Here is a 72,089-nt window from a genome sequence, read left to right as displayed (position 1 = left end):
CTTACCATACCCACACGCAGCTCCAGCTCCAGACGATGGAGCCATGTTTATGGTGCTCGTGGTGGTGTTGGCGCCAAAACCAAGCCCCCAGGGTGTACTTGTGTAGGAGGATTGTGCCTTATTTGTTCCACAAATACCAACGTTTGATGGTACCGATGTTAATGTGACACTATTATTCCCATATACAGGTGAGGATATGGCTGAAATAGGCTATTTCCTGGCGTATTTTGATAACGAATTCATGATTCATCTTATGACTGAGACAAACAGATACGCTCACAACCTCATAGACACCGGAATTTTACCTGCCTCTCGCCTGACACGATAGAAGGACACCACAATTGACGAAATGTACGTGTTGCTTGCATTGAGCATGATGATGAAACACTCCGAGAAACACGTCATCCAGGATTGTTGGAGTAAAGACAGCCTTGTTCCATCCCCCGTGTTCAACAGGTACATGTCACGTGATAGGTTCCTGTTGCTTCTCAGGTGCCTGCACTTTGAAAATAATAAGGACAGACACGACAGACTTTGGAAGGTACGGAAAGTTTTCAGTGACATGAGAGGCAAGTTCCATGACTTTTTTGCACCTGGACAGAATGTGGATCAGCCTCAGCGACGAATCACTCGTACTGTTCAAGGGGCGACTTGCATTCAAGCAGAACATTCCATCAAAGCACCACCGATTTAAACTATCTCTAGTTTTTGGTGCACCACAAAAGTTTTTAGTGCTGTGTGACTGTGAAACTGATATCTTCATGGACATGATACTGTATTCAGGTACAGATGTTGACATACCAGCTCAGGATGAACATGGGTTTTCTGGCAGAGTCGTCAAAACCTTGATGGAACCGTTGCTGAACAACGGGCATTTATTGTTCACCGACAACTTCTATACCAGCCCCTTGTTGACCAGATACCTCTTTGCCCACAACACCGACGTATGTGGCACTGTGAAGGCCCACAGGAAGGAAATGCCAGTGTTTGGGATAGATATTGCTGTGGGTGATTGCCAGATGCCCAAGTGTGACAAGATGTTATCAGTGCAGTGGAGGGACAGACGCGGGGTGTATATGCTAACAACAATTCACACCGGTGCCATGGTGGACAGTGGCAAAGTCCCCTTTCAAACGCCCTTCCCCGTATATAAACCAGATTGTGTCCTAGGCTATAACGTGAACATGCGCCTAGGAGATAAATGTGACATGATGCTCGGTGCCGCCGTGCGCGTGCTGAAGTCAGTGAAGTGGACAAAAAAGTTTTTTTTCCACCTAATAGATGTTGCAGTGCTCAACTGTTTCAATATGTTTTTGGTAAGATACAAATTGAAACCGCATGAGGAGACCGCCAATACGGACATTCAGTGTTACTGTTGTGTCACAACTGCTCGTAAAGTATGGCAAGGAGGGCTCTGTTGCACTGCGCGGGATGCCAGCAACAATGCCACAGGCAGTTCCAGAAAGGCTGAGGGGGTAACTAGATGTTCGGTGTCCACATGCTCGAGTATATGTCAGGCACAGCATCACGGGAAAAGGGTAACTATGCCTGTATAGTATGCAAGAACTCTACCCGAAAAGAACAAAAGCGATGATGCATCAGCACCTGGTGCGTTGAGTGCAACGTTCCACTATGTCCCGTTGGCCGTTTTGCAGCACATCACACACTCGCAGAATTCTGAGTGTGTTGATGGTGTGTGTATATAGTGTGTGATAATGTAAATTTATTGTAAATATACATAAATGAGCATGATACATTGGAAATATTTGCAAGATACGTGAACATATTTGGGATGCACGTAACACAGTGTCTTCAGACAGTACGGATGTTCTACTGCCATAATATAGTGTACATGTTCATTACACACAGGACTGGCAAGAAAAAACAAAACAAATGTATTTGGAACTGTGCCCCCAAAAATTAACAAAAATATATTTGTGGCAACTTGCACATCGTGAACATGGAGCGTGACTGCTCCTGGGAGCCAACGCTACGGGCGACCAGAAAATTCTGCAACCAATCTTCTGAATTGACAGTACATTTTAATACTAAGTGCAATAATTACATTTCCTTACTGTCATTCATAGTACATATTTGCATTTACGGGGCAGTTACATTTACCTCCCCATTTATTCTCCTCGTTTTCTCATACACATCTCTAACAAATATTCCTTGAACTGCACAAAAATGACAATAAAAAGCAATTCCTTTGAAATGCTTAAAAACCCTATCTCTAACAAATACCCCTTGAAATGTATAAACACCTGTTTGAGAAATTGACAATACATATATATATATATATATATTAGTATATTTTGGTAGCAGTCTTTCCTGTAGACATATATTATTAAATATGACCGAAAAAGTAAGATTAATAATTCTAACACGAATTTTCTCAATCTTTCGTACATTACGCTTCACTGTTGGAGGAAAATCAAAAATCACTTCTCCAAAATTCATTTTTATTTCTAGTCTGACGCGACACGGGCGCGTTTCGTAAAACTTATTACATTTTCAAAGACTTCACAAATACACAACTGATTAGAACTTATGTATCTCTGATTTTATATCTACATTTGAGTGAGGTGGGAGGGGTGATGTGGCATTAACACAAGACAGAACAAGAGGGGATATTAATAGGGTATTAAAAGTATCAACACAAGACAGAACAGAAACAATGGGTATTGAATAGAAGTGTTTGTAGAAAGCCTATTGGTCCATATTTCTTGATGCTTCTATATTGGAGCGGAGTCTTGAGGTGGGTAGAATATAGTTGTGCAATAATTGGCTGTTGATTGCTGGTGTTGACTTCTTGATGTGTAGTGCCTCGCAAACGTCAAGCCGCCTGCTATCGCTGTATCTATCGATGATTTCTGTGTTGTTTACTAGGATTTCTCTGGCGATGGTTTGGTTATGGGAAGAGATTATATGTTCCTTAATGGAGCCCTGTTGCTTATGCATCGTTAAACGCCTAGAAAGAGATGTTGTTGTCTTGCCTATATACTGGGTTTTTTGGAGCTTACAGTCCCCAAGTGGGCATTTGAAGGCATAGACGACGTTAGTCTCTTTTAAAGCGTTCTGTTTTGTGTCTGGAGAGTTTCTCATGAGTAGGCTGGCCGTTTTTCTGGTTTTATAGTAAATCGTCAGTTGTATCCTCTGATTTTTGTCTGTAGGGATAACGTTTCTATTAACAATATCTTTCAGGACCCTTTCCTCCGTTTTATGAGCTGTGGAAAAGAAGTTCCTGTAAAATAGTCTAATAGGGGGTATAGGTGTTGTGTTAGTTGTCTCTTCAGAGGTTGCATGGCTTTTCACTTTCCTTCTTATGATGTCTTCGATGAAACCATTGGAGAAGCCGTTATTGACTAGGACCTGCCTTACCCTACAGAGTTCTTCGTCGACTTGCTTCCATTCTGAGCTGTGGCTGAGAGCACGGTCGACGTATGCGTTAACAACACTCCTTTTGTACCTGTCAGGGCAGTCGCTGTTGGCATTTAGGCACATTCCTATGTTTGTTTCCTTAGTGTAGACTGCAGTGTGGAAACCTCCGCCCTTTTCCATGACTGTTACATCTAGAAAAGGCAGCTTCCCATCCTTTTCCGTCTCGTAAGTGAAACGCAGCACGGAACTCTGCTCAAATGCCTCCTTCAGCTCCTGCAGATGTCTGACATCAGGTACCTGTGTAAAAATGTCGTCAACATACCTGCAGTATATGGCCGGTTTCAAGTTCATGTCGACTAAGACTTTTTGCTCGATGGTACCCATGTAGAAGTTTGCAAATAGGACACCTAGGGGAGAACCCATGGCGACCCCATCTACTTGCTTATACATGTGCCCATCCGGGCACAAGAAGGGTGCCTCTTTGGTACAAGCTTGGAGTAGTTTCCTCAGAATACTTTCTGGCATGTCAAGAGGAGTACAGGCTGGATCACGATACACTCTGTCGGCTATCATTCCGATTGTCTCGTCCACAGGTACGTTGGTAAACAGCGATTCTACGTCCAACGAGGCTCTTATCCCTGTGGCCCGTGTGCCCCGCAGTAAGTCCACAAATTCCTTTGGAGACTTCAGGCTGAAGGCGCAAGGAACATAAGGAGTCAGCAGGCTGTTGAGTCGCTTCGCCAGTCTGTACGTGGGTGTGGGTATCTGGCTAATGATTGGCCGAAGTGGGTTTCCAGGCTTGTGCGTCTTGACATTTCCATACGCATATCCAGGTTTATATTCCCCAATGATCTTTGGCAGGTGGAGTCCGGATTTCTTGGCGTTCACAGTTTCGATCAGTTTGTTGACCTTTGCTTTTAATTCGGCTGTAGTGTCCTTCGTTACGCTTTGGAACTTAGTTTGGTCAGAGAGTATGATGTTCATTTTCGCCAGATATTCGTCTTTTTTAAGAATGACATATATTGGCGACTTGTCACCTCTCCTGACAACTATCTCCTTGTTCTCACGAAGGCTTTTAGCTGCCGCTTTAAGCTCGGGGGACAGTATGGTGCTTCTGTAGTTGCCTCGATTCTTTCCTCCTTCTGCAATAAGTTCTGCTTGTAAGGTATCTTTGGTAGTGACCTTCTTTTGTGTCTCGAGGTCGAATATGTCGTCCAACAGAATTTCCAACTCTACTTTCCGGGCCATTTCACTCGGTCTGGACATAACATGACAGTTTATGCCCAGATTTAGGAGAGTGACTTGGTCCTCAGTGAGGTTAATTCCTGCAAGGTTCAGGAAGCCATCTCTTGGTCGTGGAATTGCCATAGGTCCTCCATATAATGTTGTTAGTTTCTTGATAATCCTTGTTTCAGTGCTGAGGTGATGTTGGTCTGTGAGGATGTCGAGGTGTTGTTCATATCCCCTATTAATATCCCCTCTTGTTCTGTCTTGTGTTAATGCCACATCACCCCTCCCACCTCACTCAAATGTAGATATAAAATCAGAGATACGTAAGTTCTAATCAGTTGTGTATTTGTGAAGTCTTTGAAAATGTAATAAGTTTTATGAAACGCGCCTGTGTCGCGTCAGACTAGAAATAAAAATGAATTTTGGGGAAGTGATTTTTGATTTACCTCCAACAGTGAAGCGTAATGTACGAAAGATTGAGAAAATTCACGTTAGAATTATTAATCTTACTTTTTCGGTCATATTTAATAATATATATATATATATATATATATATATATATATATATATATATATATATATATATATATATATATATATATATATATATATATATATATATATATATATATATATATATATATATATATATATATGTATATATATATGACAATACATATATATATAAATTGACAATATATATATATATATTTATATATATATATATATATATACATATATATATATATATATATATATATATATTTATATATATATATATATATATATATATATATATATATATATATATATATATATATAAATATATATATATATATATAAATGGAAATATTCGTTTGTTCAAAATCGCTAATCTCCGAAAGTTCTTCACCGATTGCTCTGAAATTTTCACAAAATGTTCCCTTCGCATCTGAACGGGTTTTTTATACATACTTTATAGACGTCACGTCTGTATCGGGGAAAAAAAAACAATTTTTTTTTGGTTTACGGTGTTTTTCCTGTGTTTTTCGTGTGAAGGAAATCTTCGAAACCTCTTTACCGATTGCTCTGAAATTTTTACACATTGTTGCATTCAATAGGCGCGTGGTATTATATACCTACTATATACATAACTCACCTGTGACAGGAAAAAAAATGTTCTTTTTGAAAAGCAGCGCTATCTGTTAGACATAAGAGAAACACACGCTGTAATCTCTGAATGTTTTTCACTAATTTCTTTGAAATTTTGTCACAACGTTCCACTCGAATGCGCGCATCTTTTTTAATACATACTATATAGATGCAATACCTGTGACAGATAAAAACATGCTTCTTTTGAAAAACCGAGCCATCTGTTGCACGTAAGAGCAAGACACACTATGCTAATTATGGTACGATTCCATGTCAATGTTTCCAATTGCATTGATAAATTCAATTGTCATACATTTCGATTTATTTTCATTTAGATTTATATATATTGTTTGAAATAGCGTTAAAATTCAGGTGTTTTGTTTACCATACTGTTCATTTCGTAGGTATTGGCTATTTTTAATTTTAAAATTTTTCCATTTCGCCTTTTTAACTGTTCTTATTTTTTCAGTACAATTTACGGTACAATTGAGCTGTGTCGATTGATCTGCGTTTGAATTGAAATATTTCGTTAGTACTTTTTATTTCGTTTTGAAAACAAGAAAATGGACAAAGAGTTTATTTCATAGCTGCAAATGTGCAACAAATAGGCATGAATCCACCGGCTAAAATGTTAACTGTTTCCTTCACGTTATGTCAGAATCATGCGTTTGCGAAAACACTGCTGTATTCACAAGTGGCTGCGTATTACATATGGAATGCGAGTAGAAAATCATATGAACAACGCAAACGAGGAGAGCGAATCGACGGACAACCTGGCATATTCAAACAAACTAAGATAGGCAGTCTGGACACCCTGCATCCCAATCAAGATGAATGCTTCTTTCTTCGAATGCTGTTGGTAAATGTGCCCGTCCAACATCTTTCCAGCAATTCAGATTTTTCAAACGGCGTTACACATACCACTTTTCGTACTGTATGTCAAGCTCTGAATTTATTGTAGAACGACAGGCTCTGGGATGAATGCATTAATGATGCGTGAAACACAGCACATCCAAATCAGAATCGTGCATTGTTTGAAATCGTATTGACCGCCTGCTCTCCATCTCCAACACAGTTATGGGAGAAATGTAAATTGAACACTGCATTAGATATTGTAAGTAGAATACACAAGGAAAATTCAAATATGAACATGGATTTCACAGCAGAAATCTACAAAGAAACGTTGATAATGATTGAAGATTTGTGCTTAGAAATTGCGAACAATGTTCTCATTCAGTTGGGAATGCCATCACCGAATCCATCTGGTACTGCTTCGTTCGTTTTAGAATTGCGTCGTGAACAAAATTACAAAACGGGTGATCTGTTGTCGTATGTGCAATCAAATATTCCTAAGCTAACGCTTGAGCAACAAAGCATTTACTACCAAATAATTAAAACTGTCAATAATGGGATTGGAGAAATCTTCTTACATGTGCCAAGGAGGAACTGATAAAACGTTTCTAATTATATTGATTCTAGCAGCAATTCGATTCCAAAATGGCATAGTCCTAGCTCTTTCGTTGTCCGGAATAGCTGCGATATTACTTTCAGGTGGAAAAACTGCTCATTCGTCTTTGAAATTGACATTGAACATGCAATTTATTGAAACATCCATGTGCAACATTTCCAAAGCATCTGGCATGGGAAAAAGTATTTCAGAAAAGCAAACTTATTGTTTGGGATGAATGCACAATGGACTGCAAAATATCACGCAAGGCTCTTGATCGATCATTGCAAGATTTGTGTGGAAAAATCAGACCATTTGTGAATCAATTTCAATCACATAAATTTCTGGAAACTGTGAACGGAAACGTGCCGGTTGATCTGACCTCAGGACGAATTTCATTGCCTCATTACTTCTGCAATTTAGTGACGCCAAAAGAAGAATTGGTTGTAAAAGTAGTTTCCAATATTCAAACCAGGTATAAGAATTACGATAGGCTGTGTGAACGATCTATTCCTACGACCATGATCAAAGACGTCTAGGAACTCAAAAATAGTATTCATTCTAACATTCAAAGCGAGTAAGTCACACACAAGACCGTCGACATTATTGTGGAAGCAGATGAAGCGGTTAATGATGCAACAGAATTTTTTTAATTCACTCTTTCTTCCATGGATACCACCACATGTACTGCAAATGAAAATCGGCGTACCAATTATCATGTTGGCACGCCGTTGGCATATTACCCAGACAAAGCTTTGCAACGGCATGCAGCTTGTAATAAAAAATAATCAAGAACCTAGTAAAAGCAACAATCTTGACGGGTCTTTTCTAAGGTGAAGATGTCCTCATTCCTATGATTCCAACAGATATGTCATTTAAATTTAACTGATTGAAATTTCAAATTCGATTGGCGTTTGCAATCACCATCAACAAAACTCAGGGACAATCTTTAAAATTGTGCGGTTTATATCTGACACCGATTGCTTCTCATATGGACAATTATATGTTGTGTTCTAGAGTCGGCATTCAGGAAGTTCTGGGAAAAAATATTCAGGATAAATCCAGAAGAAAATTTAAATTTTTACCCAATTAATGAAAGGGAAATTACAACTCAAGTCGATAACAGAGCTGCAGCACTTCTCCCGACGCAAACAATAGACCTTAACAACATACGCGATGACTGCCACCTTATGAAGCACATAACCATTGCAGAGGTCCATAAAACAATTATGTGTTTCAAGAACAAGGCGCCGGGCAACAGCAAAATAAATAAGATGGTATTATCCAACCTACCAGTGATTGCACTCCATCAATACACATGTATCTTAAATACAGCTCTTGCATCTGGACTATTCCCCACATACTTCAAGAATGCCACAATAAGATTAATCCCCAAGCCAGGTAAACCCCTAACCCAAACTGAAAACTACAGGCCAATTTCCCTCCTCGAAGTACCAGGTAAACTATTCGAAAAAATTATCAATCAGAGACTTGTGAAGTACATGGAAGAGGAAGGGAAGTATAACACCAGGCAGCATGGGCTTAGGAACCGCAGAGGGGCCCATACAGCTATAGCCCTGATCTACGAGCATATAGCGAACGCAGTGTCGAAAAAAGATCAGTGTAATATAGTGCTTAGGGACGTCTCGAAAGCCTTAGACAAAGTGTGGCACACAGGCCTAAAATATAAGATATCTGAACTAGGACTTCCTGAGAGATTTACTACTACTCTCTGCAGCTTTATAGACAATAGAACTGCTAGGCTTAATATCGGCAGCTGCTTGGGTGACGTAATAGAACTGAAAAGTGGAGTACCACAAGGAAGCTGCCTCTCCCCCACTCTACTCAACATATATACAGCTGACCTACCCCAATCCTAACATGGAGAATACATCACATACGCTGACGATGTCACCCAAATAATATGCCAACCAGGCCCATTAAAGCTGCTACTAGCCGACAAGAAAAAGGCGGCAATTGAACTCATAATCAACTTTGAGAAGCAATGGAAAATTAGCACCAACAAACAAAAGTTCCAGATAATACACATTGCGAAAAGAAACCCGGACCCCATCATCCTTGACAATCAGCCGATCCAATATGCGGAGGTAGGCAGAATACTGGGACTTATGATAAATAGAACAGGGATACAAATTCATGTAAGGGACCGACTAAACAAAGCCAAAGCAGCACTAGGAAAACTGAGAAGATTCCGCAGCCTCAGTACTAACATTCAGATTCACCTATATAAGGCTCTAGTTCGGCCGCATATAGAATATCCCCCAGTACCACTACACACCATAAAGAAAACTAACATGCAGAAACTGCAAGCAGTACAAAATAAGGCGCTAAGGAGAGCAGCAAAACACCGTCTACCATATGATCAGACAATCCAGGAGCTCCATGAACTCCTGAACATACAGCCACTAAACATCAAACTGCAGCACCAAGCCCTGCAGGGTCTGAGCAGGTGGTGGAGAGGGTTAAGGCGTACCTGTTATGCCAGTTGCTGGAAGGCTTCTGTGCTGGCTAGGGTTCGAGTCTCCTGGTGGGAAAGTGTTCTAAAGTTGTATACTTGACTCTCGTGTTTAGGAGAGTTGTGCCATATATATATATATATATATATATATATATATATATATATATATATATATATATATATATATATATATATATATATATATATATGTATATATATATATATATATATATATATATATATATATATATATATATGCAAACAAGCCTGAATGGTCCCCAGGACTATATACAACTGAAAACTCACACCCCAGAAGTGACTCGAACCCATACTCCCACAACTGGTATGTACAGGGACGCCTTAATCCGCTTGACCATCACGACCGGACATAAGGAAGTGATAGCCGAGGCTATATGAACCACTTCCCCGCCGGCACTCGGATGGTAATCTTGGGCATAGCATTTTATCAAATCACCTCATTCATTGGGGCACACGTGAGGAACACAAACGTGTTCCTCACGTGTGCCCCAATGAATGAGGTGATTTGATAAAATGCTATGCCCAAGATTACCATCCGAGTGCCGGCGGGGAAGTGGTTCATATAGCCTCGGCTATCACTTCCTTATGTCCGGTCGTGATGGTCAAGCGGATTAAGGCGTCCCTGTACATACCAGTTGTGGGAGTATGGGTTCGAGTCACTTCTGGGGTGTGAGTTTTCAGTTATATATATATATATATATATATATATATATATATATATATATATATATATATATATTGTCGGGGTTCACCATAAGAGGGTGAGCAACAGTATACACAAGGTCACTCACCGTAGCCCTGCGAGTCTTCACTCTATCCTCGCGGCGCCAATGTACGCCAGGAGAGTATCCCAGTCAATCCCAACCGGCCTCTGATCGAGAATGAGTGAGAACACAGCTTGTTCTCTTTACAGCTGTGTGCCCGCCCCAGCAAGGGCTCTACTATTAACCACAAGGTCGCCAACTGGTGTTTCCTGCGTCCAGTAACACATCAGTGGTTTGGTGAAATTGTGGTAACAGCGGCAAGAACACACTCAATAGATCAGATATCAGGCAGGTGTGTATCTATCACTCTATTTCCTTTCATGTATTATTTAGCCACAAGAAATATGGAGGGGATGATACAAACGCCAAGGTATTTTGTGTTTTACTTAAAACTCAAGACATCACATCCATATATCAACAAGTAAACAGCTATTTCATGCGTAAGTCGCTCGTTCCCACATATAATCATGAACTCGATAAGCTGGCAATGCTCCCCCTTACGTCAATGTCAAAATCAGCTGGGCGTTTCCTCCCTTACCCCACTGCGTGACCTCTTACTGCACTTGTTTGTTGGCGAAATATGCCTGTTTCTTTAAATTCTCAAGGATCACTAAATGTTCAAACAACACAATATCTGCGACAATTGCAGTAGAATGTAAATACTTCGCTGCACTGATCTTGAGCTCAATCAAACATTTCTATATTAATGAACACAATAATTCCCTATCATGGTATAACACACTGCACCTCATTTAATGATAACGCATGCAAGTATATATTACTGGAGTTCTCAGTAATTCCTTTCGTGGGCGAATATTCAATTGATCACTGCACACATGAATGGTTATTCAATACACAAGCATAGACTTATATATATATAGATAAGTCATAGATATCAATAATTGTAATAATATAGTTACTGGGCACATAGCCTAACACCAAATACTGGTACATTTATATATATATATTCTCTCACTAAATGATCATATCAAAGTCTCATGAAAGACATTATCAACACAGTAAATTCATCAATTACTCCGGGTGCCTGCACACACCAATAATAATAATAGATACCGTGAGTGCTCTATGTAGCCCCACTCTGCACACTTGTGCCTTACTGTGACATAGGTGAGCCTTGCTCACGACATACAAAATACTCTGGCTAAATAATATAGCTGACTAAAGGGGAATTGGGAGGGAAACTAGAATCACCTACTTCAACCTATCCTCCGGTGAGAGTTGAGTTGTAGCTCCTGGTCCAGGCTCCGACCACGTGTAGGGAACGCCCCCACACACACCCTGTCGTGTCCTCCAGGAACCCAATCAACGTCCCAAATTAAAGCGTCGTCTCCGTGTTCTGTCCTCCGCGGGTCCATGCTCCTCCTCCATGTCTTGTTGGGTTGGAGTTGGTCTCCCAGCCGTCAACTTCTCCTCCCAACTACGGCTGCCAACCTACGTCTCGGCTGCAGTCGCACGGATTCCCAATTAGTATCTTCTTTCACTGCTTCCCAGTGGATTGGCCCAGCCGCTACGTCGTCACTGTGAAGCTATCAGACATCCCAGACGATACTGCCTAGACTTCATCTGCACAGCACCCGACCCTGGAGCACTTCATGCTCAGTATGCCATCAATTTCCTCTTCGGTCCACACATGGAATAAAAGGAGACCTCTCGGCGTACTTACAGACTACGGGTGACACGTAAGATCCACGGGAGTGGCGTATTACTGTCAGATTGACAGGATCAACCTTCACCCATCCGTCCACCTTGACGTGTCGTGTCAGACTGATTCCCTCACGGATAGTTAGCCCAGCCATTACGTCATCACTGTGAAGCTATCAGCCATCGCATACGTTGCTGCCTAGACTCCACTCTTGCACAACACCTGTCCATGGAGCACTTGATGCCCAATATTCTGTCAATTCCTTCTATGGACCAACACATGAACGAAGGAAGACCCCACATGTTCTGGCAGACCACGGGTGATGCGTAAATCCTCCGGAGACGGGGTAAACTGTCCAACTGACAGGACCCCGCAGCGCACGTCCGACCTCCTAGACGTGCTGTCTTAGACTGGTCATGCCACCGCGGCGCGATGACCGGACCCCCCTTCCTTCATGACGTCATACATGCCAAGAGAGGTTTTCATTGGCTCCCTGTGCCACGTCGCTGTCGGTGACCAATCTGGCGCCACTGACGTCACACAGTTTTGGCGGCAAAACGGAGGGGCCAGCGCCATATTGGTTCCCTAAAGGGCCTATACCACAGGCCAAAATATTCTTCTTTTACAAATTTCTCGCCACCTCGAGAACACTACACTCTCCCACATATTCCAAACTGATGCCTGCGACGTAGAGAACGCTCGGGTAAAGTGGACATGACTCTTACAGCAGGCATGGGAGAAATATAAGGGGGGTAACACCGTCACATACCCTTCCCCTTAAAATAAGAGTTATGTCTGGTTAGTGTATACAGGACAGGGCATCTGCTACTACGTTGAATTTCCCTTGGATGAGTTTAATCTCCAACCAGTACTCCTGCCGCCAATGTGAAACGCTCCTTATGTATCCGTTGACCGTTCCCACGGTCACTCCTGGTGTCCATTGTTCCTTCAGCATGGACAGAGGACTTTGCACCTTATGTCCATACACCAGCTGGAAAGGTGAGAAACCTAACGATCCTACCACTGCGTTACGTATGGCAAACAATGCAGGGCATACTGCTTCATCCCACTCAGTTCCCTGCTCTGCGCAGAACACTCTCCTCAGCATGCCGTCCTGTATGTAAAAATTAGTGGCCCTCTCAGGACCAACACGTCCTCCATTGGCCTCATGAATCAATTCGGGGAACTCTATCTGCTGCAACTCTCCAAGACGAGTGCTGTCCACCCCTAGAGAATTGGTGAGGGTTACCTGTAACTCACCATCCGGGCTGCCTTCGCCCTCCACTCGTTCTCCGGGTCCGATGCAGAGGCGATCGATTTCCAGGCTGTCGGACGTCTCCTCGTCAGCCCTATCAGATCCACATCCTCCGTGTCCGTCGCACTGCCTCGGAATCACAGCATAAACCGGGAACGCCACCGTGGTGATTCCTTTCTCGTCCCCACAGGCGTCTAACACTCCGCCTGTCTCCTTATAGTGCTCTATGCACTCCTCGCCCTTCAAGAGATTCGGGAGGACACATCCTCCACATGCGTCATTTCCCAAGATGACTTGTGCCTCCATCTTGGGCATTGATGCACAGACCCCCACCACTAGGGTCTGGCAGCCATAATCAGAATTCAGAGTCACCTGGTGTAGGGGCATCCGCACTGGGCCTCCCACAGTGGTCACACTTGCCACCCCACACTGGTACTCTCGTAACCCTCAGGGAACAGGATTTCGCTCACCAGGGTAAAATCTGCCCCAGTGTCTCTTAATATTCTCACCAGAATGGGATCTGCGTCCCCCATCCTTATGGTTCCCTCACACACGAACGGGTGAACTCTTTTCTCCCCACTCAGTACGGGTTCATCCCGTACCTTCTCGGCCATCTGGTCCTCTACCCTCACGAAAGCCACGTTCCCCCACTGCTCAGGGTGTCTGCATTCCCGCGCGACGTGTCCGAATACTCCACAGTTGTAGCAGGGGATCCTTCTTCTTCTGTGGATCTTCCTCGCGCCATTCGTCGACTCCTCCGTCTCGGCAACAACTCTTGAGCTCTCAGCTTGGGACTTCTTTATCGGCTCCACAGCACCCTTTGATCCTCCACTGTCTCCACTCGAGAGGTGGGACTCTTGAGAACTCGCTCCCGTCCTCCATCCGTCCGTCCTTCTATATCTTCTACCTTATCTGGAGTGTACGGGCGGTCGGTGCCGTCCCTCTCGGTGTGGTCGCAGGGCTTCTTCACGCATGTCAGCTCTGTCGGCCGCGGCTCTCAGGTCCTTAATATCCGCCTCCTTTACTCTAACCCTGATCTCAGGAGAGAGTACGGACATAAACTTCTCAATCACCATAAGCCTCTTGACATCCTCAGCGGACTTCGCTCCTTCAGACTCTAGCCACTTAAGGAACTTCCTCTCCATGTCCCTCGCCGTCTCCGCATAAGATTTTCCTGGCGAACGGGTACATTCCCTGAATCTCTTCCTGTAACATTCCGGCGGGAGCTTGAAAGAATGGAGCACAGCTCTCTTTACAGCATCGTAGTTGGTGCACTCCCTGAGGTCGAGCATGTTGTAGGCTTCACGAGCTTCACCGGTGAGCCTACTCTGAACCAGCTACGCCCACTCTGCCCTCGGACACTTCTTCAAGGTGGCGACCCTCTCGAAGTGGTCGAAGAAACCTTCAGCTTCATTTGGTACAAAGACCGGCAAATCTCGTTCCCTCACTCGGCGGTCTTCCTGCTGTGGCGGAACAGGTGGAGCTAGCCCTAGCTCAGCTCGCTTCAGCTCCACATCCTTGTTAGTTCTATCTCCTGCTGTTTCAGCCTAGCTTCTAGCTCGCGCTCCTCTCGCCTTAGCTGTGCTTCTCGCTCTTGTTTTTCCTTGCGCAGCTGTGCCTCTCGCTCTTCTCTGCCCAGCTATGCCTCTCGCTCTTCTCTGCACAGCTGTGCCTCTCGCTCTTCTCTGCGCAGCAGTGCCTCTGCTTCTCAGTCTTCTTTGCGCTGCTGTGCCTCTGCTTCTCGCTCTTCCCTTCTCAGCTATGCTTCCAGCTGCAGCTTCATTATCTCCAGCTTAACGCTGCGCCTGCTGCCGCTGGATCCTCTGCTGCTTCCACCAATGCTCAGGTGTTCTCCCATACTGGCAGGTGTTTGTGGCTGTTCCTCCCCCAAAGCTTCATCTCGTGCCCTGAGCTGTGCCATAATCTCCAGTCTTCTCTCTCCCACTTTGGAAGATCTCAGCTTTATCCCAAAGTGGTCTGCTATCAATTGTAGCTGTGCCTTGGTGCACTCCTCCAGCACCTGCTCATCTCTAGTGTCAATGAACCTTGTTACTTTATCATTCTCCATCTTGTGCTATGAGTGATAACCTGCACCTGATACCTAACACCACTGCAAAGTACCACAACTGCAACCTTTATCTTGATCGTTATCCTGGCAAGGTCGCCAATGTCGGGGTTCACCATAAGAGGGTGAGCAACAGTATACACAAGGGCACTCACCGTAGCCCTGCGGGTCTTCACTCTATCCTTGTGGCGCCACTGTACGCCAGGAGAGTATCCCAGTCAATCCCAACCGGCCTCTGATCGAGAATGAGTGAGAACACAGCTTGTTCTCTTTACAGCTGTGTGCCCGCCCCAGCAAGGGCTCTACTATTAACCACAAGGTCGCCAACTGGTGTTTCCTGCGTCCAGTAACACATCAGTGGTTTGGTGAAATTGTGGTAACAGCGGCAAGAACACACTCAATAGATCAGATATCAGGCAGGTGTGTATCTATCACTCTATTTCCTTTCATGTATTATTTAGCCACAAGAAATATGGAGGGGATGATACAAACGCCAAGGTATTTTGTGTTTTACTTAAAACTCAAGACATCACATCCATATATCAACAAGTAAACAGCTATTTCATGCGTAAGTCGCTCGTTCCCACATATAATCATGAACTCGATAAGCTGGCAATGCTCCCCCTTACGTCAATGTCAAAATCAGCTGGGCGTTTCCTCCCTTACCCCACTGCGTGACCTCTTACTGCACTTGTTTGTTGGCGAAATATGCCTGTTTCTTTAAATTCTCAAGGATCACTAAATGTTCAAACAACACAATATCTGCGACAATTGCAGTAGAATGTAAATACTTCGCTGCACTGATCTTGAGCTCAATCAAACATTTCTATATTAATGAACACAATAATTCCCTATCATGGTATAACACACTGCACCTCATTTAATGATAACGCATGCAAGTATATATTACTGGAGTTCTCAGTAATTCCTTTCGTGGGCGAATATTCAATTGATCACTGCACACATGAATGGTTATTCAATACACAAGCATAGACTTATATATATATAGATAAGTCAAAGATATCAATAATTGTAATAATATAGTTACTGGGCACATAGCCTAACACCAAATACTGGTACATTTATATATATATATTCTCTCACTAAATGATCATATCAAAGTCTCATGAAAGACATTATCAACACAGTAAATTCATCAATTACTCCGGGTGCCTGCACACACCAATAATAATAATAGATACCGTGAGTGCTCTATGTAGCCCCACTCTGCACACTTGTGCCTTACTGTGACATAGGTGAGCCTTGCTCACGACATACAAAATACTCTGGCTAAATAATATAGCTGACTAAAGGGGAATTGGGAGGGAAACTAGAATCACCTACTTCAACCTATCCTCCGGTGAGAGTTGAGTTGTAGCTCCTGGTCCAGGCTCCGACCACGTGTAGGGAACGCCCCCACACACACCCTGTCGTGTCCTCCAGGAACCCAATCAACGTCCCAAATTAAAGCGTCGTCTCCGTGTTCTGTCCTCCGCGGGTCCATGCTCCTCCTCCATGTCTTGTTGGGTTGGAGTTGGTCTCCCAGCCGTCAACTTCTCCTCCCAACTACGGCTGCCAACCTACGTCTCGGCTGCAGTCGCACGGATTCCCAATTAGTATCTTCTTTCACTGCTTCCCAGTGGATTGGCCCAGCCGCTACGTCGTCACTGTGAAGCTATCAGACATCCCAGACGATACTGCCTAGACTTCATCTGCACAGCACCCGACCCTGGAGCACTTCATGCTCAGTATGCCATCAATTTCCTCTTCGGTCCACACATGGAATAAAAGGAGACCTCTCGGCGTACTTACAGACTACGGGTGACACGTAAGATCCACGGGAGTGGCGTATTACTGTCAGATTGACAGGATCAACCTTCACCCATCCGTCCACCTTGACGTGTCGTGTCAGACTGATTCCCTCACGGATAGTTAGCCCAGCCATTACGTCATCACTGTGAAGCTATCAGCCATCGCATACGTTGCTGCCTAGACTCCACTCTTGCACAACACCTGTCCATGGAGCACTTGATGCCCAATATTCTGTCAATTCCTTCTATGGACCAACACATGAACGAAGGAAGACCCCACATGTTCTGGCAGACCACGGGTGATGCGTAAATCCTCCGGAGACGGGGTAAACTGTCCAACTGACAGGACCCCGCAGCGCACGTCCGACCTCCTAGACGTGCTGTCTTAGACTGGTCATGCCACCGCGGCGCGATGACCGGACCCCCCTTCCTTCATGACGTCATACATGCCAAGAGAGGTTTTCATTGGCTCCCTGTGCCACGTCGCTGTCGGTGACCAATCTGGCGCCACTGACGTCACACAGTTTTGGCGGCAAAACGGAGGGGCCAGCGCCATATTGGTTCCCTAAAGGGCCTATACCACAGGCCAAAATATTCTTCTTTTACAAATTTCTCGCCACCTCGAGAACACTACACTCTCCCACATATTCCAAACTGATGCCTGCGACGTAGAGAACGCTCGGGTAAAGTGGACATGACTCTTACAGCAGGCATGGGAGAAATATAAGGGGGGTAACACCGTCACATACCCTTCCCCTTAAAATAAGAGTTATGTCTGGTTAGTGTATACAGGACAGGGCATCTGCTACTACGTTGAATTTCCCTTGGATGAGTTTAATCTCCAACCAGTACTCCTGCCGCCAATGTGAAACGCTCCTTATGTATCCGTTGACCGTTCCCACGGTCACTCCTGGTGTCCATTGTTCCTTCAGCATGGACAGAGGACTTTGCACCTTATGTCCATACACCAGCTGGAAAGGTGAGAAACCTAACGATCCTACCACTGCGTTACGTATGGCAAACAATGCAGGGCATACTGCTTCATCCCACTCAGTTCCCTGCTCTGCGCAGAACACTCTCCTCAGCATGCCGTCCTGTATGTAAAAATTAGTGGCCCTCTCAGGACCAACACGTCCTCCATTGGCCTCATGAATCAATTCGGGGAACTCTATCTGCTGCAACTCTCCAAGACGAGTGCTGTCCACCCCTAGAGAATTGGTGAGGGTTACCTGTAACTCACCATCCGGGCTGCCTTCGCCCTCCACTCGTTCTCCGGGTCCGATGCAGAGGCGATCGATTTCCAGGCTGTCGGACGTCTCCTCGTCAGCCCTATCAGATCCACATCCTCCGTGTCCGTCGCACTGCCTCGGAATCACAGCATAAACCGGGAACGCCACCGTGGTGATTCCTTTCTCGTCCCCACAGGCGTCTAACACTCCGCCTGTCTCCTTATAGTGCTCTATGCACTCCTCGCCCTTCAAGAGATTCGGGAGGACACATCCTCCACATGCGTCATTTCCCAAGATGACTTGTGCCTCCATCTTGGGCATTGATGCACAGACCCCCACCACTAGGGTCTGGCAGCCATAATCAGAATTCAGAGTCACCTGGTGTAGGGGCATCCGCACTGGGCCTCCCACAGTGGTCACACTTGCCACCCCACACTGGTACTCTCGTAACCCTCAGGGAACAGGATTTCGCTCACCAGGGTAAAATCTGCCCCAGTGTCTCTTAATATTCTCACCAGAATGGGATCTGCGTCCCCCATCCTTATGGTTCCCTCACACACGAACGGGTGAACTCTTTTCTCCCCACTCAGTACGGGTTCATCCCGCACCTTCTCGGCCATCTGGTCCTCTACCCTCACGAAAGCCACGTTCCCCCACTGCTCAGGGTGTCTGCATTCCCGCGCGACGTGTCCGAATACTCCACAGTTGTAGCAGGGGATCCTTCTTCTTCTGTGGATCTTCCTCGCGCCATTCGTCGACTCCTCCGTCTCGGCAACAACTCTTGAGCTCTCAGCTTGGGACTTCTTTATCGGCTCCACAGCACCCTTTGATCCTCCACTGTCTCCACTCGAGAGGTGGGACTCTTGAGAACTCGCTCCCGTCCTCCATCCGTCCGTCCTTCTATATCTTCTACCTTATCTGGAGTGTACGGGCGGTCGGTGCCGTCCCTCTCGGTGTGGTCGCAGGGCTTCTTCACGCATGTCAGCTCTGTCGGCCGCGGCTCTCAGGTCCTTAATATCCGCCTCCTTTACTCTAACCCTGATCTCAGGAGAGAGTACGGACATAAACTTCTCAATCACCATAAGCCTCTTGACATCCTCAGCGGACTTCGCTCCTTCAGACTCTAGCCACTTAAGGAACTTCCTCTCCATGTCCCTCGCCGTCTCCGCATAAGATTTTCCTGGCGAACGGGTACATTCCCTGAATCTCTTCCTGTAACATTCCGGCGGGAGCTTGAAAGAATGGAGCACAGCTCTCTTTACAGCATCGTAGTTGGTGCACTCCCTGAGGTCGAGCATGTTGTAGGCTTCACGAGCTTCACCGGTGAGCCTACTCTGAACCAGCTACGCCCACTCTGCCCTCGGACACTTCTTCAAGGTGGCGACCCTCTCGAAGTGGTCGAAGAAACCTTCAGCTTCATTTGGTACAAAGACCGGCAAATCTCGTTCCCTCACTCGGCGGTCTTCCTGCTGTGGCGGAACAGGTGGAGCTAGCCCTAGCTCAGCTCGCTTCAGCTCCACATCCTTGTTAGTTCTATCTCCTGCTGTTTCAGCCTAGCTTCTAGCTCGCGCTCCTCTCGCCTTAGCTGTGCTTCTCGCTCTTGTTTTTCCTTGCGCAGCTGTGCCTCTCGCTCTTCTCTGCCCAGCTATGCCTCTCGCTCTTCTCTGCACAGCTGTGCCTCTCGCTCTTCTCTGCACAGCAGTGCCTCTGCTTCTCAGTCTTCTTTGCGCTGCTGTGCCTCTGCTTCTCGCTCTTCCCTTCTCAGCTATGCTTCCAGCTGCAGCTTCATTATCTCCAGCTTAACGCTGCGCCTGCTGCCGCTGGATCCTCTGCTGCTTCCACCAATGCTCAGGTGTTCTCCCATACTGGCAGGTGTTTGTGGCTGTTCCTCCCCCAAAGCTTCATCTCGTGCCCTGAGCTGTGCCATAATCTCCAGTCTTCTCTCTCCCACTTTGGAAGATCTCAGCTTTATCCCAAAGTGGTCTGCTATCAATTGTAGCTGTGCCTTGGTGCACTCCTCCAGCACCTGCTCATCTCTAGTGTCAATGAACCTTGTTACTTTATCATTCTCCATCTTGTGCTATGAGTGATAACCTGCACCTGATACCTAACACCACTGCAAAGTACCACAACTGCAACCTTTATCTTGATCGTTATCCTGGCAAGGTCGCCAATGTCGGGGTTCACCATAAGAGGGTGAGCAACAGTATACACAAGGGCACTCACCGTAGCCCTGCGGGTCTTCACTCTATCCTTGTGGCGCCACTGTATGCCAGGAGAGTATCCCAGTCAATCCCAACCGGCCTCTGATCGAGAATGAGTGAGAACACAGCTTGTTCTCTTTACAGCTGTGTGCCCGCCCCAGCAACGGCTCTACTATTAACCAGAAGGTCGCCAATTGGTGTTTCCTGTGTCCAGTAACACGTCTGTGGTTTGGTGAAATTGTGGTAACAGCGGCAAGAACACACTCCATAGATCAGATATCAGGCAGGTATGTATCAATCACTCTATTTCCTTTCATGCATTATATAGCCACAAAAAATATGGAGGGGATGATACAAACGCCAAGGTATTTTGTGTTTTGCTTAAAACTCAAGACATCACATCCGTATGTCAACAAGTAAACAGCTATTTCATACGTAAGTCGCTCGTTCCCACATATAATCATGAACTCGCCAAGCTGGCAATGCTCACCCTCACGTCAATGTCAAAATCAGCTGGGCGATTCCCCCCCCACTGCGTGATCTCTTACTGCACTTGTTTGTTGGCGAAATGTGCCTGCTTCTTTAAATTCTCAAGGATCACTAAATGTTCAAACAACACAATATCTGCGACAATAGCAATAGAACGTAAATACTTCCCGGCACTGATCTTGAACTCAATCAAACATTTCTATATTAATGAACACAATAATTCCCTATCATGGTATAACACACTGCACCTCATTTAATGATAACGCATGCAAGTATATATTACTGGAGTTCTCAGTAATTCCTTTCGTGGGCGAATATTCAATTGATCACTGCACACATGAATGGTTATTCAGTTCAGAAGCATAGACATATATATATATATATACATATAGATAAGTCATAGATATCAATAATAGTAATAATATAGTTACTGGGCACATAGCCTAACACCAAATACTGGTACATTTATATATATATATATATATATATATATATATATATATATATATATATATATATATATATATATATATATATATTTTCTCTCACTAAATGATCATATTAAAGTCTCATGAAAGACATTATCAACACAGTAAATTCATCAATTACTCCGGGTGCCTGCACACACCAATAATAATAATAGATACCATGAGTGCTCTATGTAGCCCCACTCTGCACACTTGTGCCTTACTGTGACATAGGTGAGCCTTGCTCATGACATACAAAATACTCTGGCTAAATAATATAGCTGACTAAAGGGGAATTGGGAGGGAAACTAGAATCACCTACGTCCACCTATTCTCCGGTGAGAGTTGAGTTGTAGCTCCTGGTCCAGGCTCCCGCCTCGTGTAGGGAACGCCCCCACACACACCCTGTCGTGTCCTCCAGGAACCCAATCAACATCCCAAATTAACACGTCGTCTCTGTGTTCTGTACTCCCCGGGTCCGTGCTCCTCCTCCACGTCTTGTAGGGTTGGAGTTGGTCTCCCGGCCGTCAACTTCTCCTCCCAACTACGGCTGCCAACCTACGTCTCGGCTGCAGTCGCACTGATTCCCAATTAGTATCTTCTTTCACTGCTTCCCAGTGCAGACTACGGGTGACGCGTAAGATCCACGGGAGTGGCGTATTACTGTCAGATTGACAGGATCAACCTTCACGCATCCGTCCACCTTGACGTGTCGTGTCAGACTGATTCCCTCACGGATTATTAGCCCAGCCATTACGTCATCACTGTGAAGCTATCAGCCGTCGCATACGTTGCTGCCTAGACTCCACTCTTGCACAACACCTGTCCATGGAGCACTTGATGCTCAATATTCTGTCAATTCCTTCTCTGGTTCAATACATGAACGAAGGAAGACCCCACAGGTGCTGGCAGACCACGGGTGATGCGTAAATCCTCCAGAGACAGGGTAAACTGTCCAACTGACAGGACCCCCCAGCGCACGTCCGACCTCCTTGACGTGCTGTCTTAGACTGGTCGTGCCACCGCGGCGCGATGACCGGACCCCCCTTACTTCGTGATGTCATACTTGCCAAGAGAGGTTTTCATTGGCTCCCTGTGCCACGTCGCTGTCGGTGACCAATCTGGCGCCACTGACGTCACACAGTTTTGGCGGCAAAATGAAGGGGCCAGCGCCATATTGGCTCCCTAATGGCCTATACCAAAGGCCAAAATACTCTTCTTTTACAAATTTCTCGTCACCTCGAGAACGCTACACTCTCCCACATATATCAAACTGATGCCTTGTACATACCAGTTGCGTTGCTTCTGGGAGTATGGGTTCGAGTCACTTCTGGGGTGTGAGTTTTCAGTTGCATATTGTCCTGGGGACCATTCAGGCTTGTTCGCATTTGTGTTCCTCACGTGTGCCCCAAAGAATGAGGTGATTTGGTAAAATGCTATGCCTAAGATTACTATCCGAGTGCCGGCGGTGGGGTGGTTCAAATAGCCTCGGCTATCACCTCATTATGTCCGGTCGTGATGGTCAAGTGGATTAAGGCGTCTTGTACATACCAGTTGCGTTGCTTCTGGGAGTATGGGTTCGAGTCACTTCTGGGGTGTGAGTTTTCAGTTGCATATTGTCCTGGGGACCATTCAGGCTTGTTCGCATTTGTGTTCCTCACGTGTGCCCCAAAGAATGAGGTGATTTGGTAAAATGCTATGCCTAAGATTACTATCCGAGTGCCGGCGGTGGGGTGGTTCAAATAGCCTCGGCTATCACCTCATTATGTCCGGTCGTGATGGTCAAGTGGATTAAGGCGTCTTGTACATACCAGTTGCGTTGCTTCTGGGAGTATGGGTTCGAGTCACTTCTGGGGTGTGAGTTTTCAGTTGCATATTGTCCTGGGGACCATTCAGGCTTGTTCGCATTTGTGTTCCTCACGTGTGCCCCAAAGAATGAGGTGATTTGGTAAAATGCTATGCCTAAGATTACTATCCGAGTGCCGGCGGTGGGGTGGTTCAAATAGCCTCGGCTATCACCTCATTATGTCCCGTCGTGATGGTCAAGTGGATTAAGGCGTCTTGTACATACCAGTTGCGTTGCTTCTGGGAGTATGGGTTCGAGTCACTTCTGGGGTGTGAGTTTTCAGTTGCATATTGTCCTGGGGACCATTCAGGCTTGTTCACATTTGTGTTCCTCACGTGTGCCCCAAAGAATGAGGTGATTTGGTAAAATGCTATGCCTAAGATTACTATCCGAGTGCCGGCGGTGGGGTGGTTCAAATAGCCTCGGCTATCACCTCATTATGTCCGGTCGTGATGGTCAAGTGGATTAAGGCGTCTTGTACATACCAGTTGCGTTGCTTCTGGGAGTATGGGTTCGAGTCACTTCTGGGGTGTGAGTTTTCAGTTGCATATTGTCTTGGGGACCATTCAGGCTTGTTCGCATTTGTGTTCCTCACGTGTGCCCCAAAGAATGAGGTGATTTGGTAAAATGCTATGCCTAAGATTACTATCCGAGTGCCGGCGGTGGGGTGGTTCAAATAGCCTCGGCTATCACCTCATTATGTCCGGTCGTGATGGTCAAGTGGATTAAGGCGTCTTGTACATACCAGTTGCGTTGCTTCTGGGAGTATGGGTTCGAGTCACTTCTGGGGTGTGAGTTTTCAGTTGCATATTGTCCTGGGGACCATTCAGGCTTGTTCGCATTTGTGTTCCTCACGTGTGCCCCAAAGAATGAGGTGATTTGGTAAAATGCTATGCCTAAGATTACTATCCGAGTGCCGGTGGTGGGGTGGTTCAAATAGCCTCGGCTATCACCTCATTATGTCCCGTCGTGATGGTCAAGTGGATTAAGGCGTCTTGTACATACCAGTTGCGTTGCTTCTGGGAGTATGGGTTCGAGTCACTTCTGGGGTGTGAGTTTTCAGTTGCATATTGTCCTGGGGACCATTCAGGCTTGTTCACATTTGTGTTCCTCACGTGTGCCCCAAAGAATGAGGTGATTTGGTAAAATGCTATGCCTAAGATTACTATCCGAGTGCCGGCGGTGGGGTGGTTCAAATAGCCTCGGCTATCACCTCATTATGTCCGGTCGTGATGGTCAAGTGGATTAAGGCGTCTTGTACATACCAGTTGCGTTGCTTCTGGGAGTATGGGTTCGAGTCACTTCTGGGGTGTGAGTTTTCAGTTGCATATTGTCCTGGGGACCATTCAGGCTTGTTCGCATTTGTGTTCCTCACGTGTGCCCCAAAGAATGAGGTGATTTGGTAAAATGCTATGCCTAAGATTACTATCCGAGTGCCGGCGGTGGGGTGGTTCAAATAGCCTCGGCTATCACCTCATTATGTCCGGTCGTGATGGTCAAGTGGATTAAGGCGTCTTGTACATACCAGTTGCGTTGCTTCTGGGAGTATGGGTTCGAGTCACTTCTGGGGAGTGAGTTTTCAGTTGCATATTGTCCTGGGGACCATTCAGGCTTGTTCGCATTTGTGTTCCTCACGTGTGCCCCAAAGAATGAGGTGATTTGGTAAAATGCTATGCCTAAGATTACTATCCGAGTGCCGGCGGTGGGGTGGTTCAAATAGCCTCGGCTATCACCTCATTATGTCCCGTCGTGATGGTCAAGTGGATTAAGGCGTCTTGTACATACCAGTTGCGTTGCTTCTGGGAGTATGGGTTCGAGTCACTTCTGGGGTGTGAGTTTTCAGTTGCATATTGTCCTGGGGACCATTCAGGCTTGTTCACATTTGTGTTCCTCACGTGTTCCCCAAAGAATGAGGTGATTTGGTAAAATGCTATGCCTAAGATTACTATCCGAGTGCCGGCGGTGGGGTGGTTCAAATAGCCTCGGCTATCACCTCATTATGTCCGGTCGTGATGGTCAAGTGGATTAAGGCGTCTTGTACATACCAGTTGCGTTGCTTCTGGGAGTATGGGTTCGAGTCACTTCTGGGGTGTGAGTTTTCAGTTGCATATTGTCTTGGGGACCATTCAGGCTTGTTCGCATTTGTGTTCCTCACGTGTGCCCCAAAGAATGAGGTGATTTGGTAAAATGCTATGCCTAAGATTACTATCCGAGTGCCGGTGGTGGGGTGGTTTAAATAGCCTCGGCTATCACCTCATTATGTCCGGTCGTGATGGTCAAGTGGATTAAGGCGTCTTGTACATACCAGTTGCGTTGCTTCTGGGAGTATGGGTTCGAGTCACTTCTGGGGTGTGAGTTTTCAGTTGCATATTGTCCTGGGGACCATTCAGGCTTGTTCGCATTTGTGTTCCTCACGTGTGCCCCAAAGAATGAGGTGATTTGGTAAAATGCTATGCCTAAGATTACTATCCGAGTGCCGGCGGTGGGGTGGTTCAAATAGCCTCGGCTATCACCTCATTATGTCCGGTCGTGATGGTCAAGTGGATTAAGGCGTCTTGTACATACCAGTTGCGTTGCTTCTGGGAGTATGGGTTCGAGTCACTTCTGGGGTGTGAGTTTTCAGTTGCATATTGTCCTGGGGACCATTCAGGCTTGTTCGCATTTGTGTTCCTCACGTGTGCCCCAAAGAATGAGGTGATTTGGTAAAATGCTATGCCTAAGATTACTATCCGAGTGCCGGCGGTGGGGTGGTTCAAATAGCCTCGGCTATCACCTCATTATGTCCGGTCGTGATGGTCAAGTGGATTAAGGCGTCTTGTACATACCAGTTGCGTTGCTTCTGGGAGTATGGGTTCGAGTCACTTCTGGGGTGTGAGTTTTCAGTTGCATATTGTCCTGGGGACCATTCAGGCTTGTTCGCATTTGTGTTCCTCACGTGTGCCCCAAAGAATGAGGTGATTTGGTAAAATGCTATGCCTAAGATTACTATCCGAGTGCCGGCGGTGGGGTGGTTCAAATAGCCTCGGCTATCACCTCATTATGTCCGGTCGTGATGGTCAAGCGGATTAAGGCGTCTTGTACATACCAGTTGCGTTGCTTCTGGGAGTATGGGTTCGAGTCACTTCTGGGGTGTGAGTTTTCAGTTGCATATTGTCCTGGGGACCATTCAGGCTTGTTCGCATTTGTGTTCCTCACGTGTGCCCCAAAGAATGAGGTGATTTGGTAAAATGCTATGCCTAAGATTACTATCCGAGTGCCGGCGGTGGGGTGGTTCAAATAGCCTCGGCTATCACCTCATTATGTCCGGTCGTGATGGTCAAGTGGATTAAGGCGTCTTGTACATACCAGTTGCGTTGCTTCTGGGAGTATGGGTTCGAGTCACTTCTGGGGTGTGAGTTTTCAGTTGCATATTGTCCTGGGGACCATTCAGGCTTGTTCGCATTTGTGTTCCTCACGTGTGCCCCAAAGAATGAGGTTATTTCGTAAAATGCTATGCCTAAGATTACTATCCGAGTGCTGGCGGTGGGGTGGTTCAAATAGCCTCGGCTATCACCTCATTATGTCCGGTTGTGATGGTCAAGTGGATTAAGGCGTCTTGTACATACCAGTTGCGTTGCTTCTGGGAGTATGGGTTCGAGTCACTTCTGGGGTGTGAGTTTTCAGTTGCATATTGTCCTGGGGACCATTCAGGCTTGTTCGCATTTGTGTTCCTCACATGTGCCCCAAAGAATGAAGTGATTTGGTAAAATGCTATGCCTAAGATTACTTTCCGAGTGCCGGTGGTGGGGTGGTTCAAATAGCCTCGGCTATCACCTCATTATGTCCGGTTGTGATGGTCAAGTGGATTAAGGCGTCTTGTACATACCAGTTGCGTTGCTTCTGGGAGTATGGGTTCGAGTCACTTCTGGGGTGTGAGTTTTCAGTTGCATATTGTCCTGGGGACCATTCAGGCTTGTTTGCATATATATATATATATATATATATATATATATATATATATATATATATATATATATATATATATATATATATATATATATATATATATATATATATATATATGGGATGTTCTTGCAGCCCTAGCAACCATTATAGAGCCAACAAAACAACACAAACAGTCCGGTTGGGACCACCCTCTAGTGGAAAAAGTAGCTGATGCCATGCTCAGCGCCTAGTATAGACCTAGTATAGCACATATAATAACTAAATTTTGCCACAAGGGACAAATAATGGGCCTGTGATTGTTTAATTAGGTGAAGGACATGTTAGGTGAAGTTGAGAAGTTACGGTCCAGTTTTTTTGTTTGCCATTTGGTTTACAGAAATAGAACGGAAGTCAACTTTTTCTTTTTCCAGGCGAGGAGTCACAATAACGTGGCTGAAAAAATGTTGACCAAACCACGCACTAGAAAGTGAAGGGACGACGACGTTTCGGTGTATCCAGGACCATTCTCAAGTCGATTGTGAGAATGGTCTAGGACGGACCAAAACGTTGTGTTGATTAAACACCTTATTGTACTTTTAGGTTTATTCTAGTGTGTGGTTTGGTCAACAGTCAACTTTTTATTTTGTAGAACAGTCCCACTTGGAAATTTTATTCCTAGCGTTGCTATCTGTATTATCATTTTCTGGGATTGACTGAGAATATGTTAGTGCACACATATCTGCAATGACACTAACCTAAGTATGTCATCAAAACAGATGTTCCATATGAGCGGTCCGGTTATACTGCACAGGTGTACATACGCCTCACTGGTATGTTTCTTGGAGGAATGATATCTTGTGGTAAACTGGCAAGTTCGATTGCCACTCAACCGAACTTTACCTGTCCGAAGTAATCGTAGCCTGACCAGGATTCCTGGTCTGAACCTCAGACTGCATAGAAGTGTTTCCAAGTGGGACTTCAAGTACACATCATTATAAAATGAAAGAACCAAATCATGCATGAGAGGCTTGCTAACATTCGTTTAGTAGTAAAAGTAGAAGTGTTTTTAAATTTTCTCTTTCTTGATGTTACAGGAAGATAAACGGGACTTGGTAAGCGAAAGTAGGACAAAGAGACAGCGATCTCGCTCAGTAACTTGCATCTTGCTGGCGAAGTGAAAAGTAAGAAGTTCACATTTTCCAAGGCACTGGTAGCTACAGAGCCATAATTTCTGTTGAGAGGTGGAAAGGTGCCTCCTGATGCTGGTCCTTGTTGTTCTCTTATTGTGCGACACGAAGCTTTACTGCCAATTGATCAACCTTAGCATTTGTTTCTTACATCATCGTGCCACATACATATTGCCCAGTATTGCACCTGTTTCGTGTTATTTTTTGCTTCTTATAATATTATATTATTATTATTTACAATAATTTTTATTTACATTAAAACAGTATATCTTAATTAGGTTTTCCTTTAAAATTTAATGGAAGTGGTTGAATGATGGTTTATGAAACAAAAATAGTTTTTATCTGTTAATTTTTAGCAGAAATGATTGTAGTTGCAGTAGAAGTTTAACTATTTAATAATAGAAAAGTAGTAGTTTTAATAATAGTAGTAGTATCAGCAGTAGTTGCAGCTTTATTAATAAAAGAATAGTAGTAATTAGCAGCAAAAACAGTTGTAGTATTAGCTGTAGAAATGGTAAAAGAAGTAGCATTGGTAGTAGTTGTATAAGTAATATCTGCAAAATAGCAGTAGTAGATTTAGTAGTACAAGCAGTATTAATGTAAACTATATAATTGTTTTTGAATTATTTATATACAAGAAGGTACAATGGGTTTGTATGAGTACATATCATTGTCGTTCTTACATTCTTGCAAAGCTACTAACATATAGAAGTTATGTTATTCATAAAACAAAATATATAGAAGATAGATGGATAGATGATTGTTGGATAATCTAAACAGTTAGATAGATTGTGTGTTCAAAGTTGTAGGCCACACGGTTTGGGCTACTTCACACAAATTGACACATAGTGTTTTATTGTGTTGATTAAACAACTTATTGTACATTTGTTCACTTCAGTCATGTTACCCAGCTCTTCACCTCACTCATGAATATAAATTATGCAAACTTAATCACTGTTCAATTGAAGAGTTTCTAATTCCTGGGATTAATTTTCTCAACCATCACTGAACTCGCTCAAGTGAACTTATGTCCAATCTCTAGTATGGTTTAGGAGACAAAAACATAGTTTTGGCCTATTAATGGATAGATGCAAAGTTAAATTCCATATCAAAATTGAGATTAACAATATCGTGATGTAGTTGATGATTTACAATATTTTGTTAATTTTAAAACATTTTGAAATAAATCCTAGTTCCCTATTTTCCTAATTTCGAACGTTTATGCACTCACTATTTAGGTTTAAAATTTCAACTAATCTTGACTGCCAAATCTAGTTCACATTCACAGGTCCCAGTTTCAACAATAACCAGCTGATACATGGTAACTCTATCATCATTGCCAAGTCTCAGAGCCCTGTATGTTTAGTAATAAACTGCATCTTCCAATGTATCACTGAGATTTCTTATGGTTGTAATTAATTTATCAATGATTTGTCTATGATTGTACATATTATCGTTAACTAGTTTATCTATTGTCGATAAATCAGAAGTGACGAGGACTCTGTACATTATCACTGACCTCTCTGGGGGGGTTATATATAAGTTATCACTAACTGTTTGGGTTTCTATATGCTATCATTACCCTGTCTGTTTTGAGTACGCTAACGCTAACTTGTCTGATTTTATGTACGTTATCATTGACCTCTCAGGTTTTCTGTAATTTATTGTTGAGCTGCTCGGGACTTCATGTATTATCGTTTCATGCGTTCGACTCTAAAGATTATCACTGAATGGTTCTTATAAGAATCAGTACATTCACAAAATGATGTAACATAGAATATGTTGATCTTTTCAACTAAAGCATTAATTCGTTACTTTTTATGATAGTCTTTGATCAGGTTTTATGAAAGCAACTTAGAACATATACACTTGCGTGATTATATTATATTATTAAAGACCGAGGTCCTTAATGATATAATATTTGGAGAAAAATTTGGTCTTAGTTAGGAGAAAAATTCCAGGAATTAATGTTGCAAAATTGAGGACTTCTCATATATTGATATAAAATTGAATTCGTCTCATTTGAGATATTCTGCAGACGAGAGTCATCCTGAGACAATGTACGTGCCATTGGTTTAAGTATCTGAGGGATGCCCGTGTCCTTACTGAAATATTTTGCAAATATCGTTTTCCAGTGAAGATTTGTTTTAAAGTTTCGACCCTGTTTCCAGCGTTTAACCCATCTGCAGACGGTGGAGACGCTGTAGCCGCTCATGTCAGCGATATCTCGGGCTGTGTGTCCGACCTCCCACATCTTTATAAACATAACACGTTCAGCAACAGAAGATTTTTTTAATAATCTTCTACGCGTCATTTTCCTGTGTAAAATAAAATTACAAATAAATCCAGAGATGACAAGGATTTTCCCGTAAAGAGTCTTAGATTGAGTCTCTACAAAGTGATCAAATAAGGAGATACATATAAATTACCTGTATTGTGTAGCTTCATAGCAGTGTTGTAATTTAGAACCTCTTCAGACCGATCCTAAACACAGGTCATAAAATATTACCTTGGGCAAATGAGGACACTTATCACGCTATGGTATCAATGATGACCAAACCACACATCAAAAAGTGAAGAAACACCAACGTTTCGGTCCGTCCTTGACCAATAGCAAGCCCTGTCCACTATGAGACCGAAACGTCGTCGTTATCTTCCCCTCTGATAGAGGATTTGGCCATAATAGCTTCAGCCACGTTTTTTTGATTCAATATCTTCTTATGGTATACCACAACAGGGGAGAAGAAGTCTGTTATGCTAATCAATATTGTCAAATGTTCATAAGCAAGACTGAAGTAGTATTAGCTGCATTTGCACCCACTAATTGTTGAACATTATATTTCATAAAGTAACTGTCTACATGCAACACATCAGTCATTCCATTGTGCAATACCATTTAATGCAGTTTGACAATCTTTTGTCAAGACCTTGCCACACTATAATCTTCACTAAAGAACGTCATTGACTCCACAATATCTCAATAAAATCCAATGCATCACACCACTGACTTCACTTAACATTACAATTGACTTCAATGAATCACTCACGGGACTACTCAGTACTGCATCATTAACTCCAGTTCGCAATAAAAAATAACTTCACTATGCTATCACATGAAGAAACATGGATTAACAAAGTAAACAAATTAGAAACCTGTCATATGAAGAAAGATTGACAAAGCTTAAATTAAATTCTCAAGAAAGGCAAATAATTAGGGGGGAAATGATAGAGGTGAACAAGTGGATGAATAGACATAACAAAGGGGGATTATTAATAGTGTATTTAACGTATCAACACATGACAGAACACGAAACAATGGACATAAATTGGATAAGTTTAGATACAGGTAAATACTAGTTCGGTAACAGGGTTGTTGATTTGAGGAACCATTACCACGTTACATAATAGAAGTAGAATCCCTTGATTGTGTCAAGCGTAGGTTACACATATATGAACAAATCCACAAGGGATTATATATATATATATATATATATATATATATATATATATATATGCGAACAAGCCTGTTATATATATTGTGACGGTAACGCGTTGGTGTTCGGCTGTTTAAGGCTAGGGGTATGGCCTCGTCACATAGTTATAAAAAAAAATAGAAAAACTGGAACTTCGTCTGTGGTAAGGTAAGGAGAAGACACACAAAACACAAGTAAACTTTAACAATGAAATTTTAATTACGTTAAATAAATCAAAACATGAAAATAATGCACAAACAAATTCTTATAATAAAATCAATCAATCAAAATAATAAGAATACTTAAATGACACAATGAAAAGTTACGTTAAGGCAAAATAACAAGAAGTGCAACACAAAGTTAAGTGGGAGGTGCTGGAATATTGGCTTAAAGCCACCACCTCTCTCAGTACACGCTAACGTCTAGCTGGGAGGAGTGCTGGCCACGAAAGCACTGAACATTCTGAGGACTGATGTTGGGGCGACCCCAGACATCAGGTAGTATTGGGGGGGGGGCGAGGCAGGTGCAGCCAGACCGGCGACCAATCAGCGGAGCCGTAGCGATCAACGGGTAGTTTGGTGGTTGGAGTTCGACCAGGTGGCTGGCTGCATACGTTTTTGCTCACCCTGGCAAGCCTTGCTGGTGTTGTTGTCGTTGTTGGACATTTCTTCCATAGTCTTTTTATATAATTGTGAAGACGTAATTATGGAGGGAAGAGCAGGCTCAATCTCTTGAAGGAGATTATCGTCACAATATATATATATATATATATATATATATATATATATATATATATATATATATATATATATATGCGAACAAGCCTGTTATATATATATATATATATATATATATATATATATATATATATATATATATATATATATATATATATATATATATATATATATGCGAACAAGCCTGTTATATATATATATATATATATATATATATATATATATATATATATATATATATATTGTCGGGGTTCACCATAAGAGGGTGAGCACCAGTATACAAGATATCCTCTCAACGGTCGCACTATTAGTGATAACCGTCACTCACCGTAGCCCTGCGGGTCTTCACTCCATCCTCGCGGCGCCACTGAACGCCAGGAGAGTACCCCAGTCGATCCCCAACAAGCCTTAGTAGTTAGAGATGAGTGGGGACACAGTTTGCTCTTTCAACTGTGTGCCCGCCCCGGCAAGGGCTCTACTATTAACCCCAAGGTCGCCAACTAGTGTTTCCTGTGTCCAGTAAAACGTCCGTGGTATTGTGGAATTGTGGTAACAGCGGCAAGAACACACTCAATAGATCTGATATCAGGCAGGTATGTATCTATCACTCTCACCTTTGTAATAGTTAGGTAGCAGCAAGAATTATGGAGGGGTAATACAAACGAGAAGGAATTTTGTATTTTACTTAAAACTCAAGAGATCATATTCATATATCCACAGGCGAACAAGTACAAGCAGGAGTCGCTCTCTCTCTCCACATATAATTTGGGCACACTATATGGCAACACGCTCTCCCCTCGCGTCAAATGTCAAAATCAGCTGAGCGATTCTCACCGCGCGAATGTTCGTTTATCTGTTTGTCTGGCGTGAGGCGCCTGTTTCTTTAAATTCTCAACTATCACTGTATTAACACACAACACGATTACTGCTATAATGGCAATAGAACGCAGATGATTCACTGCACTGATCTTGAGCTCAATCACATATTTCTATATTAATGAACATAATAATTCACTATCATGGCGTAACACACTGTACTTCATATAATGATAACGAATGCTACAAGATATAATACTGGAGTTCTCAGTAATTCCTTTCATAGGCGAATATTCAATTGATCACTGCACACATGAGAAATTATTCAACACACAAGCATGTATATATATAGATAAATCATAGATATCAATAATAGTAATAATATCAATACTGGGCACATAGCCTAACACCAATAACTGGTTCACTTTATATATATATATTCTCTGGCATAAGTTATACCATAAATGTCACATGAAAGAATTCATCAACTAACACAGCAAACTCTTCAATAATAACACAGGTGTATCCACACACTGCAAATATCCTGTGAGAGCTTTCTCCAGCCCCACTTCTCACAACTGTGTCCTACCGTGACATTGGTGAGCCTTGCTCACGACATACAAAATACTCTGGCTAAATAATATAGCTGACTAAAGGGGAATTGGAAGAGAAACTAGAATCACCTACTTCCACCTATCCTCTGGTGAGAGTTGAGTTGTAGGTCCTGGTCCAGGCTCCCACCTCGTGTAGGGAACGCCCCCACACACACCCTGTCATGTCCTTCAGGAACCCAATCAACGTCCCAAAATAAACGCGTCGTCTCCGTGTTCTGTCCTCCGCGGGTCCATGCTCCTCCTCCACGCCTTGTAGGGTTGGAGTCGGTCTCCCGGCCGTCAACTTGTCCTCCCAACTACGGCTGACAACCTACGTCTCGGCTGCAGTCGTACGAATTCCCAATTAGTATCTTCTTTCACTGCTTCCCAGTGGATTGGCCCAGCCGCTACGTCGTCACTGTGAAGCTATCAGACGTCCCAGACAATACTGCCTAGACTTCACCTGCACAGCACCCGATCCTGGACCACTTGATGCTCAATATTCCGTCAATTCCCTCTTCGGTCCACACATCTGTCCACCTTGATGTGTCGTAACAGACTGATTCCCTCACGGAGGATTGGCCCAGCCACTACGTCATCACTGTGAAGCTATCAGCCGTCGCATACGTTGCTGCCTAAACTTCACCTGCACAACACCTGTCCTGGGAGCACTTGTTGCTCAATATTCTGTCAATTCCCTCTCTAGTCTAACACATGAACGAAGGAAGACCCCACAGGTGCTGTCAGACCGCTGGTGATGCATAAGTCCTCCGGAGACGGGGTAAACTGTCCAATTGACACGACCCCCCAGCGCACGTCCGACCTCCTTGACGGGCTGTCTTAGAATGCTGGTGCCACCGCGGCGCGATGACCAGACCCCCCTTCCTTCGTGACGTCATACTTGCCACAAGAGGTTTTCATTGGCTCCCTGTGCCACGTAGCTGTCGGTCGCCAATCTGGCGCTACTGACGTCAAACAGTTTTGGCGGCAAAACGGAGGGGCCAGCGCCATATTGGCTTCCTAAAGGGCCTATACCACAGGCCAAAATACTCTTTTTTTACAAATTTCTCCCCCACCTCGAGAACACTACACTCTCCCACATATATCAAACTGATGCCTGCGACGTAGAGAACGCTCGGGTAAAGTGGACATGACTCTTACAGCAGGCGTGGGAGAAATATAAGGGGAGGAACACCGTCACATACCCCTCCCCTTAAAATAAGAGTCATGTCTGGTTAGTGTATACAGGACAGGGCATCTGCTACTACGTTGTCTTTCCCTCGGATGAGTTTAATTTCCAACCAGTACTCCTGCCGCCAATGCGAAACGCTCCTTACGTATCCGTTGACCGTTCCCACGGTCACTCCTGATGGCCATTGTTCCTTCAGCATGGACAGAGGACTTTGCACCTCATGTCCTCATTTCCTCACCAGCTGGAAATGTGAGAAACCTAACGATCCTACCACTGTGTTACGTATGGCAAACAACGCAGGGCATACTGCTTCATCCCACTCAGTTCCCTGCTCTGCGCAGAACACACTCATCAGCATGCCGTCCTGTATGTAAAAATGAGTGGCCCTCTCAGGACCAACACGTCCTCCATTGGCCTCATGAATCAATTCGGGGAACTCTATCTGCTGCAACTCTCCAAGACGAGTGCGGTCCACCCCTAGAGAATTGTTTAGGGTCACCTGTAACTCACCATCCGGGCTGCCTTCGCCCTCCACTCGTTCTCCGGGTTCCATGAAGAGGTGATCGATTTCCAGACTGTCGGACGTCTCCTCGTCAGCCATATCAGATCCACACCCTCCGTGTCCGTCGCACTGCCTCAGAATCACAGCACAAACCGGGAACGCCACCGTGGCGATTCCTTTCTCGTCCTTGTGGTGTTTGTGTGTTACTGAGGAAGTCTTGGTTGTAGGGTTGATGTAAAGTCATGACTTGGTTACTGACTTTAATACTTAATATGATTACATGACTAGTAGCTACCAAGCTTGGCGGGCGTCCTGTACGCTCTATTGTTTACCTTCCTCTCTCTGGCGTCTCAGCCGCCGCACATAGAAAACGGATGGTACCATTTCCTGTGAACATGACATCCCTCCTTTTCTTTAAAAAGAATGAATACAGGATGTCTACCATGCTTGTAGCACAAAGCAAAGTTATTGACACAAAGTAAGTTATTACCATATCAAGAGATACTGCATACATTTAACATTAATTAAGCACACAAAGAATTTAAACAACTTAATCTTTTCCACAAAGGATTTCAATGTTAAAAATACATATGCAATGTTAAACAAACATGAAAGAAACTGTAATACAAAGTTACAAAATATTGAATGAGATATCTGCATTATTCAAACAATATTAAATTTAGTTTAGCACAATAAGTAAATACTTTTCATTACATAGGAACACAATTAATCATCAAATCGTGTAGGGCGTTTAACATGACGTTTAGGACGAGAGTCCTTAAATGCAATAACATCCCTTGATGAATTGTTTGTCGGGTTATAACTATTTTTTTCTTTTTCTTTTGCACGACTTTGCACTTCATCATTTTCTACACTAGTTGGAATCACTTTGAAATAAGCCATATTACGTGTTATACTATGATCTCTATTACTAGCTGTTACCATAGTTCCTTTTACACTAATCACTTTATATGGTTTTGTATCATACGGCATATCTAACTTTCCCTCTTTTTTCTTTTTAACGAGAACAGTGTCACCAACCTTTATGAACTGTTCCTTTGCACGTTGATCATGAGCAATTTTCATCTTGCCCTTGGCCAGTGCATCCTTCTGAGCGAGACGTTTATCCGTTACCTCGGCTGGCATGACGGGTAGTGCGATTCTCATAGGACGTCCAAATAAAAGTTCACCAGATGACTTGCCCAGTGTTCCATGCGGTGTTGCACGGTAGTTCCTGAGAAAAGCATACATAGCTTGTTTCCAGGATCGTCCTTCGGCATGAGCACAGCGTACCGCTTTCATGAGAGGTTGCATGAATCTCTCAACTTCTCCATTTGCTTGAGGATGTAGTGGCATCACACGGCGGTGTTTGAATCCAATATGCTCAGCAAAGTTGACGAAGTCTTGTCCTTTGAATGGCGGTCCATTGTCCGTCTTGACAACTTCAGGAATGCCAAAGTTTGAAAAGATCTTGTCGAGTTTCGGGATGACAGCCTTTGCAGATGTGGAAGTGATGATTTCTACTTCTGGATAACGTGAGTGATCATCAATGACTACCATCAAGTACTCTCCAGTTGGTAGCGGTCCGCAGAAGTCCATCGATACTTCCGTCCATGGTGCAGCAGGTAGTGGTGAAGGTTGTAGAGGTGTTGGTCTTGAAGTATCCACTGCAGCTTGGCAAGGGACACAGGCATCATGCATATCCTTTGCTTGACGATCAATACCAGGAAACCACACCTTTTCTCGTAGCAGCTGTTTGGTCCTAACAAGACCTTGGTGTCCTTGATGTGCAAGCTTCAGAGCACGTTGCTGGAGAACAGCTGGAATGACGATACGAGTACCTCGCAGCACAGTGTCGCGTTGTTGCGTAACACTTAATTCTGTCTGGATGCGTTCAAGTGCTTTGAATGCATCTTGGTCAACTCCTGAGGGTGGGATGCGTGGAAACTTTTTCTTAGTCAATGCATCCACTGTTGCTTGCAGAGTTGGGTCCTCTAGGGTTGCAGTACGGATTTCATCAAGAGTAAGAGCCTTAGGGACTGCATCACAGGTTACAGAGTGTACATATTCCTCGGCAACTTGCTGATGCTTGGTGATGGTGAAACTGTTTGCAGGATGTCGACTGATGTAATCAGCGGGATTGCCTGCACCCGGCTTGTATTTCACCGTAAAGTTGTATGGTTGCAGACGAAGAGCCCATCTCTCAATGCGAGCTGGTGGTTTGGACTTTGGATTATTGAAGATGGTCTCCAACGGTTTGTGGTCAGTGACCATCGTGGTGAAGGGCGCACCAAGCAGATACACATTGAAGTGTTCACAGCCCCATACAAGAGCAAGAGCTTCCTTCTCTGTCTGACTGTATCGTTGCTCAACATCTGTGAGAGAACGGCTGGCGTAGGCAATTACTACTCGGGAATCTGGTTGACCAGGTTTGTGTTGGGCTAAAACAGCACCTAAACCAACAGGACTAGCATCCACCGTTAACTCAGTGTCCATTGATGGATCAAAGTATGCAGCAGTCGCATTCTCTACTAGTGCATCTTTCACGGCATCAAATGCATTTTGCTCGATATCGCTCCAGTACCATGATGCATTTTTCTTCAGGAGCTCACGTAGAGGCTTCGTAATGGTAGCAAAATCTGGAATGAAGCGAGAACAGTAGTTTGCCATTCCCAGAAAACTATGTACTTCAGTGGACGTTGAAGGAGGTGCAGCATTCTTGATATCTGCAACTTTCTTAGGATCTGGAGACAGACCTTTGTCACTAAGTACATGTCCAAAGAATTCAATTTTATGTTGATTGAACTCACACTTTGCTCGGCTTAGCGTCAAATTCTTTTCTCGTAAGCGTTGCAATGTTGCACGAAGAGCTTTGTCGTGTTCAGCTTGGGTACGGCCATAAACAATGATGTCATCAGACATGTTGTCAGCATTAGGTATATCTTGCAATACCTGGCTGATGATGTGCTGGAATACCTCGGCAGCACTGTTAATACCAAAACTCAGGCGCTTGTACCTATACAGACCTCGATGTGTCGTAAACGTTGTGATGAAGCGACTCTCATCATCAAGTTCAAGCTGATGATAGCCCTTGTTTAAATCTAACTTGCTGAATACAGTTGCACCATTCAAGCGGTAAATCATATCATCTACAGTGGGTGTAGGATGGCGTTCACGCATTATTGCCTTGTTGGGAACACGCATGTCCACACAAATGCGTATCTCATCTGGATTCTTCGGCTTTGGTGGAGTGACAATTGGGCTTACCCATGGTGTTGGACCTGTTACTGGTTCAATGATATCTAGGTCGATCAGCCTATCCAGTTCGGCATCGACTTTCTTGCGAGTATGGAATGGTTGTCGGCGATGTGGTTGGGCAACTGGAATTACATCTGGGTTGATATGCAGATGTACTTTGCTATCAGTATAACAACCTATGGATTTAAATCGATCAGAAAATTCAGCAACAATACCATCAACATTGTTTGCAGATCCACTGCTACAGCATTAGAAAGCTGAAGTAGCCCCAATTTGGTTGAAGTCTTGTAACTGAGTAAAGACTCCTTTGCATTCCTAACAACATGGAATGTAGTAATGAGCATTGCATTCTTTGACTTGATCTCTGCAGTGAAAGTTCCAATCACTGGCAAGGCTACCTTTGAAGCATAGGCAGTGGCTTTGCCATTATAGTTTTCAAGCTTTGGGAACTGTTTTTTAAATTTTTCATAGTGGCACTCAGCAATGGTATCAATGTTTGATCCAGTGTCAATGAGAACTTTGAGACAAATACCAGCAATGTATACACATGTCTCTGGGTTGTTTGGAAGATCATTCCATTCTGTGATTGCTTGTACTCCATAAGTATAATCACATTCACTGTCATCTGAGACTGGTTGTAATGAAATGTTGTCTTGTATATTATTAACATTCTGGATATGAGGTGCAATATTGTGTTTACCACCTCGACCCCTATGACCTGATCCTCGTACAGTGCTTTTATTCATTGACTGTGGTTTCTTTAGTGCGGAACGACACATAGCACCAAAATGACCTAGTTTTCCACACTCATAGCACTTCTTACCTTGAGCAGGACAAACATTATCTTGGTGTGGGTAGTCTCCTCCACAATTGTAACATTTATTGTTGACACCCTCTGATGTGGGTCGTTGTGACTGCTTGAGCCTTGTTCCTTGACCCCAGTTGTGACGTGGTTCTCGGCTAAATTTACTGTTAGGTTTGGCATGATATCTTCTTTGATCACGGTGTCCTCCTTGAACCTTACGTACCTCATCACTGTTAGTAACAGTGGCAGAACCGTTATTAGCACTGCACTCCATGACACGAGCATCACGTGCAGCATCTTCCATTCGACGAGCAATATCCAGTATCTTGGTAAGAGAACTTTCATCATCAACAAGTTCTAGAGCTCTTCGACGGAGACGTGTAGATGTGCATGTTTCAATTATTTGCTGTTTGATTTCTTTGTCAACATCAGCAAACTTACAATGGGCTGCTAAACCCTGCAGACGTGTGTGGTATTGATCCACAGTTTCATTAGAGAGTTGTTTTGCTCTCCTGAAATGCATAATTTCCATAGCAGTATTTTGCCTTGGTTTGAAATGCTCTGTTAGTTTGGCTTTGGCAGTGTCATAATCTTTGGCACCACCAGTGTCTTTCAGTGTGCCAAAGATGTCACAAACTCTATCACCTGCATAATGAAGTAGAAAGGCACGCTTTCTTTCAGCACTTTTGATGTCAGAAACTATCAACAAATTTTCAAACCTTTTAAGCCATTTGACCCACCTCTGTGACAGGTTTGTCTGGTCACAGTCAGGATCAAATGCAGGAAACTGAGGTATATTTGCCATTTTTACTGAATAAATGTAACTTATCACTTAAATGTTCCTCAGAATATTAAACACTTACTGCACTGTATATGTTAGGCAAGAATTCACTGTAATTACTTTAATTTTGCAAAGCACACAAGCGTTTTAATGCAAAAGTTCACAACAGTGCACAATATAGCAGCAACTGACTTCTTACCTAGCCCTTGTGTACATGTGTTGTTCCTACTCACAGCAGCAGCACAGCAGTTGGTACAGCAGCAGCACAGCAGTTGGCACAGCAGTTGGTACAGCAGCAGTTGGTACAGCAGCAGTTGGTACAGCAGTTGGTGCAGCAGTTGGTACAGCAGTTGTTACAACAGTCAGTTCAGTGTGATGAATTTTGTAGCACGAAGCGTCGTTTCGTAACCAAAACATCAGGTTTTGTACACATCAAAGCGTCGTTTCGTACACAACGTCGGCAGATTCCTCAGTACACAGTTTCTTCAGCACAGCTTGGGTAGCACACAGCTTGGGTAGCACACAGCATTGGTTAGCACACAGCATCGTTTAGCACACAGCATCGGTTAGCATACAGCATCGGGTTTGGCGCTCACAGCTTCTCTTCCTCCTCCAGGCAGCATGCTTCTCCCTTGTGTTTGAAACTAAACAAACACCTGCGTTCACAGTTCATCCTCGTCGCCAATGTGGTGTTTGTGTGTTACTGAGGAAGTCTTGGTTGTAGGGTTGATGTAAAGTCATGACTTGGTTACTGACTTTAATACTTAATATGATTACATGACTAGTAGCTACCAAGCTTGGCGGGCGTCCTGTACGCTCTATTGTTTACCTTCCTCTCTCTGGCGTCTCAGCCGCCGCACATAGAAAACGGATGGTACCATTTTCTGTGAACATGACAGTCCTCACAGGCGTCTAACACTCCGCCTGTCTCCTTATAGTGCTCCAAGCACTCCTCGCCCTTCACGAGGTTTGGGGAGGACACATCCTCCACATGCGTCATTTTCGAGGATGACTTGTGCCTCCATCTTGGGCATTGATGCACAGACCCCCACCACTAGGGTCTGGCAGCCATAATCAGAATTCAGAGTCACCTGGTGTAGGGGCATCCTCACTGGGCCTCCCACAGTGGTCACACTTGCCACCCCCACACTGGTACTCTCGTAACCCTCGGGGAACAGGGTTTCGCTCACCAGGGTAAAATCTGCCCCAGTGTCTCTCAATATCTTCACCGGGATGGGGTCTGCGTCCCCTATCCTTACTGTTCCCCTCACTCACGAATGGGTGAACTCTTTTCTCCCCATTCAATACGGGTTCATCCCGCACCCTCTCGGTCATCTGGTCCTCGACCCTCACGAAAGCCACTTTCCCCTGCTGCTCAGGGTGTCTGCATTCCCGCGCGACGTGTCCGAATACTCCGCAGTTGTAGCAGCGGATCCTTCTTCTTCTGTGGATCCTCCTCGCGCCATTCGTCGACTCCTCCGTCTCGGCAACAGCTCCTGAGCTCTCAGCTTGGGTCTTCTTTACCGGCTCCACAGCACTCTTCGATCCTCTGTTGTCCCCACTCGAGAAGTGGGACTTGGGAGAACTCGCTCCTGTCCTCCATCCGTCCGTCCTTCTATAATTTCTACCATATCCGGAGTGTATGGGCGGTCGGTGCCGTCCCTCTCGGTGTGGTCGCAGGGCTTCTTCCAGCATGTCAGCTCTGTCGGCCGCGGCTCTCAGGTCATTAATATCCGCCTCCTTTACTCTAACCCTGATCTCAGGAGAGAGCACGGACATAAACTTCTCCATGACCATAAGCCTCTTGACATCTTCAGCCGACTTTGCTCCTTCAGACTCCAGCCACTTCAGGAACTTTCTCTCTATGTCCCTCGCCGTCTCCACATAAGATTTTCCTGGCGATCGGGTATATTCCCTGAATCTCTTCCTGTAACATTCCGGCATTAACTTGAACGAGTGGAGCACGGCCCTCTTTACAGCACCGTAGCTGGCACACTCTTGGAGGTCGAGCGTATTGTAGGCTTCACGAGCTTCACCGGTGAGCCTACTCTGAACCAGCTCCGCCCACTCCGCCCTCGGCCACATCTTCAAGGTAGCGACTCTTTCGAAGTGGTCGAAGAAACCTTCATCTTCGTTTCGTACAAAGACCGGCAAATCTCGCTCCCTCACTCGGCGGTCTTCCTGCTGTGGCGGAACAGGTGGAGCTAGCCCTAGCTCAGCTCGCTTCAGCTCCACATCCTTGTTAGCTTCTATCTCCTGCTGTTTCAGCCTAGCTTCTAGCTCGCGCTCCTCTCGCCTTACCTGTGCTTCTCGCTCTTGTTCCTCACGTTTCAGTTGCGCTTCTTCTCTCCTCAGCTGTGCTTCTCGCTCTTCCCGCTTTAACAGAGCTTCTTGCTCACGCTCCCCCTTGCGCAGCTGTGCTTCTCGCTCTTCTGTGCGCAGCTGTGCTTCTGCTTCTCGCTCTTCCCTGCGCATCTGTGCCTCTCGTTCTTCCCTTCTCAGCTGTGCCTCTCGTTCTTGTTCTTCCCACTTCAACTGCGCTTCCAACTGCAACTTCAATATTTCCAGCTTGACGCTGTGCCTGCTGCCGCTGGATCCCCTGCTGCTCCCACCAATGCTCAGATGTTCTCCCATACTGGCAGGTGTTTGTGGCCGTTCCCCACCCCCCTAAAGCTTCGTCTCGTGCCCTGAGCTGTGCCATGATCTCCAGTCTTCTCTCTCCCACTTTGGAAGATCTCAGCTTTATCCCAAAGTGGTCTGCTATCGATTGTAGCTGTGCCTTGGTGCACTCCTCCAACACCTGCTCATCTCTAGTGTCAATGAACCTTGTTACTTTATCATCCTCCATCTTGTGCTATGAGTGATACCCTGTACCTGATACCTAATACCACTGCAAAGTACCACAACTGCAACCTTTATCTTGATCGTTATCTTGGCGAGGTCGCCAATGTCGGGGTTCACCATAAGAGGGTGAGCAACAGTATACAAGATATCCTCTCAACGGTCGCACTATTAGCGATAACCGTTACTCACCATAGCCCTGCGGGTCTTCACTCCATCCTCGCGGCGCCACTGTACGCCAGGAGAGTACCCCAGTCGATCCCCAACCGGCCTTAGTAGTTAGAGATGAGTGGGGACACAGTTTGCTCTTTCAACTGTGTGCCCGCCCCGCCAAGGGCTCTACTATTAACCCCAAGGTCGCCAACTGGTGTTTCCTGTGTCCAGTAACACGTCAGTGGTATTGTGGAATTGTGGTAACAGCGGCAAGAACACACTCAATAGATCTGATATCAGGCAGGTATGTATCTATCACTCTCACCTTTGTAATAGTTAGGTAGCAGCAAGAATTATGGAGGGGTAATACAAACGAGAAGGAATTTTGTATTTTACTTAAAACTCAAGGGATCTTATTCATATATCCACAGGCGAACAAGTACAAGCAGGAGTCGCTCTCTCTCAACATATAATTTGGGCACACTATATGGCAACACGCTCTCCCCTTCGCGTCAAATGTCAAAATCAGCTGAGCGATTCTCACCGCGCGAATGTTCGTTTATCTGTTTGTCTGGCGTGAGGCGCCTGTTTCTTTAAATTATCAACTATCACTGTATTAACACACAACACGATTACTGCTATAATGGCAATAGAACGCAGATGATTCACTGCACTGATCTTGAGCTCAATCACATATTTCTATATTAATGAACATAATAATTCACTATCATGGCGTAACACACTGTACTTCATATAATGATAACGAATGCTACAAGATATAATACTGGAGTTCTCAGTAATTCCTTTCGTAGGCGAATATTCAATTGATCACTGCACACATGAGAAATTATTCAACACACAAGCATGTATATATATAGATAAATCATAGATATCAATAATAGTAATAATATCAATACTGGGCACATAGCCTAACACCAATAACTGGTTCACTTTATATATATATATTCTCTGGCATAAGTTATACCATAAATGTCACATGAAAGAATTCATCAACTAACACAGCAAACTCTTCAATAATAACACAGGTGTATCCACACACTGCAAATATCCTGTGAGAGCTTTCTCCAGCCCCACTTCTCACAACTGTGTCCTACCGTGACATTGGGGAGCCTTGCTCACGACATACAAAATACTCTGGCTAAATAATATAGCTGACTAAAGGGGAATTGGAAGGGAAACTAGAATCACCTACTTCCACCTATCCTCTGGTGAGAGTTGAGTTGTAGCTCCTGGTACAGGCTCCCGCCTCGTGTAGGGAACGCCCCCACACACACCCTGTCGTGTCCTACAGGAACCCAATCAACATCCCAAAATTAACGCATCGTCTCCATGTTCTGTCCCCCGCGGGTCCGTGCTCCTCCTCCACGTCTTGTAGGGTTGGAGTCGGTCTCCCGGCCGTCAACTTCTCCCAACTACGGCTGCCAACCTACGTCTCGGCTGCAGTCGTACGGATTCCCAATTAGTATCTTCTTTCACTGCTTCCCAGTGGATTGGCCCAGCCGCTACGTCGTCACTGTGAAGCTATCAGACGTCCCAGACGATTCTGCCTAGACTTCACCTGCACAACACCTGTCCTGGGAGCACTTGTTGCTCAATATTCTGTCAATTCCCTCTCCAGTCCAACACATGAACGAAGGAAGACCCCACAGGTGCTGTCAGACCGCTGGTGATGCATAAGTCCTCCGGAGACGGGGTAATCTGTCCAACTGACAGGACCCCCCAGCGCACGTCCGACCTCCTTGACGTGCTGTCTTAGACTGCTGGTGCCACCGCGGCGCGATGACCGGACCCCCCTTCCTTCGTGACGTCATACTTGAACACAAATGCAAACAAGCCTGAACGGTCTCGACGCATATATACAACTGAAAACTCTTTCCAAGAAGTGACTCGAACCCATACTGCCAGGAGCACTGTGCATCTGGAGTACAGGACACCTTAACCACTCGACCAACACGACCAGACAAAAGAGGATGGTAGCTGAGGCTAGTTCCCCATCCTCCCGCCGGCACTCTGATGGTAATCTTGGGGATGGTATTTTATCAAATCACCTCATTCTTTGGGGCACAGGTGAGGAACACAAATGTGAACATGTCTGAATGGTCCCCAGACATATATTTAACTGAAAACTCACACCCATAATTGACTCAAACCCATACTGCCAGGAGCACTCTGCATCTGGCATACAGGACACCTTAACCACTCAAACAACACGACTGGACAAAAGAGGAAGACATCATAAGATGTCTTCCTCTTTTTCGTCAACCAAGACATCATGGTTTCGTTGAAGATATCATAAGAAGGAAGGAGAAACGCCATGCAACCTCTGAAGAGACAACTAACACAACACCTATACCACCTATTAAACCATTTTACAGGAACTACTTTTCCACAGCTCATAAAACGGAGGAAAGGGTCCTGAAAGATATTTTTAATAGAAACGTTATCCATACAGACAAAAATCAGTAGATACAACTGATGATTTACTATAAAACCAAAAACACGGCCAGCCTACTCATGAGAAACTCTCCAGACACAAAGCAGAACGCTTTAAAGGAGACAACGTCGTCTATGCCTTCAAATGCCCACTTGGGGACTGTAAGCCTCAAAGAACTCAGTATATAGGCAAGACAACAACATCTTTTTCCAGGCGATTAACGATGCATAAGCAACAGGGCTCCATTATGGAACATATAATCTCTTCCCACAACCAGACCATCACCAGAGAAATCTTAGCAAAAACACAGAAATCATCGATAGATACAGCGATAGCAGGCGGCTTGACATCTGCGAGGTACTACACATCAAGAAGTCAACACCAGCAATCAACAGCCAATTAATGCACAATTATATTCTACCCACTTTAAGACTCCGCTCCAATATAGAAGCATCAAGAAATATTGGCCAGTAGGCCCTCAGCAGTTACTTCCATTCATACCCTCAATTTACCCAATTAATACCCATTGTTTCGTGTTCTATCCTGTGTTGAAAGTTTTTTTCACCTCATCCAAAACTGTTGTAACATATCACCTCACTCAAAATGGGTGTATAAAATAAAATGAAAGCTGATTATATCATAGCATAGTAAGAACTCTGTTTAGTGTTTGCAGGTTATAGTTGTGTGTATGTGTGAACTAAAATTCTTTGAAAATGTAATAAGTTGTTAAGAAACGCGTTCAAGTGTCGTGTCAGACTAGAAATAAAAATTAATTTTGGAGAATTGATTTTTCAATTACCATCAACAGTGAAAAGAAACATAAGAAATATTGAGAAAATTCGTGTTAGAATTATTAATCTTTCTTTTTTGGTCATATTTAATAATATACGTCTACAGGAAAGACTGCTACCAAAATGATATATATATATATATATATATATATATATATATATATATATATATATATATATATATATATATATATATATATATATATATATATATATATATATATATATATATATATATATATATATATATATATATATTGAAACAACAAGGGACCCAAGAGCTGCAAGCTTTCCTTTCCAGCGCCTCAGTGTGGCGATACAGAGGGGAAATGCGCACTGCATCCAGGGTTCCTGCCCGCCATCTGAGGAGCGGGAGGAACTCGACAACCTATGATAACCATCTTTGTAACCCATATGTAACTCCTTTTTTGTAACAAAGTTCAAATAAAGTAAATATATATGTGTACATACAAAAGAATGGGGGTGGTAGGAGAAGATAATATTAGTGTTCAGTGAGAAACCAGAAGGTCTCCTCTGAATACTTTTTATTTTCTTCTCCGAGGCTATGGGTCCCCACATTGGCACCAGAGGTGGTACCCTCACCCTATATGTTTATATATATATATATATATATATATATATATATATATATATATATATATATATATATAAACATATATATATATATATATATATATATATATATATATATATATATATATATATATATATATATATATATAAACATATAGGGTGAGGGTACAACCTCTGGTGCCAATGTGGGGACCCATAGCCTCGGAGAAGAAAATAAAAAGTATTCAGAGGAGACATTGTGGTTTATATATATATGTATATATATATAAACCACATATATATACCTTGTGGTTTATATATATACCTTGTGGTTTATATATATATGTATATATATGTATATATATATATATATATATATATATATATATATATATATATATATATATACATACATATATATATATATGTCGTACCTAGTAGCCAGAATGCACTTCTCAGCCTACTATGCATGGTCCGATTTGCCTAATAAGCCAAGTTTTCCTGAATTAATATATTTTCTCTAATTTTTTTCTTATGAAATGATAAAGCTACCCATTTCATTATGTATGAGGTCAATTTTTTTATTGGAGTTAAAATTAACGTAGATATATGACCGAACCTAACCAATCCTACCTAACCTAACCTAACCTATCTTTATAGGTTAGGTTAGGTTTGTTAGCCCAAAACGTTAGGTTAGGTAAGGTTAGGTATATATATGTCGTACCTAGTAGCCAGAACGCACTTATCAGCCTACTATGCAAGACCCGATTTGCCTAATAAGCCAAGTTTTTATGAAATAATTGTTTTTCGACAACCTAACCTACCTAACCTAACCTAACTTTTTCGGCTACCTAACCTAACCTAACCTATAAAGATAGGTTAGGTTAGGTTAGGTAGGGTTGGTTAGGTTCGGTCATATATCTACGTAAATTTTAACTGCAATAAAAAAAAATTGTCCTCATACATAATGAAATGGGTAGCTTTATCATTTCATAAGAAAACAATTAGAGAAAATATATTAATTCATGAAAACTTGGCTTAGTAGGCAAATCGGGCCTTGCATAGTAGGCTGAGAAGTGCGTTCTGGCTACTAGGTACGACATATATATATATATATATATATATATATATATATATATATATATATATATAAATATATATATAAATATATATATATATAAATATATATATATATATATATATAAATATATATATATATATATATATATATATATATATATATATATATATATATATATATATATATATATATATATATGTCGTACCTAGTAGCCAGAACGTCGTATTCGGCCTAAAATGCAAGGCCCGATTTGCCTAATAAGCCAAGTTTTCCTGAAATAATATATTTTCTCTAATGTTTTTCTTATGAAATGATAAAGCTACCCATTTCATTATGTATGAGGTCAATTTTTTTTTATTTGAGTTAAAATTAACGTAGATATATGACCGAACCTAACCAACCCTACCTAACCTAACCTAACCTATCTTTATAGGTTAGGTTAGGTTAGGTAGCAGAAAAAGTTAGGTTAGGTTAGGTTAGGTAGGTTAGGTAGTCGAAAAACAATTAATTCATGAAAACTTGGCTTATTAGGCAAATCGGGCCATGCATAATAGGCTGGGAAGTGCGTTCTGGCTACTAGGTACGACATATATATATATATATATATATATATATATATATATATATATATATATATATATATATATATATATATATATGTCGTACCTAGTAGCCAGAACTCACTTCTATGCCTACTATGCAAGGCCCGATTTGCCTAATAAGCCAAGTTTTCATGAATTAATTGTTTTTCGTCTACCTAACCTACCTAACCTAACCTAACCTAACTTTTTCGGCTACCTAACCTAACCTAACCTATAAAGATTGGTTAGGTTAGGTTAGGTAGGGTTGGTTAGGTTCGGTCATATATCTACGTTAATTTTAACTCCAATAAAAAAAATTTGACCTCATACATAATGAAATGGGTAGCTTTATCATTTCATAAGAAAAAAATTAGAGAAAATATATTAATTCAGGAAAACTTAGCTTATTAGGCAAATCGGGCCTTGCATAGTAGGCTGAGAAGTGCGTTCTGGCTACTAGGTACGACATATATATATATATATATATATATATATATATATATATATATATATATATATATATATATATATATATATATATATATATACATATATATACATATATATATATTATTAAATATGACGGAAAAAGTAAGATTAATAATTCTAACACGAATTTTCTCTATCTTTCGTACATTTCTTTTCACTGTTGGTGGTAATTCAAAAATCAATTCTCCATAATTCATTTTTATTTCTAGTCTGACGCGACACTTGAGCGCGTTTCGTAAAACTTATTACATTTTCAAAGACTTTAGTTTACACATACACAACTGAATAGAACTTACATGTTGTTGTTGTTAAAGATTTAGCTATTCAGGACGGAGTGTCCATGTAGCACGGGCTATGGTGAGCCCGTAATTGAGTTTGGTGATGTACATGATAACCTTTTTCCTGTGATATTTAGGTCTAAGTTTAAAATGGAGGAGAGGACTTCTCCTTTTTCCCTGCTTATTTTGTCGCTTCTGTTTTATTGCACTGGTTTTAATCTTTTTTTATTAACATTATCTTGGTGGCAGATGTAGATGCAGAATGCTCACTAATGAGTCCCATTCCTCAACAGCTTTTCTAATCATTGTAGTCGCGGTGGAATGTGCATCTAATGCAGCTGCTGTCGTTGGATTAATGTTGAGTTTGATGCGCAGGGGTTCAGTAGCTTCACATTCTAGTAAGTAGTGCAATAGCGGCGCCTCTGCCTCAGTTTCACAGATGTGACACTCTTTAACTATTGGGTTCATTACCTCCCAGCAGCACTTGTACCCAAGTCTGAGTCTGTGTATGGCTGCTGCAATGTCTCTGGATATCTTTTTGCCAGGCTTGAAAGAGGAGTAGCCAGTGGCTTGTTCATACCATATCGCAATGGATCTTCCTTCCGCTACTTTGGCTCTGTGGCGACTTTTGATAGTTGAGAATATTTTCTTCTTGATTTGCTCCTTTATCTGTGAGAAACTTGGAGGGATTTGAACCTGTACAACAGGTAGAGCAGTGGCAGTTTTTGCTAGTGAGACTGTCTTTTCATTACCCTTTATGCCAATGTGACTAGGTATCCAATTTAGGGTGATTGACAGCCCTCGATTATGGGCATCTTTTCCTATATGTTGAATTTCTGTGAGGAGATGTATATTATCTCTGTGCTGACTGGATAACAATGCCTGGAGCGAAGATTTAGAGTCTGTATGAATGATGACATCATGTAAATTATTCTCAATTGTATAGTTTATTGCCTCCTTCAGGGCATATAATTCTGTTTGCAATGTTGAGCACCCACTATTCATGCTCCAGTAAGCTTCATGGTTGGTAGTGTAAACTGCTGCCCCAGCAGAACCTATTCTTGATCAACTTATCCGTCTGTGAAGATGTGAGTCGTTGTGGGTCTAGAGATAGTTTCCATTTGTTGCTCTATTACTTCCTTGAGCCTCTGCGGGTCACATGCTGATTTTTTAACTGATAATCTTTCAATGATTATCTTTAGAGTCGATTCTTCCCATGGAGGAGGCTGTCGAAAGTGTTGATATGGTCTATCTTCCCCTTTGTTTTTAATGGTCCATTTCATGTCCATTTTCTCTAAAATCTTGACCACATTATCCATCCATGAGCTTGTTCTATACTGTAGGTTTTTCTGAAAGGATCTCTGTATGCTGTCTTTGATTGACAGCCTGGCAGTTGTTCCAGAAAGTTTTCCTATTATGGTGGCTATCCTTTGTTTCATCCTGTTTTCTAATGCTGGTAAATTTGTTTCCATTCTAAGGTTCTCTCTACGCGTCCATACAGGTGCTCCAAGCATTGTTCGCAGAGCATCATTTTGACACACTTCCAGTTTCTCCCATTGGTTATCACTGAGGGATGTAAGAGCAGGAGCAGCATAGTCGATGAGTGACCTAACTGCTTGTACGTAGTACATTTTGAGTACTGGTAGAGATGAACCATCTCTAAGACTGGTCAGGGAGCGCAAAACTGAGTTTCTGGCTTTACAGCGTTGCCGAAGATATTCAATTTCTTGAGTGAATTTCAACTGGTTGTCTATTATGACTCCTAGGTATTGAAAAGAGGTAACCCACTCAATTTCTTGTCCTTGTATTGCCAGTCTGATGTCTTGAGTTCTCATTTTAACGCCCATAGCTTTTGTTTTATTGCTGTTTATTTTCACTGCTATGTGTTCCGCTTCCTTGCTGATAATATCTAGGCATTTTTGTGCATGGTTCCTTGCACCTTTGCCATTGATGATGACCACAAAGTCGTCTGTATAGTTAAGAAGTTTGGCTTTTGGTAGCTTGAGCTTCATGAATTGTTCCATGAGACAGTTGAAGAGGAAGGGGCTTAGTATTCCTCCCTGCGGAGTTCCATTTTCCAGCCTCTTTGAGGTAGATGTTTTTCCTTGGAATTTGACTTTAGCTTCTCGGTTAAGCAGGCTTCCTTTGGCAAAAGCAAGAGCGTGACCTTTGATTTCCTTATCCACAAGGCAGCACAGTGTAGCTGGAGCACTGGCTAACTCGAAGGCTTTTACAAGGTCTAGAAAAATAGGGATTCCAGGTTTGTCATTGATTTTATATAGGAGGGAGGTAAGGCATTCTGTGGTTCCAACACCTTTTCTGTAAGCAAACATATTTTGGTGTAGTGGATTGGCTTTCCATTCAATTCGATTAAGAGCCATTCTTTCTGCAGTTTTAGCCAGACAGCTTGTTAATGAGATGGGTCTTGGATTTCCTGGGTCTTTAGGTTTTGGAATGGGAACTATAATTGCACTGTTCCAAGAGAGTGGTCGGGTTCTTGTCACCCATACTCTGTTGATGAGATTCAAGAAGGCTTCTTCACCCTTTTCTCCTAGCTTGGCTAGCATGTTGTAAGTGATTTTGTCCTCGCCTGGAGCTGTATTTTTAGTTTTCTTTGTAGCACTTCTGAGTTCTTTTAGAATGAAAGGTTGGTCTAAATTGTCAGGTAAGGCTAAAGCATCATCTATTTTTTTCATCTTGCTGCTTGAAGTCTTTGTTGGTGAGTCAGAGTTGCTTGAGGAAGTTGAGTGGAACTGGCTCTTGAAGCAAATAGATTTGCTAACCTTTCTGCTTCTTGCTCTGGATGAACATGGTGCGGCGGAGCAGGAGGCGATTTTCCTTTGGCCTTGTTGATCTGCCTCCAGATGTCGCCCAAGGACGTATGCTGATTTAGCTTGGCACACCACTCGAGCCATTTTTCTTCTTGGATTTTTGCTGTTTCTTCGTGCACATGATCTCGGACAGCTCTAAGAAGTCCTAGATTAGCTTCGGTTCTATCTCTTCTGAAATTCTTTCGTGCACGATTTAGTCTGTTATGTAGCTCTTTGATCCTATCACAGTAATACCAATGGTCCTTGTGTTGTTGGGTAATTGTTTTCCTCTTGGGGATGGTGTGATTTGCTGCTCTATGTATTGCATTTACTAAATCTTTTTCCATTTCTTCGGTGTTGTCAGGAGGAGTGTAGTTTTGGTGTCAAGTTTCGAGAGCTTCCTGAAACTTCGTCCAATCTGCTTTGATAAAGTCCCATCCGGGCTCGGGAGCTGGAGGTCTGGGAGGTAGTGCTATATTAATAACTGTTTTTGTAGCAAAGTGGTCACTAGTCAGAACATGATCCACTGACCAATGACACAACTCAAAAACACTGGTGGAAACAAACGTGAGATCCAACTTTCCCCCACCAGTGTGGGTTGGTTCCGTTGAATTAAGCAGACTGATTTCTGGCACTTCATCCAAAAGATGTTCAATATGTCTTCCGTTGGCGTCGGTTCTTGGTGAATCAAGAAGTAATTCACTATGAGCGTTGAAGTCACCAGAGATGATAGTAGGTGTAGTGACTGCTATTTCAAAGATTGTTGAGAGATCCATGTCGTGTTCTCTCTGGCTCTTGTATACATTGAAAATGGACAGCGTTGAGTTCCTCATAGTGAGCTTAACTCCCATAATTTCGACGTTCTCGCCACAGTTGGGCAGGTCTGTGATTGCCGTGGCATTGATATGATTTCTTACTAGAATTGAAATGCCTCTGGTGCCACCTTGTGCCATAGGGCAATGGAATCCTTGATATTCTGGAATATTGATAAATCTGCCAGTCCTGGTGAGTGTTTCTTGGAGTAGAACAATATCAATGCTATCCTTGAGAAGCACTGCTCTGAATGTTTATGCTTTGCTTTTGAATCCTTGAATATTCCATTGTATAGAACTTACACATCTCCGATTTGTTTATATCTACATTTGAGTGAGGTGGATGGGGTGAGGTGGTATTAATAGGGTATTAAATTCCTAAACACAAGACAGAACACGAAACAATGGGTATTGAATGGAAGTGATTGTAGAAAGCCTATTGGTCCATATTTCTTGATGCTTCTATATTGGAGCGGAGTCTTGAGGTGGGTAGAATATAGTTGTGCATTAATTGGCTGTTGATTGCTGGTGTTGACTTTTTAATGTGTAGTGCCTCGCAAACGTCAAGCCGCCTGCTATTGCTGTATCTATCGATGATTTCTGTGTTGTTTACTAGGATTTCTCTGGCGATGGTTTGATTGTGGGAAGAGATTATATGTTCCTTAATGGAGCCCTGTTGCTTATGCATCGTTAAACGCCTAGAAAGAGATGTTGTTGTCTTGCCTATATACTGGGTTTTTTGGAGCTTACAGTCCCCAAGAGGGCATTTGAAGGCATAGACGACGTTGGTCTCTTTTAAAGCGTTCTGCTTTGTGTCTGGAGAGTTTCTCATGAGTAGGCTGGCCGTTTTTCTGGTTTTATAGTAAATCGTCAGTTGTATCCTCTGATTTTTGTCTGTAGGGATAACGTTTCTATTAACAATATCTTTCAGGACCCTTTCCTCCGTTTTATGAGCTGTGAAAAAGAAGTTCCTGTAAAATAGTCTAATAGGGGGTATAGGTGTTGTGTTAGTTGTCTCTTCAGAGGTTGCATGGCGTTTCACTTTCCTTCTTATGATGTCTTCGACGAAACCATTGGAGAAGCCGTTGTTGACTAGGACCTGCCTTACCCTACAGAGTTCTTCGTCGACTTGCTTCCATTCTGAGCTGTGGCTGAGAGCACGGTCGACATATGCGTTAACAACACTCCTTTTGTACCTGTCTGGGCAGTCACTGTTGGCATTTAGGCACATTCCTATGTTCGTTTCCTTAGTGTAGACTGCAGTGTGGAAACCTCCGCTCTTTTCCATGACTGTTACATCTAGAAAGGGCAGCTTTCCATCCTTTTCCATCTCGTAAGTAAAACGCAGCACGGAACTCTGCTCAAACGAATCCTTCAGCTCCTGCAGATGTCTGACATCAGGTACCTGTGTAAAAATATCGTCAACATACCTGCAGTATATGGCCGGTTTCAAGTTCATGTCGACTAAGACTTTTTGCTCGATGGTACCCATGTAGAATTTTGCAAACAGGACACCTAGGGGAGAACCCATGGCGACCCCATCTACTTGCTTATACATGTGCCCATCCGGGCTCAAGAAGGGTGCCTCTTAAGTACAAGCTTGAAGACATCATAAGAAGGAAAGTGAAACGCCATGCAACCTCTGAAGAGACAACTAACACAACACCTATACCCCCTATTAGACTATTTTACAGGAACTTCTTTTCCACAGCTCATAAAACGGAGGAAAGGGTCATGAAAGATATTGTTAATAGAAACGTTATCCCTACAAACCTGAATCTCAAATCCTGAATCTAAATCATTTATATATATTATAAACAACAGAGGTCGCAAGACAGAGACTTGAGATTCAGGGTTGAGTAGCAACATTTGCAAATTTGGCGATGATACAAAAATCGGTAGGGAAATTAATATGGAAGAAGACTCACTATCACTTCAAGTTGATATAAATAGGGTTTTGAAATGGTCTAAGGATTGGTAGATGCAGTTTAATACTGATAAATGTAAAGTTCTAAGGCTAGGTAATGATGATAGAGCTACAAGATACGAGCTAGATGGTGTTGAGATTGTGAAGTCGGATTGCGAAAAGGATCTGGGATCTATGATTAGTAAGTATTTAAAACAAAAGGATCAATGCATGAATGTTCGTAATAAGGCAAATAAGACACTGGGATTTATTAATCGAAGCGTTAGTAACAAGACACCTGGTGTGGTTCTTCAGCTAAATCTAGCTCTGGTTAAGCCCTATTTAGATTATGCAGTTCAGTTTTGGTCGCCGTACTATAGAATGGATATAAATTTACTTGAACGTGTCCAGCATAGGATGACTAAGTTAATTCTCCAAATTAAAAATCTTTCATATGAAGAATGATTAACAAAGCTTAAGTTGCAATCACTGGAAAGGCAAAGAGTTAGGGGTGACATAATAGAGGTTTACAAGTGGATGAATGGACATAACAAAGAGGATATTAATAGGGGTATTAAAAGTATCAACACAAGACAGAACACGAAACAATGGGTATAAATTGGATAAGTTTAGATTTAGGAAAAACTTGGGTAAATACAGGTTCAGTAACAGGGTTGTTGATTTGTGGAACCAATTGCCACATAACGTGGTGGAGGTGGGGTCCCTCGATTGTTTCAAGCGTGGATTGGACATGTATATGAGTGGGATATAGTGGTTATAAATAAGAGCTGCCTGGTATGGGCCAATAGGCCTTCTAAAAAAAAATTCTTATGAAATGATAATGCTATCCTTTTCATTATGTATGAATTATTCTTTTTTAAATTTAAGTTAAAACTAACGTAGATATGTGATCGAACCTAACCAACCCTACCTAATCTATCTTAACCTAACCTTAACTAACACAACTAAGTGAATAATTTATGTTCCTAATATAATATAATAACAATAATTCCAATATACTAATTAGAACCAATTTATTGAAAATAAAGAAAATCACTATATATGTGCTAAAATGCTAAAATATAAAACACATGCTAAAATAAGTATGTACAAGAATGTAGCAACTCCTGTATATATCTAAAAAAAAAAGTTACAATTTATTTCAATGTTTCTGATTGCATAGATAAATAGAATTTTAATAGATTTTGATTTATTTTCATTTTGATTGAATTATTTTGTGTGAATTGCATTGAAATTGAGCTGTGTTGTTTATCATACCGTTCATTTTGTGAGCATAGTTTTTTTCATATTTTAATTTTATTTTTTAAATGTTTTTCTTATATTTCAGTGATGAGAACATCAGATCACTTAATGTTTCCAATTTTCTGATGGGAACAACAGACCATTTGGGAAGGCATTGGACGAGGGAGTGAGGAATGGTGGGGATGACGAGGGGAAAGAAGTGAGAGATAGTGGGGAGGACGAGGTGACAAGGGAGGGGGTAATGGTTGGGAAGGACGAGGGGACGAGGGAGTTAGGGATGGTGAGGACGAGGGGATGGGGGAATAGAGAATGTTTGGGAGGACAAAGGGAGAGGGGAGTGGGACATGGTGGGAAGAAGATGGGGACGATGAAGTGGGGAATGGTTGGGAGGACGAGGAGACGGGTGGGGGGAAGGAATGGTGGGGAGGACTGGGGGACAGGGAAGGTTGCTGTGGCTCTGCATCGCACATGCATTATCAAAACACCTGAGATGATTTGATAAAATACTATGCCCAAGATTACCATCCGAATGCCAGTGGGGGGGGGGGGGGTTACCTTGAGGTGCTTCCCTGACTTAGCGTCCTCGCGGCTCGGTCGTCGACCAGGCCTCCTGGTTGCTGGAGTGGTCAACCAGGCTGTTGGACGCGGCTGCTCGCAGCCTGACGTATGAGTCACAGCCTGGTTGATCATTTATCCTTTGGAGGTGCTTATCCAGTTCTCTCTTGAACACTGTGAGGGGTTTAGCAGTTATGCCCCTTATGTGTAGCGGAAGCGTGTTGAACAGTCTCGGGCCTCTGATGTAGATAGAGTTCTCTCTTAGAGTACCTGTTGCACCTCTGCTTTTCAACGGGGGTATTCTGTACATCCTGCCATGTCTTCTGGTCTCATGTGAAGGTAATTCTGTGTGCATGTTTGGGACCACCCCCTATAATATTTTCCACGTGTAAATTATTATGTATCTCTCCTGCCTGCGTTCAACGGAGAACAGATTCAGGCTCTTTAGTCGGTCCCAATAGTTTAGATGTTTTACTGAGTGGATTCTAGCAGTAAAGGATCTCTGCACGCTCTCCAGGTCAGCAATTTTTCCAGTTTTGAAAGGGGCTGTCATTGTGCAGCAGTACTCCACTCTAGAGAGCACCAGCGTTTTGAAAAGTATCATCATCGGTATAACATCTCCAGTGTGAAAAGTTCTTGTTATCCAACCTGTCATTTTTTCTAGCAGTTGTGACGGCTACTTTATTGTGTTCTTTAAAGTTAAGGTCTTCGGACATGAGTACACCCAGATCCTTTACATTGCCTTTTCGTTTTATGTTATGATCTGCCTGAGTTTTGTACGTGGTTTCCGTTTTTATATTTTCATTTTTTCCATAGTGCATGAGCTGGAACTTATCTTCGTTAAACAACATATTATTTTCTGTAGCCCAGAGAGAGACCTGACGTACATCTGATTGGAGGTTTGCCATGTCCTCTATGTTGCCTACTCTCATGAAGATCCTAGTGTCATCTGCAAAGGATGATACAGTGCTATAGGTTGTGTTCTTGTCTATGTCCGACTTGAGGATGAGAAAAAGTACTGGAGAAAGCACAGTACCCTGGGGGACTGTGCTCTTCACGGTTGATGGGCTGGATTATATTTTGTTGACTATTACACATTGGGTTCTGTTAGTCAGGAAATTGTAGATCCATCTGCCTATTTTTCCGGTAATTCCTTTTGAACGCATTTTATGTGCAATAACACCATATTTTATGTGCAATAACACCATGGTCACATTTATCAAAAGCTTCTGCGAAATCTGTGTATATTACATCCGCGTTTTGTTTGTCTTCCATAGCATCTAATGCCATATCATAGTGGTCCAGCAACTGCGACAGGCAAGAGCGCCCTGTTCTGAAACCATGTTGTCCGGGGTTATGGAGATGCTGTGATTCCATGTATTTTGTGATCTTACTTCTTAGCACTCTCTCAAATTTTTTTTATGATGTGCGATGTTAGTGCTATCGGTCTGTAAATTTTTTGCCTCTGCCTTATTTCCTCCTTTATGAAGTAGTGCTATCTCTGCTGTTTTTAGTATATCAGGGATAACGCCAGTATCTAGTGTGACGATAATCTCTTGAAAGAGAGATTGAGCCTGCTCTTCCCTACACATTTACGTCTTTCAAGTACAAGATACTATATTGAAGATACGTCCATCAGTATCGCCAAACGTTTTGCCCAGGAAGCAAAGCGTACCATGCACAACCCGACACACCGGCTACCGCACGCCGTCAACCAGCAAACTACTCATTCTCCGCCTGCCTGTTGCTGATTGGCTGGTGTGTCGCCACACCTGCACTCACGCCACCACATGAGTCGGCATCTGGGCCAGCAACACGCCGTCTCCTCAGAATATCCCTGTGCTCCTTGGAGTTGACATCTCTCTATAGTAGACAAGCCTTAGCTGTCGTGTACTAAGGGAGGTGGCAGCTTGAAGCCAGTATTTCTCAGCACCTGACCTCACCTGCTTTGATTTTATAACCTGCACTTTTGTCTTAGAGTAAAATTTTCACTGCCAGTAATTATTCATGTTGTTTTGTTTGTTGACTTGTTTTGAATTTTACGAGATTGTCTTTATTCATATCATGTTTTCTAGAGTAATTAAATTTTTTTCATTGTTTATACTTTGTGTTTTGTGTGTCTTCCCATTACCTTACCACAGATGAAAGGACAAACTTCTCTCTTTTTTTTGTTATGTGACGAGGCCCTGCCCCCAGCTTTTGAAACAGCCGAACACCAACGCTTTACCGTCACACTAGGCTTTGTCTCAACAGAATATGGAGGGCCTGAGATAGTGTTTTTTTCCAGTTCTTGATGAATACTGACTCCCATACAGGTGCCTGCAGAACCTTTCCAGACTTATTATAGACTGTGTTGGTCCTTTACCTCGGACCAGTTCAGGTAATGCCTATATCCTAACCATCCTGTGTCCAACCACCACATTCCCCATAGCAGTTCCAGTAAAGAACATTACGGCTGCTACGGTTGTGAAACACTTATTGAAGATATTCACCCAGTATGGATTTCCTAGGGAGGTTCAGAGCGACTGTAGCACCAACTTCAGCAGTGATCTTTTCAAGAGGACACTGGAAGAGTTCAACATGAAACAGGTATTGTCCAGCCCCTATCATCCTGCTTCACAGGGTTCTCTTGAGCATAGTCATCAAACTATTAAAGCACTCCTGAAGAAGTTTTGTAATGAAACCTCTCAGGATTGGGATAAGCAAATTGATCTGATTATGTGTATCTATAGAAGTCTTCCCAATGAGTCTCTAGGAGTATCTCCTTATGAGATGCTCTACGGACGTAAGTGCCGTACTCCTCTCAAACCTTTCAAAGACTCTCTACGTGATGCTTCAGTGAGCATCAGAATGTGCCCCAGTTTCTTCAAAACCTACAACATATTCTAGAGAGGGTACACAGTTTTGCCAAAGATAATCTATTGAAAGCACAGGAGAGGATGAAGACTCATTACGACCAGACCAGCAAAGTAAGGAAATTTAAACCGGGAGACTTCGTGCTTGCCTATTTCCCTATCCCAGGTTCTCCTTTGCAAAACAGGTTTTCAGGACCCTACCGCATCAAGGAGTGCAGAAACAACCACAACTACGTTCTAGAGACTCCAGATAGGCGGCGGAAGACCCAGTTGTGCCACGTCAACCTCCTGAAGCTATATAACGGTACTCCTCCCACTGTGTTAATAGCATATTCTTCCTTTAAAGGGCCATAATATCCACAGTGAGACCTTCCCTGCTTCTCCTCCCGAAAGCACTGACACTGAGTCAGCGCTTTCCAATTCGGAAATCCTAACTGATCTTCATAATTATTTTCAGGACAATCATAGTGCACCTCTCATCAAGATCTTCAAAGAACATCAGGAGTTGTTCCGAGATGATCCACAATGTAACTCATTGTAATGTAACTCAGTAATGTAACTCAGTGTAATGTAACTCAGCACGACATCCAACCGCTCCCTGACACCCGGCCGATTCGTCAACCCTTTTACCGAATCAGCCCTAGCAAGAAGGAAGTCATGTGTGCTGAGGTGCAGTACCTCTTGGATCATGGACTGGCTACACCTTGTGAGTCCCCCTGGGCCTCACCCTGTATCTTGGTGCCCAAACCCCAAGGTAAGGTTAGACTTTGCACGGACTACCGTAAATTAAATAATGTGACTGTCAAGGATGCATACCCCTTGCCATGGATAGATGACATTCTTGACGCCATTCGTAATGCCCAGTACTTGTCCCAAGTGGACTTGCTCAAGGGGTATTACCAAGTGTGTCTAACAGAGCGAGCCAAACAAATATCTGCCTTTATCACTCCCTTTGGACTTTTCAGGTATGAACGCCTTCCTTTTGGACTATGTAATGCCCCAGCCACCTTTCAGAGAGCTGTCAACCGCGTCATCCAGGGCTTGGATAACACCTACGCCTATTTTGGATGATATAGTTGTAGTATCCAACACCTGGAGCGAACATCTGCTCCAGCTGCAACAACTGTTCGCCAAGCTCCTGACAGCCGGCCTCACCATCAACCTGGGCAAGTCCACCTTTGCCAAAGGTAAAGTGCGTTATCTGGGTCATGTAATAGGGAGTGGCAGCCTAGCTCCGTTAAACACACACACTCAAGCCATCCAGCATTATCCACAGCCTACCACCAGGAAGCAGCTCCTGCGCTTCCTTGGTCTTGCCTCCTACTACCGTAGGTTTGTGAAGAATTTTAGTACGGTAGCAACACCATTAATTACTTTAACCAGTCCCAAGCATCGGTATAATTGGACCATGCAGCAAACCGTTGCTTTCGAACAACTCAAATTCCTCCTCTGTTCTAATCCTATTCTCGCCTCGCCAGATATCACCAAGCCTTTCATCCTTCATGTCGACGCCAGTGGTACCGGCATCGGGGGTGTCCTGATGCAGCCACGAGGCGAGGAGGTTCTACCTGTCAGCTACTACAGCTACAAGTTGAAACCCCACCAGAGGAACTACAGCACTATCGAGAAGGAGCTACTCTCCATCGTCCTGAATCTCCAGCACTTTGCTCCATACCTACAAGGTGCCAGGTCTACCACCATCTTCTCAGACCACAATCCTCTCCGTTTCTTACATCAAGCCCAATTCAATAACCAACGTATTCTACGATGGGCTTTATATCTGCAAGATTTCAACCTGGAGATCCGCTATATCAAGGGTTCTGACAACATCATAGCCGACGCCCTCTCCAGAGTCTATGAAGTAGAAGCAACTCCAACTATCACTCTACCGCATGAAGACGTAACTTCTTCCAGAACCGCAGGCTTCGGGGGAGAGTTGTGACGATAATCTCTTGAAAGACAGATTGAGCCTGCTCTTCCCTACACATTTACATCTTTCAAGTACAAGATACTATATTGAAGATACGTCCATCAGTATCGCCAAACGTTTTGCCCAGGAAGCAAAGCGTACCATGCACAACCCGACACACCGGCTACCGCGCGCCGTCAACCAGCAAACTACTCATTCTCCGCCTGCCTGTTGCTGATTGGCTGGTGTGTCTCCACACCTGCACTCACGCCATCACATGAGTCGGCGTCTGTGCCAGCAACACGCCGTCTCCTCAGAATATCCCTGTGCTCCTTGGAGTTGACATCTCTCTATAGTAGAGATGTCATCTCTCGCCTTGGCTGTCGTGTACTAAGGGAGGTGGCAGCTTGAAGCCAGTATTTCTCAGCACCTGACCTCACCTGCTTTGATTTTATAACCTGCTCTTTTGTCTTAGAGTAAAATTTTCACTGCCAGTAATTATTCATGTTGTTTTGTTTGTTGACTTGTTTTGAATTTTACGAGATTGTCTTTATTCATATCTTGTTTTCTAGAGTAATTAAAATTTCATTGTTTATACTTTGTGTTTTGTGTATCTTCCCATTACCTTACCACAGACGAAAGGACAAACTTCTCTCTTTTTTTTTGTTATGTGACGAGGCCCTGCCCCCAGCTTTTGAAACAGCCGAACACCAACGCTTTACCGTCACACTAGGCTTTGTCTCAACAGAATATGGAGGGCCTGAGATAGTGTTTTTTTCCAGTTCTTGATGAATATGGAGTTCCAAGAATCCGGGCCTGGTGCAGAGTGCATAGGCATACTGTTTATGGCTTCTTCAAAATCCAGTGGGGATAGGGTGACGTCTGATACATGATTTGGTGTTGGTATCATATCCATGAAAAATTCATTTGGGTTTTCAATGTTTAGTGCGTTTAATGGCTCGCTGAAAACAGTCGTACTGCTTCCTCAGTAGCTCGCTCTTTTCTTTGTTGTCATCGGTGAAAGTTCCATCTCCCTTTCGCAGGGGCATGATACTAGATGTGGTTTTTCATCATGATTTAGCATAGGAGAAAAACTATTTCGGATTTCTCTCTATTTCACTGATGGCCTTTTGCTCTCTTTGCCTCTCCTGGGTTTTGTATGATTCTTGTAGCTTGAGTTCAATTGTTTCTATTTCTCTACCTAACCTTCTTCGCCGTTCTTGAGATAGGGTGCGACTCTCAAGTCGTTCCGCGATTCGTTTTCTTCGCCTATATAGGGAACGACGTTCCCGTTCCAATCTGCATCTCTTCCTCTTTATTCTTAGGGGGGTATGCAGTTTGAACATATTTCTGGTGCTACTGAGCTTATTTTTTCCAGACACTGGTTCAGGTTTGCATTTTCTAGCTGATCTTCCCAGTTTATTTATGTGAAGTCCTGGTTTATTTGCTCCCAGTTTATCTGTTTATTATTGAAGTTGAATTAGCTGAAATCTCCTCCACCGGGAATCTGGACTGGTATTGAAGGTCTATTCCCCATGGTTCTCATAACTTCAATTAAGTTGTGATCTGAGTAACAGGTATTTGTAATTATTATGTTCCTGATCAATTCGTCATTATTAGTGAAAATGAGGCCCAGCGTGTTCTCCTTCCTAGTTGGTTCTACTATTTGCTGGTTTAAGGCAAACCTGTTGCACATCCGTAGCAGGTCATTTGCATGTGCCTGTTCATTAAGCTACTTCCTGGTATTCTTTCTGTTATTACTGTATTAGCCAGGTACTTCCATTTCAAATAGTGGTGGTTCAAATAGCGGGTGGTTCAAATAGCTTTGGCTATCACCTCCTTCTGTCCGGTCGTGATGGTCGAGTGGATTAAGGTGTCCTGTACATACACGTTGCGTTGCTTCTGGCAGTATGGGTTCGAGTCACTTCTGGGGTGTGAGTTTTCAGTTGCATATAGTCCTGGGGACCATTCAGACTTGTTCGCATTTGTGTTCCTCACGTGTGCCCCAAAGAATAAGGTGATTTGATAAAATACTATGTTTTAAGATTACCATCCGAGCGCCGGCAAGGGGGGGGGGGTGTAATTCAAATAGCTTCCGCTATCACCTCCTTTTGTCTGGTCGTGATGGTCGAGTGGATTAAGGTGTCCTGTACATACCAGTTGCGTTGCTCCTGGCAGTATGGGTTCAAGTATATATATATATATATATATATATATATATATATATATATATATATATATATATATATATATATATATATATATATATATATATATATAAACACTAGCTGTACCCGGCCCTTGCTGTACCACAGTAAGATTGCATGCGTTGTCGAGCCACAGCAATGAATTGAGCCACATGAACCTTCCCCTGTCTCCCAGTCCATCTCACCCTTTCCCCTCTCCTCTGTCCTCTTGTCCTCCCAGCTATTTCTCACTCGCTGGATCCTTCGTCCTCCCAACCATTCCCCACTCCCCCATCCCCTCATCCTCCTCACCATTCCCCCCTATCTCCTGTTCCTTTGTCCTCCCCACCATCCCCTATTCCAGCATTCCCTGGTGCTCCTAACCATTCCCCACTCAACCGCCCCCTCGTCCTCCTGACCATCTCCCACTCCCCTGGTCCCCTCATCCTCCCTTCCATTCCCCCTCCCTCGTCACCTGGTCCCCCCCACCATCCTCTTCTCACTTGTCCCCTTGTCCTCCCTATCATTCTCTATTCCTCCTGTCCCCTCATCCCCACCATCCCTTACTCCCCCATCCCTTCGTCTTCCCCAACATTACTCCCTCCACTGTCCCCTCGTCCTCCCCACTATACCCCACTTCCGTCTCTCGTCCTCCGCACCATTCCCCACTTCCTCGTCCGATGCATTCCCAAATGATCTGATGGTCCCATCAGAAAATTGTGAACATGAAATGACCTTTTTTTCCCATCACTGAAATATAAGAAAAACAGTTAAAAACGAAATTAAAAAAAGAAAAAACTATACTCTCAATATGAACGGTATGGTAAACAACACATATGAATGCCAATGCAATGTCACAAAAAAAATCAAATGAAAATAAATCGAAATCTATGAAAATTCAATTTATCAATGAAATCTGAAACATTGAAATGAAATCGTAACGTATTTAGTATAGCATGTGTTGCTCTTACGTGCAAAGATGGTGCTGTTTAAAAAAAAAAAAACATGTTTTTGCCTGTCCAAAGTGTGGCAGCTATACTTATACTCACAAAATGAACTGTATGGTAAACAACAAAGCTCAATTTCAACACAAAGTCACAGAAAATAATTAAATAAAAATTTAAATAAATAGAAATCTATGAAAATTCATGAACTTAAATTTATTTCTTGATTTTGATTTTAGGCCTTGTATGTTTGCAAATATGAATGATTTACCATATTGTGTGTCACTTCTGGTGGGTTTATGGTAGTTCTCTCCCCTCTCCACCTATGTGAAGGGTGTATTGTTTTGGTAGTGGTTCATCCAGTTTTGGTAGTAGTGCAGTTGTTGTGTGATGTAGTACCTGTGTGCTTGTTGATGATTTGCATTCCAGTCTTGTGGGTATTCCCCCCCCCCCTGGGTAATCCTGCAGTGGCTCCATCTGCTTGTTCCTCTCTCCTATATGTTCTACTGTTTCTGCCATCCTCTAAAAAAATTCTAGTAGCATCATATTGATCTTCTCGTCTTTCATCAAACTAAGTGGTTCGTAGTTGGTTGAAGTCTTGTACCAACCCGCAGATCCTGATGTTGCAACTGCTGTGTTGTGGTCACTGTACATCATTCGCATTGCTCTGTTTCGAATTACTTTCTTCATCTGGGATAGACTCTGTGGTATGTAAATGTCTACATTTCCCCGCTGAGTAGCAAGTTTTGCAGCTTCGTCTGCAATGTCATTTCCTATTAGTCCCACATGACTTGGCACCCAGTTGATAAGTACCCGTCGGCCTTGTCGTTTGAGTGTGTGCATGAATGATAAGACATTTGTGATCAGATGGATGTTATCACATATGTGTTCTTGTTGCAAGGTTTCAATGGCGGTCCTCGAATCTGTATGGATGATAACATGTTGTCGGTGTTCAGCAAGAGCATGTTCCAAAGCCTTTTGAATGGCTAGCATCTCTGTTTGTAAAGTCGAACACCCATTTGAGAGCCTCCAACTATATACAGAGTTTCCTGCTTTAACTGCAGCTCCGGTTTCTTGTCTACCGACCCATCCGTGAAGTAAGTGAAGCTGTCGGATGCCAAGTTTGCTTCTATATGCATCTGTGCAATGTTACGTAGAAGATGAGGTTGTGTCTGGTTCTTCTTTCCTTCAAGAGCCATAATCTGAAAGTCTGCTGGCAGAGATTCCCAAGGGGCTTGTATAACAAAGTCTGCATGTATGTCGTCGACATCCCTCTCAGTGACTGTGTTTGCCATATCGAACGTAATGATGGTGTTTATCGCACAATGGGTCCACCTGTTGCCATTGGAGGCTCTTCTGTCCAGAGTTAGTGCTCCAGTGATTATATCTTTAAGTGAACTGATTCTAGGTCTAGTCAATATCTTGGTCAGCATGCACGCAGCAATCCCCTTCACCCTTATTTCAATCGACGTAAGCGTTGTTTCTAGTCTTAGGTTCAAGATTTTAGTCCATCTGGGAGCACCTGTTATGATTCGCAATGCATCATTTTGAAGAACCTCAACGTTTGCCCACTGACCAGGAGAAAGAGTGAGTAAGGCAGGTGCTGCATAATCAACCAGGGAACGAACGGCGTGTATGTAAAACATTCTCAACACTCTGTGTCCCGCTCCTAGACGGGGCCCTGTGATTGCTCTCATTATATTTATTCGTGACTTTGCTCTCTCCTTTAGATATTGAATTTGCTTATTGAATGTCATTTTAAAAATCAATCCACACTCCGAGATATCGATATTGTGGAACCCACTGAAGGTTAATGTCCTGAATGCGTAGGTGCCTGTCTGGAGCCTTGCCACCTAGTCTCATCGCCTTAGACTTCTGTGCAGATATTTTTAGCCCTAAAACACTGCATGCAGATGTTACTTTATCTAAAGCACCTTGAGCTTTAATTAGAAGTGAAGGACCTGTAATGACTAATGCTAAATCATCAGCATAGCTTAGCAATTTAACCCCTTCTGTAAAGGTCATGGTAACAAGGTTTTCCATAAGGATGTTAAAAAGACTAGGACTGAGGACTCCTCCTTGTGGAGTCCCATTCTCGTGCAAGTGGTAGTCCGACACTTGTCCTTGCAACTTTACTCTGGCATAACTGTGACTTAGGTAATCTTGAATCCATGCTAGCATTTTCCCCTTCACACCTTTTTTAACTAAGGTGTGTAGTATTGCTTGCGGGCTTGCAAGTTCAAACGCTTTTTCTAGATCAAGGAAGACCACTATAGCTGGACCCGAGTTAACTGTTCCTAGTAATGTTGCTATGCAGTTTGCAGTACCTACTCCTCTAGTGAAGCCAAATATGTGTTTATGAAGGTCTTCAGTCTTCCACAGTAGCCTATTTAAGACCATCCGTTCTGCAGTTTTACAAATGCATGATGTTAATGAAATGGGTCTGTAATTGCCAGGTTCGTTCGGCTTAGGAATCGGTATGATGTCTGCTTTCTTCCAAGAGGTTGGTAGTTTGCCTTGCTGCCAAGAAGCATTGATGACGTCCAATATTCCTCGTTCTCCAGCTGGACCTGCATGTGCGATCATTGAGTATGTAATGTTATCAGCACCTGGTGCAGTGTCCTTAACACCTTTTTTGGCTCTACTTAGTTCCTGTTCGGTGAAGGGACAGTCACACTCGTCATTTATAGCTATGCCCTCATGAATGACTGTCAACCTCTCTTGTTTTAATTGTACTTGCTGCCTTCGGACCATTGCAGGAAGCTGATATGAAACTGTTCTTTCTGCAAATTGGAGAGCAAGTCTCTCAGCCTCCTGCAATGGTTGAGTACATGCCTGTGGCCGGGCTGGACGACCTGATATAGTTTTAATCTGACCCCATATCTTGCCAAGACTACTATGTTCATTGAGAGTTTGACACCACTCAAACCATCGTGCCTCCTTTACTTCTCTAGAAACTCGTCTTGCTTCAGATATCACCGCTCGTAGCAGAGATCGTCCTTCTGGTGTGGGGTTTCTCTTTAGATGTTTTCTGAAGATATTGACTCTGTGGTTCTGTTCTTTAATATTTATCAATGCAATTGGAAACATTGAAATGAAATTCGTGACATATTTAGTATAGCGTGCATGTTGATATTATGTACAATAGATGGCGCTGATTTTCAAAAACGCATATTTTTACCTGTCATAGCGGTGGCATCTATATAGTAGATATATAAAATGATGCGCATATTTGAATGAAACGTTGTGTCAGAATTTCAAAGCAATCGGTGAATAACTTTGGGACATTACAGCGTGTATCGCTCTTACATCCAACAGATGGCGATGTTTTTCAAAAAAAGCATGTTTTCTCCGTCACAGGTAAGGCATGTGAATAGTAGGTATATAGAAACACGCGCCTATTCGAATGCAACGTCGTGCCAAAATTTCAAAGGAATCAGTAAAGAGGTTTTAATGGTTTCTCTCACATGAAAAACTCATTTTTTTTCTTTTTAGCAGGGATAATCCTGCGCGGCCCTAAGCCTCTGGCTGGCCCACTAAGTGATGCTTGTTTCTGTTTTACCTGGGCGGAGGATGAGTATGTATGACCCGTATGGTCGCTTCAGTAAGATTTTGCCATATGTGTTTAACAACTTCCTCTGCTCTGTTGAATCGAAGGTGAAATCTAAACGGGTTTGTAACTGTGCACTGTGTTAGATAATGTTCCAGTGGTCTGCCGGGCATTTCTCCACAGTGATGACATTTCCTCTCACCTTCCGGAACCCGTAAGCCTATTTCCCATGCACATGGGTATCCAAGCCTGATGCGATGTAAGTGCACTTCTGTTGTTCTACTGCCCCCGTTCATCAAACTAAGTGGTTCGTAGTTGGTGGAATTCTTGTACCAACCCGCAGATCCTGATGTTGCAACTGCTGTGTTGTGGTCACTGTACATCTTTCGCATTGCTCTGTTTCGAATCACTTTCTTCATCTGGTAGAGACTCTGTGGTATGTAAATGTCTACATTCCTCCTCTTAGTAGCAAGTTTTGCAGCTTCGTCTGCAATGTCATTACCTAATAGTCCCACATGACTTGGCACCCAGTTGATAAGTACCCGTCGGCCTTGTCGTTTGAGTGTGTGCATGAATGATAAGACATTGGTGAGCAGATGGATGTTATCACATATGTGTTCTTGTTGCAAGGTTTCAATGGCGGTCCTCGAATCTGTATGGATGATAACATGTTGTCGGTGTTCAGCAAGAGCATGTTCCAAAGCCTTTTGAATGGCTAGCATCTCAGTCTGTAAAGTCGAACACCCATTTGAGAGCCTCCAACTATATACAGAGTTTCCTGCTTTAACTGCAGCTCCGGTTTCTTGTCTACCGACCCATCCGTGAAGTAAGTGAAGCTGTCGGATGCCATGTTTGCTTCTATATGCATCTGTGCAATGTGACGTAGCAGATGAAGATGTGTCTGGTTCTTCTTTCCGTCAAGAGCCATAATCTGAAAGTCTGCTGGCAGAGATTCCCAAGGGGCTTGTATAACAAAGTCTGCATGTATGTCGTCGACATCCCTCTCAGTGACTGTGTTTGCCATATCGAACGTAATGATGGTGTTTATCGCACAATGGGTCCACCTGTTGCCATTGGAGGCTCTTCTGTCCAGAGTTAGTGCTCCAGTGATTATATCTTTAAGTGAACTGATTCTAGGTCTAGTCAATATCTTGGTCAGCATGCACGCAGCAATCCCCTTCACCCTTATTTCAATCGACGTAAGCGTTGTTTCTAGTCTTAGGTTCAAGATTTTAGTCCATCTGGGAGCACCTGTTATGATTCGCAATGCATCATTTTGAAGAACCTCAACGTTTGCCCACTGACCAGGAGAAAGAGTGAGTAAGGCAGGTGCTGCATAATCAACCAGGGAACGAACGGCGTGTATGTAAAACATTCTCAACACTCTGTGTCCCGCTCCTAGACGGGGCCCTGTGATTGCTCTCATTATATTTATTCGTGACTTTGCTCTCTCCTTTAGATATTGAATTTGCTTATTGAATGTCATTTTAAAAATCAATCCACACTCCGAGATATCGATATTGTGGAACCCACTGAAGGTTAATGTCCTGAATGCGTAGGTGCCTGTCTGGAGCCTTGCCACCTAGTCTCATCGCCTTAGACTTCTGTGCAGATATTTTTAGCCCTAAAACACTGCATGCAGATGTTACTTTATCTAAAGCACCTTGAGCTTTAATTAGAAGTGAAGGACCTGTAATGACTAATGCTAAATCATCAGCATAGCTTAGCAATTTAACCCCTTCTGTAAAGGTCATGGTAACAAGGTTTTCCATAATGTTGGGGTTTCACCTCTCTTACCCTTACTCTCTAGTCTGGGGTGAGCAATAGTTATGCTCAAGGTAACTCACCGTAGCCCTGCGGGTCTTCCCTCGATCCTCACGGCGCCACTGCACGCCAGGAGAGTCTCCCAGTCAATCTTAACGGCCTCTTATTAAGAAAGAGTGAGAACACGACTCGTTCACATCGACTGTCGTGTGCCCTCCCCAACAATAGGGCTCTACGGTAAACCACAAGGTCGCCAACTGGTGTTTTTTTTTAGGTGGCCAGTAACACCATCAGTGGACTGGTGTATTCAGTGGTAGCCTTGGCAAGGTCACACTCAAAGATCAGGAATCAGGCAGGTACTTATTGTTATCACTCTATGCTTACAGGTGTAGTATAGCCACAAGATCAATGGAGGGGATGATAAAAAAAACAAAGATAATTTTGTATTTTACTTAAAATGTATGAAAGATGTCACAAAGCCAAACAACAACAAATTAATCAGCAAATCCTGACGCGGCCGGAAGTTCCCACGAATAGTCCGCGATCATTAGGTGGCAACACCTCCCCCTCCTCATCAAGTGTCAAGAACAGCTGATCGCAATGGACTCTCCGCGCGAAATTTGCTTGTTTGTTAGATTCACGCGCGCGGTTTCTTTAAATTCTCCAATATTACTAGAAACTCGCACACTCGATATTGGCACGAATAAACCGAATTATTTAGTTACACTGTACTCAGGCTCAAACAGTCTTTTCTACAATCAATTCTACAATGATTCACTGTAATGGTCTTACACTGTTATTTATCCAACAATATATTATTAAATATTAACACGGGAGTTTTCAGTACTTTCTCTCGTGGGCGATAACGCAATAATTCACTGTACTCACAAATGATTATTCACTGAATGAACATAGACATATATATGGTATATAAATCAATCATCAATACATGGAAAATAAATAGTTTCTGGGCACATAGCCTAACCTCCGAATACTGGCATAATATTATATATAATTTACCACTATATGTTCATATCAAAAATCTATAGAAAGATATACACACCACAGTAAATTTATCACTGGTTCCTGGTGCCTGTACACACCAATAATCAACATGAATATTACAAGTACTCTTGATAGTACTGTCTAGCACACTGGTGCTTTACCGTGACATAGGTGAGACTTGCTCACGACATATAAAATCTTCAGGCTAGATAATATAGCCAAATAATATAGCTAACTAAAGGGGAATGGGGAGGGAACTAGAACCACCTACTTCACCCTATCCTCCGATGAGAGTCGAGATGTAGCTCCTGGTCCTCGTGTCGGGAACGCCCCCACACTACACGTCGTCGTGTCCTACCAGAGCCTCTCGTCGTCCCACCGTTTAGCGCGTCGTCTCCGTGCCTCCTCACTGCAGGTCCGTCCTCCTCCTTGACTTCTTGAAGGTTGGAGTCGGTCTCCTGGCCGTCGTCTTCTCCCAGCAACGGCTGTCGCCTACGTCTCAGCTACAGTCGTCCGGTTT

General features: G+C 43.2%; 1 protein-coding gene across 1 annotated transcript; it reads right to left on the bottom strand.

The window, feature by feature from the left end:
• Nucleotides 1-19,299: 19,299 nt before the first annotated feature.
• LOC138369457 (uncharacterized) lies at nt 19,300-43,402 on the bottom strand. The gene is made up of 5 exons (XM_069332707.1): nt 43,070-43,402; nt 42,044-42,952; nt 36,966-37,034; nt 35,933-36,053; nt 19,300-19,481 (listed from the first exon to the last, which is right to left on the bottom strand). Exons 1-5 carry the CDS (start codon nt 43,400-43,402, stop codon nt 19,300-19,302), a joined length of 1,614 nt encoding a protein of 537 aa, XP_069188808.1.
• Between the last annotated feature and the right edge of the window lie 28,687 nt (nt 43,403-72,089).

Source organism: Procambarus clarkii, chromosome 28 (assembly GCF_040958095.1).
Source record: "Procambarus clarkii isolate CNS0578487 chromosome 28, FALCON_Pclarkii_2.0, whole genome shotgun sequence".
In the NCBI taxonomy this organism is placed as follows: domain Eukaryota; kingdom Metazoa; phylum Arthropoda; class Malacostraca; order Decapoda; family Cambaridae; genus Procambarus; species Procambarus clarkii.
Note: the sequence above shows the minus strand (reverse complement) of the source record. Positions and strands in the feature narration are given on the sequence as shown.

Coding starts and splice junctions, on each gene's coding strand:
- LOC138369457 (XM_069332707.1), bottom strand. CDS start 43,402: ATGGGAGAACATCTGAGCATTGGTGGGAGCAGCAGGGGATCCAGCGGC. Junction 42,953..43,069: donor AACAAGAGCGAGAAGCACAG/GTAAGGCGAGAG, acceptor GTTCCGCCACAG/CAGGAAGACCGCCGAGTGAG. Junction 37,035..42,043: donor AGAAAAGAGTTCACCCATTC/GTGAGTGAGGGG, acceptor CGTCTCGCTCAG/AAGGATGCACTGGCCAAGGG.